The 72089-nt window shown below is 40.2% G+C and overlaps 1 protein-coding gene and 1 long non-coding RNA gene across 3 annotated transcripts; both read left to right on the forward strand.

The window, feature by feature from the left end:
- Positions 1–17109: 17109 nt before the first annotated feature.
- Gm40030 lies at positions 17110–33245 on the forward strand. Its single transcript, XR_867141.2, has 3 exons — positions 17110–17144; positions 28049–28238; positions 33206–33245. It is a non-coding gene; the product is annotated as a predicted gene, 40030 (long non-coding RNA).
- Positions 33246–37600: 4355 nt separating this feature from the next.
- Zfp971 (zinc finger protein 971) lies at positions 37601–50176 on the forward strand. Of its 2 annotated transcripts, NM_001177399.1 has the most exons (4): positions 37601–37698; positions 45572–45698; positions 45907–45967; positions 47118–50176. In NM_001177399.1, the coding sequence occupies exons 1-4, from the start codon at positions 37696–37698 to the stop codon at positions 48337–48339; spliced, it is 1413 nt and encodes a 470-aa protein (NP_001170870.1). In that variant the 5' UTR covers positions 37601–37695; the 3' UTR covers positions 48340–50176. The 2 variants fall into 2 exon arrangements, with proteins under 2 accessions (NP_001170870.1, NP_001170871.1); NM_001177400.1 differs by lacking the exon at positions 47118–50176 and having other exon boundaries at positions 45907–46828.
- The last annotated feature ends 21913 nt before the right edge of the window (positions 50177–72089 follow it).

Below are 72089 nucleotides of genomic sequence, written 5' to 3' on the forward strand. Positions count from 1 at the left end.
TCACAGGGAAAATTAAAGACTCTTTTCAGGGTCATTACAGGTTTGATTTGTGAAGTTTCTGGTTAGCTAGGGCTGAAGAATCAGCTGTGATTAACAAGATACCAGAACTCCTAGAGTGAAAACTTTGCATTGCTGGGGCTATTGATGCTGGTTAACTGGAGCTAAAAAATTAGCAGAGATTAAGAATAGAACAGCATCATTGAGGTGGCATCTTCTGGGAAGTGTTTTCTGAGAGGACAGAGGCAGTGTTCTAGAGATAGCCAAGGTTGTATCTTGTGCTGTGGCTGGACTTGGTAATCTGTAAGAGTTACCCAGGTGGTACTGGTTTTGAAGGTATAAAGGGATCATGCAGAGAAGCTAAGGCTGTGAGAGGCCAGGGAAGGCCATTGGTGAAGGTGCAGCCTCAGGTGCAATTGATGGCCCAGAAATTAAGGGGTCATGCAGTGTTTTGGAGATGCCAGAACCATGAATGACCACCAAGAACAGCAGCAACAGTAAAGGACAGGCATCTGGAGCCTAGAGGACAAGCTGTATGCTACAAAGGACAGGGCTGGAGAAGTGACCCAAGCCCTTGGAGGAGCCCAAAAGATCGTGAGTTGGATCCCAGACATTGGACAGTTGGAGTTTAATTTTTGCTTTTGTTTGTGACTATGCCCTGATATTTTTCCCTCTTGAAGGGAGAAAATATTTTAGTGGATTCCATAGATAAGATACTTTTAGTTGGAAAAGGCTTTGGTTTTTAAAGGATATTGGAAATTTTAAAAGGATTGAACTTTTAATATATAAAGATTGTGGGACTTTCAAAGTTGTGTATATCTTGGGGATGAAGAAGAAACTAAGGATTGAGGCTTAGTTCTGATGTGTTTGTGTGTCAAGTTGACAAAGTGTCAATTTTACTGGCTAGTTTTGTGTCAACTTGACACAAGCTGGAGTTATCACAGAGAAAAGAAGTTCAGTTGGGGAAATGCCTCTATGAGATCCAGCTATAAGGCATTTTCTCAATTAGTGATCAAGAAGGAAAGGCCCCTTGTGGGTGGGACCATCTCTATGTGATAGTAGACTAGGGTTCTATAAGAAAGCAGGCTGAGCAAGCCAGGGGAAGCAAGCCAGTTAAGACATTTCCCTCCATGGCCTCTGCATCAGCCCCTGTGCCCTGACCTGCTTGAGTCTGATTGATTCTGGGGAAGCAAAGATGGGCTATAGATTTTAGTAATTCAGGAGTATCACAGAGAAGCCCTTAGCAATGTGGGTGTTTGGGAGTGTCCCAACCAATAAGCTGATTTGGCATATTAAATAAAGCTGTTTGTCTTTCATTTCAGACTCCAAAGCACTTGCAAGCTGAGCTAGGAATTTACACAGGTGGCATCCTATAGGAGAGCAGAGTACCCAAGTTAGTCTACAGGAGGCATCACACCTATAGGCTGGAACTTAGTATTAAAACTAATTGGAAGCCGGGCATGGTGGCATATGCCTTTAATCCCAGCACTCGGGAGGCAGAGGCAGGTGGATTTCTGAGTTCGAGGCCAGCCTGGTCTACAAAGTGAGTTCCAGGACAGGCAGGGCTATACAGAGAAACCCTGTCTCGAAAAACCAAACCAAAACAAAAACAAAAAACAAAAATAAAACAAAAACTAATTGGAGATTCTCAAATGAATACCAAATGTTAAGATGTGAAATTAATGGATGTGGAAAAGTGAATTCTTAGCAGATTTGCTGGTTTGGCTTAGCCATCTGGTTTGTCACCAGGCTGTGCAGGTTCACAACCAAAAGAAAAGTTGAGCTGAATTGGTATGCGTAATTCCTGGGTTCATGGAATGAGTTGGGACTCAGCAAAATCCCCAAAGCTGATCCAAACATCCTTCTTGGACTGGATTTACCATGGGCCCTTCTCAAAGATTTCTGTCTGTCTCAGATAGTTTGAGATTAGAGGTGCAGTACAAAGATACAGACTGGTCAGAAACAGACAGAGGTAGATGGTAGAGACTGCCCAGAGCTATAATCAGAAAAAAGAATAGAGAGAAATCGATGAAAATTTTTAAATTGCTTTTAAGGATAAATGAGACAGTGGTAATTGTTTAAGAGTGTTTGAGGCAATGTCTGTGGAGGGCCCTAATGTCTCCAGAGGACTCTCCACACAGCTGGCACACCAGCACACCCAGGTTCTTGAGATCACTGGTGAGTGGAAAGCTACATCAGTTCAAAAAAATCCAGATGTGGGAAGCCACATGTGCCTTTGCAGGCCACATGTGCCATTGCAGGGTAACCGCTGGCTACCATGCATATGTAGGCAGTAAAGTTTTTTTGCCAAGATGAGGTTTTGAGAATTAACCAATCAGATGAGAGAGAAGCTAACCAATCAGATGTGAGACATGCAAATGAGGTGGTAAGCATAACCCATGCATAACCAATCTGGGTGTGAGACACGCCTCTCCTAGGCCTATATAAGCAGCACCAGTTCTGGGCTTGGAGTCTCTTCACCTCTGCAATCAAGCTCTTCCAATAAAGTGTACAGAAGGATCCTGTTGCAGCGTCATTCTTGCTGGCCAGTCGGGCACGCACAAGATCCAGAGGGTCTTGTGCTAGCAGGAATAGTGACAAAGGACAGCACCCGACCAGCGGCTGGGGTTACTTTTGGTTGGTGCCACCCCCCACACCCCCCATGCCATCTTCGGCATGATCTTGGCAGAGGGCCCTAAGGTCCCCAGAGGACTCTCCATGCTCCAGGCCCCCTAGCACACCTGGGTCCTTCAGATCACTGGTGAGTGGAACACAACATAAGTTACAAAAAAAAAAAAAAAAATCCAGAGGGTCTTCTGATAGTAACAACAGCGTCAAAGGAAAAAGGCAGGCCCTAGCACACCCAGAATCTTGGGATCACTGAGACCAGTTTATGCAGGAGAGCAGATGGAGAACAGAAGCAACCAAGCTTCTTGGACAGGGTCCCTTCAAGCCTTCATCCTCAGCAGGAAAACAAAGGTGACAACCAGACCCCTGGACACCTTCCCTGACAGAAGAGAGTCGGCCTCTAGGGAGGGCTCTGACCTCCGGAATCAGGAGGTGAATCTGAGTTCCAGACTTCTGTGCACCTCCTCTGCAAGAGGAGTGCTTGCCTGCAGAGTTTTCTGACGACTGGGACACAGGAGACAGTTGGTCTCCCAGGAGTGCTGACAAGCTAAAGAATCACAGGAGGAAAAAGCTCCATTCAGGGACAGCTAGAACATCTAGCACCAGAGATTACCTGATGTCAAAAGGTAAATGAAAGAAAGAGTCTTACTAACAGAAACCAGCACCAATGGGCATCATCAGAACCCAGTTCACCCACCACAGCGAGTTCTGAATATGCCAAGACACCTGAAAAGCAAGATTCAGATCTAAAATCATATCCCATGATGCTCGTATAGGATTTGGAGAACCACATTAATAACTCATTTAAAGACATTCAGGAGAACACTGCTGAACAGGTAGAAGACATTAAAGAGGAAACACAAAAATCCCTTAAAGAATTACAGGAAAACACAACCAAAGAGGTGATGGAATTGAACAAAACCACCCAAGATCTAAAAGTGGAAGTAGAAACAATAAAGAAAACTCAAAAGGAGACAACTCTGTAGATAGAAACCCTAGGAAATAGATCAGGAACCTTAGATGCAAGCCTCAGCAACAGAATACAAGAGATGGAAGGGAGAATCTTAGGTGCAGAAGATTCCATAGAGAACATGGACACAACAATCAAAGGAAATGCAAAATGCAAAAAGATCCTAACTCAAAACATGCAGGAAATACAGGACGCAACAAGAAGACCAAATCTACTAATAATAGGTAGATGAGAATGGAGAATTTCAAATCAAAGGACCAGTAAATATCTTCAACAAAATTATAGAAGAAAACTTCCCTAACCTAAAGAAAGAGATGCCCATGAACATACAAGGGACCTACAGAACTCCAAATAGACTGGACCAGAAAAGAAATTCCTCCCAACGCTTAATAAGCAGAACAAAAATGCACTAAATAAAGATAGAATATTGAAAGCAGTAAGGGAAAAAGGTCAAGTAACATATAGAGGCAGGCCTATTAGAATTATACCATACTTCTCACCAGAGACTATGAAAGTCAGAAGATCCTGGACAGATGTTATACAGACCCTAAGAGAACACAAATGCCAGCCCAGGCTACTAAACACAGCAAAACTCTCAATTACCATAGACGGAGAACCCTAAGTATTCCATGACAAAATAATAATAGGAAAATACCAACAGAAGGACAGAAAATACACCCTAGAAAAAAAAAAGAAAGCCTTCAACAAACCTAAAGGAAGACAGCCACAAGAACAGAATCCAACTCTAACAACAAATATAACAGGAAGCAACAAGTACTTTTCCTTAATATCTCTTAATATCAATAGACTCAACTCCCCAATAAAATGACATAGACTAACAGACTAGCTACAGAAACAGGCCCCAACTCTTTGCTGCTAACAGGAAACCCATCTCAGGGAAAAAGACAGACACTACCTCAGGGTAAAAGGCTGGAAAACGATTTTCCAAGAAAATGGTCCAAAGGAACAAGCTGGAGTAGCCATTGTAATATCGAAAAAAATCGACTTACAACACAAAGTTATCAAAAAAGACAAGGAGGGGTACTTTATTCACATCAAAGATAAAATATTTCAAGATGAACTCTCAATTCTAAATACCTATGCTCCAAATGCAAGAGCATCCACATCTATTAAATTAACTACAGTAACGGTCAAAGGAAATATTGCACCTCACACAATAATAGTGGGAGACTTCAACACAACTCTCATCAAGGAACAGATCCTGGAAACAGAAACTAAACAGAGACACATTGAAACTAACAGAAGTTAAGAAAGGAATGGATTTAACAGATGTCTACAAAATATTTTATCTCAGCACCTCATGGCACATTTTCCCAAATCAACCATATAATCGGTCACAAAACAGGCCTCAGCCAATACAAAATTCTGAAATTATCTCACACATCCTATCAGATCACCACGGACTAAGGCTGACCGTTAATAACAACATATATAATAGAAAGCCAATGTTCACGTGGAAGCTGAAGAACACACTACTCAAGGAAGAAATAAATTAAGAAATTAAAGACTTTTAGAGTTTAATGAAAATGAAGCCACAGCATACCCAAATTGATGGGACATAATGAAAGCAGTTCTAAGAGGAAAACTCATAGCTCTGAGTGCCTCCAAAAAGAAACTAGAGAGAGCACACACTAGTAGCTTGACAACACACCTAAAAGATCTAGAACAGAAGGAAACAAATTCACCCAAGAGGAGTAGATGGTAGGAAATAATCAAACTCAGGGCTGAAATCAACCAAGTGGAAACAAAGAGAACTATATAAAGAATCAACCAATTTAGGTGCTGGTTCTTTGAGAAAATCAACAAGATAGATGAACCCTTAGCCAAACTCACTAGAGGACACAGGGACAGTGTCCTACTTAACAAAATCAAAAATGAAAAGGGAGACATAACAACAGAACCCGAGGAAATAAAAAACACCATAACATCCTACTACAAAGACTAAACTCAACAAGACTGGAAAACCTGGATGAAATGGACAAATTTCTAGACAGATACCAGGTACCAAAGTTAAGTCAGGATCAGATTAATGACCTAAACATTCCCATATCCCCTAAGGAAATAGAAGCAGTCATTAATAGTCTCCCAACAACAACAACAACAACAACAACAAAAGCCCAGGACCAGATAGGATTAGTGCAGAGTTCTTTCAGCCTTTCAAAGAAGACCTAATTCCAATTCTCCTCACACTATTTCAAAAAATAGAAACAGAAGGTACTCTACCCAGTTCATTCTGTGAAGCCACAGTTACTCTGATACCTAAACCACATAAAGACCAAACAAAGATAGAGAGCTTCAGACCAATTTCCCTTATGAATATTCATGCAAAAATACTCAATAAAATTCTCACTAACTGAATCCAAGACCTCATCAAAACAACCATCCATCATGATCAAATAGGCTTCATTCCAGGGATGCAGGGATTATTTAATATACAGAAATCCATCAATGTAATCCACTATATAAACAAACTCATAGACAAAAACCACATTATCATCTTGTTAGATGCTCAGAAAGAAGTTGACAAAATCTAAGACTCATTCATGATAAAAGCCTTAGAAAGAGCAGGAATTCAAGGTCCATGCCTAAGCATAATAAAATCAATCTACATCAAACTAGTAGCCAACATCAAAGTAAATGGAGAGAAACTGGAAGCAATCCTGCTAAAATCAGGGACTAGACAAGGCTGCCCACTTTATCCCTACCTATTCAATGTAGTACTCAAAGTCCTACCCAGAACAATTAGACAAGAAAAGGAGGTCAATGGTGTACATATTGGAAAGGAAGAAGTCAAAATATCACTTTTTTGCAGATGGTATGATAGTATATATAAGTGATCCTAAAAATTCCACCAGGGAACTCCTAGACCTGATAAACAGCTTCAGTGCAGTAGCTGATTATAAAATTAACTCAAAAAATTCAATGGCCTTTCCCTAAACAAAGGATAAACAGGCTGAGAAAGAAATTAGGGAAACAACACCTTTCACAATAGTCACAAATAATATAAAATACCTTGGTGTGACTCTAACTAAGGAAGTGAAAGATCTGTATGATAAGAACTTCAAGTCTCTTAAGAAGTGAACGAAGATCTCAGAAGATGGAAAGATCTCCCATGCTCATGGATTGGCAGAATCACTATAGTAAAAATGGCTTGCCAAAAGCAATCTACAGATTCAGTGAAATCCCCATCAAAATTCCAAATTAATTCTTTAGTGAATTAGAAAGGGCAATGTTGGGAGCAAAATAAGAAGGGTATGGAGGGCCCTCCAGGGCCCTAGGGAGAGAGTGGGATAGGAAAAATATGCCCACTGTCCCGCCAAAGTTTCCCTATTCTCTAGTCAGTCAGGCATGGGAGGGCGCCTATCTACCTATCCATTCATCCTTGTGTAGGCATTCCTCTATCCCACTCTTCAGGGGGTGGTCAAGGGACAGCCCTGCCTGGGTACTCCCCTGGAGCTAGTTTGCTAAAGCCACCAGGGTTGTAGGATAGAGGGAAGGGGAAAGAAGTTCCCAACACTGACCAGAGTGCACAGAGAAACTTGAAAGAGCAGAGCAGAGACTCTATGTTTTAAGAGCTTTATTATAGAAATGCAGGGGAAAGAGAGAAGGTAGAAAGGAGGGAGGGAGGGAGGGAGAGAGGGAGGGAGGGAGAAAGAGAGAGAGAGAGAGAGAGAGAGAGAGAGAGAGAGAGAGAGAGAAGGAAAGAAGACAAAAGGAGGAGGAGAGAGAAGTGGTGAGAGAGGTGAGAGGACAAAGGGATAAGAGGTTAAATGAGCGAGGTGGGGGCTGAGCATCCCTTTTTATGGTCTACACTGTTGCTAGGTAACTGGGGAGGAGTCTAGCCTGAAGGTCAGAAGCTTGGGCCATTGCTTACATGACTACTGACCATACTTCTGTTGTGGGGGCTGTGGGATGTGGTACCTTAGGCAGGGGCCAGAGTACCAGGATCATGAGGGAAAGACTACCGACTACCATGACATGTAGGTGAATTATGACCATCAGGGTTCAGACCTCAGCTAGACTGGAGACCAGCCTGCAATTCCCCACAGGGCAATTTTCAAATTTATCCAGAATAACAAAAAACCTAGGATAGCAAAAACTCTTCTCAATGATAAAAGAACCTCTGGTGGAATGACCATGCCTGACCTAAAGCTGTACAACCATGGAATTTTGAGAAAAACTGCATGGTACTGGTACAGCAACAGACAGGTAGATGAATGGAATGAATTTGAAGACCCAGAAATGAACTCACACACCTATGGTCACTTGATCTTTGACAAGGGAGCTAAAATCATCCAGTAGAAAAAGGACAGCATCTTCAACAAATGGTGTTGGTAATACTGGTGGTTATTATGTAGAAGAGTGTGAATTGATGCATTTCTATCTCCTTCTACTAAGGTCAAGTCGATGTGGATCAAGGAACTCCACGTAAAACTAGAGAAACTGGAACTTATAGAGGAGAATGTGGGGAAAAGTCTCAAAGATACTGGCACAGGGGAAAAATTCCTGAACAGAACAATGGCTTGTGCTGTAAGATCAAAAATTGATAAATGGGACCTCATACAATTGCAAAGTTTCTGTAAGGCAAAAGATACTGTCAATCAGACAAAAATGCCACCAACACATTTGGAAAGTATCTTTACCTATCCTAAATCAGATAGAGGACTAATATCCAATATATAAAAAGAGCTCAAGAAGTTGGACTCCAGAATTTCAAATAACTCTATTATAAAAAAAAAAAAAAACGGGGTACAGGGCTAAACATAGATTTCTCAACTGAGGAAAACCAAAGGGCTGAGAAGCATCTGAAAAAATGTTCAACATCCTTAACCATCAGGGAAATGCAAATCAAAACAACCCACCTCATACCAGGCAGAATAGCTAAGAACAAAACTCAGGCGATAGCATCTGCTCTCAAGGATGTGGAGAAAGAGGAACATTCTTCCATTGTTGGGGGGGATTGCAAGCTGGTACAGCCACTCTGGAAATCAGTATGGTGGTTCCTCAGAAAATTGGACATAGTACTACCTGAGGACCCAGCTATACCACTCCTGGGCATATATACCCAAAAGATGCTCCAACATATAACAAGGATACATGCTCCACTATGTTCATAGCAGTCTTATTTATAATAGCCAGAAGCTGGAAAGAACCCAGATGTCCCTCAATAGAGGAATGGATACAGAAAATGTGGTACATTTATACAATGGAGTACTACTCAACAATTAAAAACAATGCATTCATGACATTCTTTTTGGAGTTTTTTCTCCTCCTCCTCCTCCTCCTCCTCCTCCTCCTCCTCCTCCTCCTCCTCCTCCTCCTCTTCTTCTTCTTCTTCTTCTTCTTCTTCTTTTTCTTCTTCTTCTTCTTCTTCTTCTTCTTCTTCTTCTTCTTCTTCTTCTTCTTCTTCTTCTTCTTCTTCTTTTTCTTCTTCTTCGTGTTCTTCTTCTCCTCCTCCTCCTCCTTCTTCTTCTTCTTTTTGGTTTTTCAAGACAAGGTTTCTTTGTATTGACCTGGCTATCCTGGAACTCACTCTGTAGACCAGGCTGGACTCAAACTCAGAAATCCACCTGCCTCTGCCTCCCAAGTGCTGGGATTAAAGGCGGGCGCCACCACTGCCCTGTGACTTCATGAAATTCTTAGGCAAATGGATGCATCTGGAGGATATCATCCTGAGTGAGGTAACCCAATCACAAAAGAACACACATGGTATGCACTCACTGACAAACAGATATTATCTCAGAAACGTAGAATATCCAAGATACAATTTGTAAAACACATGAAACTCAAGAAAAAGGAAGACCAAAGTGTGGATACTTTGAACCTTCTTAGAAAGGGGAACAAAATACCCATTGAAGGAGTTATAGAGACAAAGTTCAGAGCTAAGACAGAAGAAAAGACCATCCAGAGACTGCCCCACCCGGAGATCCATCCCATAAACAACCATCAAACACAGACACTATTGCTTATGTCAGAAAGCTTTTGCTGACAGGACCCTGAGTCTATGACAATGCCTGGCAAATACAAAAGGGGATGCTCACAGTCATCTATTGGATGGAACACAGGCCCCATAATGAAGGATTTAGAGAAAGTACCCAAGGAGCTAAAGGTGTTTGCAAAACTATAGGCAGAACAACAATATGAACTAACCAGTACCCCCTACCCAGAGCTATGCCTCTAGTTGCATATGTAGCAAAGGATGGCCTAGTTGGCTATCAATGGGAGAAGAGCCCCTTGGTATTGTGAAGATCATATGCCCCATTACAGGGGAATGCCAGGGCCAGGAAGCAGGTGTGGGTGGGTTGAGGAACAGGGCGGGGGGGGGGAGGGTATAGGGGGCTTTGGGGATGGCATTTGAAATGTAAATGAAAAAATATCTAATAAAAAAAGTGGTTGAGTATACATGGAATAAGGTAATCCAGGCTTTGATCTCAAATGTAGGAAACAAAGGCATGAAGATAGAGTGATAACTTACCACAATAAATAATTAGAGGTGTTAATTTCTACACAATGGAAAATGAATCGAAAAACTGCCTTAAAGAAAAATTTAAAAGTCTATGGTATTATGGGAGAGAATCTATATTTGTGCTAATAGCAAGGAAGAAATTGCCTTGGACCTCTTCCAGAGTGATATAGCTCAGATGTGACAGGGGAAGACCCCCTGAAGATCTTGGCTACCAAAAATTAATGTTTGAGAAAATCCAACAGGCAGGCATCATGATTTGCTGTTTCCTACACATGGGAACAGCCCTGTAACTAGCCTAGACATGTAAAGTCGCTAGCCAAAACTTCAGCTAAAATTAGAACATATATATTATTGGTTATGGAGCACTTAATATTCATCATGTCATCCATCCTATGACATGAATGAAGATTTATTATTGATTAAATTAACACATAAAAGAATAGTTGTCTTTCACCTGCTCTAACGAGGAGCAAAAATTAATTCTTAACTGATCTGTGCTCCTTTCACATTCCATATGAATATCTTAATAGAACTGAAATCATTACTGTAAGATTCACATTTGCAGAATGTGCCCCGCCAACTAGATTCATTAGTTGGGATGTTGAGTTGACCTCTTTTTCCAGGTACCTGCCTCCTTATACTGTTTTCAGAGACTTGCTTCCAGAACAGTTTCAGAAATTGCTGCTGATTCAAAATGGACTTGATTCATCCAACCTTTCAGACAGATAACTGAACTTCAGTCAAAACCTGAGTGTTCTAAGCATGCAGAGACTGGAAAACAAATGCTTTCTTAATTCTAACCAGGTTTTCTAATTTTCGCACCCCTACTCAACCCTTTAAACTCAGCAGGATGACATTGTGCAGTCTTGTCATGCTGATCCCTGACTTTTGGGTGTGGTTATTTTATAAATTATGGTTTGGTTGTCATTTTAAGGGATAAATTAATATCTTTTTTTCTGTTCTAATTATATGAGATGTGTGTAGCCACATCATGTTTGATACTTACTGGTTTTAATAGTAATATATTTACTCCATGTCTCCATTATGGAGTATTGGCTTATAACTCATTGGGTATGATTAAAAATTTGGAACACTGGTAACAGAAAGTTACCTTAAAACTGGTAACTCAGGGATGGAGTCATTCTAAACAACAACTAATGACATGAGCCAACCCAGGAAAGCAGGTCTCTAAACATACTTCTAAATGCAAGTAATATATTATGTAATTCTTATCCTAGAACTAAACTAATAAAAATGGATTAAAAAGAATATCTCTTTTATGAGGTATTAAAACTGTACTTTCATGCATTCATATATATGAACTTGAAAACAAACTTTGTAATCGCAAAGTAATGCTCTTGGTATTGATTTTAAAGAGAACAGATGGTTTGCACTGATAAAAACTGGGTTTTGCTTTCCAAAATTATGGTTATGCTATAATATTACAAAAGAAACTTAACAATAGAGATTCACTGCCAATGTCCCATTAGCTACAGTATTCAATTTGATCACAAGCTCAAGAGTGTTAACTCACCCATATTTGTAATTAAGAAAAAAATCAACTCCTATGCTTAGGCTCTTCCCAGGACAGAAGACCATCAGCTTCTGGCTACCTGCAGAAGAGTCTGGCTGCTTTAAGATTCACATTTGGTAAGATCCTTACCAAAATAGCGCCAGGAGAGAGCTAGTCTCCCAGGAGTACTGAAACACCTGTGAGCACAGGTAAAACCATTACTACTGGTCACAGGGACCCTCCTGAAAGCCTCAGGACACAGAAACCTAGAAGCAGCCTGGGACAGGAGCCTTGTGGTTTCTGTCAGGAAGCCCTTAAAGAGGAAAAAAAACCCTTAAAAAATTACAGGAAGCCGGGCATGGTGGCACACACGTTTAATCACAGCACTTGGGAGGCAGAGGCAGGTGGATTTCTGTGTTTGAGGCCAGCCTGGTGTACAGAGTGATCTCCAGGACAGCCAGGGCTATATAAAGAAACCCTGTCTTGAAAAACCAAAAAAAAGAAAAAAAAAAAAAAAAAGAAAAAGAAAAAAAGAAAAGAAAAAAAAATACAGGAAAACACAACCAAACAGGTAAACAGGTGAAGGAAAGGAACAAAACTGCCCATAATCTAACACTGGAACTAGAAACAATAAATCATAAAGGGAGACAACCCTGGAGATAGAAAACGGGAAAGAGATCAGGAGTCATGGATACAAGCATCACCAACAGAATACAAGAGACACAAAAGAGAATCACAGGTGCAGAAGATGCCACAGAAAACATTGACTCAACATTCAAGAAAATGCAAAAATGCGAAAAGCTCCTAAAACAAGACATCCGGAAGATCTAGGACACAATGAGAAAACCAAATCTAAGGATAAGAGGTATAGCTGGACAGTGGTGGCACACGCCTTTAATCCTAGCATTTGGGAGGCAGAGGCAGGTGGATTTCTGAGTTCGAGGCCAGCATGGTCTACAGAGTGAGTTCCAGGCCAGCCAGGGCTACACAGAGAAACCCTGTTCCAAACAAAACAAACAAACAAACAAACAAACAAACAAACAAAAAGATAGTAGGTATAGAAGGGAGTGAAGATTCCCAAATTGAAGGGCCAGTAAATATCTTCAACAAAATTATAGAAGAAAATGCCCCTAACCTAAAGAAATAGATGCCCATAAACATACAAGAAGCCTACAGAACTCCAAAGAGATTGGACCAAAATAGATATTCCTCCTGTCACATAGTAATCAAAACACCAAATGCACTAAACCAAGAAGTAGTAATAAAAGCAGTCAGGGGAAAAATGTCAAGTAACTTATGAAGGCAGACTTATCAGAAATACACTAGACTTCTCACCAGAGACTATGAAAGCTAGAAGATCCTAGAAATCTCATACAGATGCTCAGAGAACACAAATGCCAGCCCAGTCTACAGTCCACAGCAAAACTCTCAATTACCATAGATGGAGAAACCATGATATTCTGTGACAAAACCAAATTTACACATCACCTTTCCACAAACCCAGGTCTACAAAGGAAAATAGATGGAAAATGCCAACACATGGAGGAAAAGTACACTCTAGAAAAAGCAAGAAAGTGTTCTTTTGCCCGGCTTGGCGGTGCATGCCTGTAATCCCAGCACTTGAGGGGCAGAGGCAGGGGGATTTCTGAGTTCGAGGCCAGCCTGGTCTACAAAGTGAGTTCCAGGACACCCAAGGCTATACAGAGAAACCCTAGTTTGGAATGAAAAAAAAAATGCTTTAAAGAAAATTTGAACACATTTATGGCAGAGCAAACACTTATTCTTTTGAATGTGATCCATACAGAATTCTGGGATTGTTCATGCACATATGACAATTTTAGACCTGGGAAATAGACACAGGAATTTAATGAAAGTCCATGGGTGAGTAAAAAATTTGAAGGTTTTGAACTTAAATTATAGGTCAAATGTTAACAGGGGATAATTGAAAAACCTTATCTCAGACAGATGATAGAAATTTATGTTAATTCAAGTTATATAATCATAAAGGGGACATATTTAATGACAGATACATTAATCTCTATAGAAAGGAAAATTTAAGTATATAGTTGAATAAATAACTTAAGTCTTGATCACATGGAGGTATGTACCACCCTGCTTGAATCTGGAACTTTCTTTGAACATGCTGGCCTTAAACTCAGTGATCTGTTTGCCTCAATCTTCTGGGATTGAAGGTATGAACTACTTTTCCTGGGCCTAAGATTTTCATGGTCACTATGCCTCAAACTCTTCATGTCAAGATGCAATCGGAAGCCTATGCCTTCTTGCCTCAGGATCTGGGTCACATGTGTAGCCTCCATTTCTGGGTTCTAGTTCATTCCATTTATAGTCTAGAAGACAAACAGGAATAGCCATCATGGGCACATGTAATGAAATAGCAACAGGACAGTAGAAGTACTGTGTGGCTCTCCTTTATTTTTTATAACATTTGAATCCTGTTGCCTAATCCACATCTCACTGTTCTTGTTTTAGTATTAAAATAATCGTTTAGCCATGCATGGTGGCACATTCCTTAATCCCACCAATTTGTAGCTAGAGGCAGATGGATATCTGTGAATCTGAAGCCACTCTGGTCTACACAGTGATTTTCAAGATGTCCAATATGCCCTCACACTTCATGTGGGCAGCCTGTCATCTCTGTCACCATCTGAGTAGTACCCTGGCTTTCCTATTGACACCTAAAGGCCCTATTAATTTAGGGAGCCTCTATTTACTTACAAAGCAATGCAAAGTTTTGTTTTAGTTTTGCACCTTCCCATTTATTCACAGTGTGCTGCATGGCTCTTTTCAGTTATGAACTTTTGCTTCATTTTATTAAAGGCTTATTTTGCATTTGTTGCTAAGGCTCCTCCTCAATCACCGATGTAATAGTTCCACAGATTCAATATAAAGGCAGTCTTAGTTGGGTGTCCATTGTTGTGAAGGGGCTCCATGACCAAGGCAACTTCGATAAAGTCAGAATTTATTTGGGTGTCTAATCGGTTCAGAGGTTCAATCCAATATCATCATTGCAAGAGGCATGTCAGGATTCAAGCAGACATGATGCTAGAGAAGAAGCTGAGAGTTCTCCATCTTGTACTAAAGTTATCCAGAAGACTGTCTCCCAGGCAACTAGGAGGATGTTCTCTGTGGAGAGCCGCAATAACATTTACCATCTTAAGATGGCACTGGCTCCGCAGTGCCTTATGCCACCTAAACAAAGAACAAGCTATATGCACATGTGCTAAAAGCAAAAACCCGCCAAAAGTCACCAGCCCATTTCCGGGCACCGGTCCATCCCCCAGGGCACTAACCCAACCCCTGGGGTGTTTAGCCTATCCCTAGGGTGCATGAGAATCGTGGGTGTTGCTACCAGTCCTAGTTTAGACACGTCACCAAAAAGTATTTAAGCCACACACTTTCTGAGCCTTCTTTGTCTACCTCACTATGTTATTGAAGTAAAGTTAACCACGGAAGAACCTGGCGTGTCCTGTGTTTATTTCCTGCGGAACAGGGATAAGCTCAGGATAGTTCTCAAAGCCCATTCCCACAGTAACACATTTCCTCCAACAAAGCTATTCCTCCTAACAGTGCTGCTTTTTGAGCTAAGCTTATGCAAACACCATAGAGCCCATCATGCATATATGGGCAAACCATACTTAACTGTAGTCTATAATTCCTCTCTTCTTCTCAAACATGTTTACCCCTACAAATAACCCCATCTTTTTCTGTATCCATACACTGAAACATGCTGACCTCCCTTTGAACTTGGTCTTCTCACATGGTAAACATAAAGATCTTTTGTTTCCAGTGGTGAGGAGACATTTCCAATTCTTGTCTATTAATTCCATGTTGATGTTTTTACATAATTTTTAGAATTTTTCTTTTTCCTTCTTGAAATCTTCTCAAAGATTGGGCATTCTCTACACAGTACAGAGTATATTGGAGCTAGAGAGTTTACTCTTTATATAAAGCTCTTGCACTGAAAGAGCATAACATAAAAACTAGGCCTTAGGCCCAGGCTTGAGAATGTGACCTTTGTGATTCAATGCTCCCAGGTATGCTAATCATAAAACAGATAGCAACATTCCTTGTGACCCACCTGCTTCCTGGGTTCTGAGAGTGTTCATTCAAAGAAAATCACCCTGACCCACCCTGACCATGGCTGGAACCCGCTATCCAAAAGTGCTATTGCTAGAGGTTCATTGTAACTGTCTTGACTTTCCACTTCCTTGTAATTCTTAACTGGTATTTTTGGTGTTTTTCTCCCCACCCCTTTGAGTTGTGGTTTCTTCCTTTAAATACTCCCTTACCCAGATACTCGGGGAGCCACGGTTCTCTACCCCTGTGTGGTGTATGACCGTGAGCCCGAGAGCACTCTTGATAATAAAAGTCCTCTTGCAGTTTGCAGCAAGACCTTTTCTCATGAGTGGTTTGGGGTGTCACCTCTCCTGAGTCAGAACGTGGGGGAGTCCTCACGTTGTGGTTCTTTCACAAGCATCAACACAGGGACCCAAGTTCAGATCCCAAGTACTCACATAAAATCTGAGAGTGGTAGCACTTGCTGTAATCCCAGCACTGGTGAGGCAGAGACAGGAGCAACCTCAGGGCTTGCCTGCAAGCTAGTCTACTCAGGTTCAGAGAGAGAACTGGCTGAATACAGAAGGTGGGGTATGAATGAAGAAGGCACCCAGCCTTGATCCCTACATGCATGTGAACATGCAAGAACTAAACAGAGATATAATGAAACTAACAGACACTATGAATCAAATAGACTTAACAAACATCTATAGGATGTTCCACCCAAACACAATGCAATATAACTTCTTCTCAGCACCTCATGAATTCTTCTCCAAATAGAACCATGTAGTCACCCACAAAGCAAGTTTCAACAGATAAAGAAAATTGAAGTGGGGCTGGAGAGATGGCTCAGCAGTTAAGAACACTAACTGCTCTTCTGAAAGTCCTGAGTTCTAATCCCATCAACCACTTGGTGGCTCCCAACTGTTGTGAATAGCCCTGGAGCTAATTATATTAGATGTTAATTCCATTCTCCTGTGAGTGGTTGTGAATAAGGAATGAGTCAGCACTCAGGTGATTTCCTGTAAACCTGCTTCCCACCTTCATTTGTAAAATAAAGGAGAGCTGATGATTGGGCAGATCAAAGGGAAGGTGGAGCAGAAGGTGAGAGAGAGAAGGAGAAAATTTGAGAGGGAGAGGATGCAGAGGAGGAGGAAGAACAAAAGCAGAGCAGAAAAGCACATGGCCTAGAGAAACCCAAGTTCTAAGGGGTCTCATAGATGGAGAAGATGGTTGTGTAGCAGTAGATCTGCCTAGTCTAAGCATACAGCTTGTATTCATATTAACTGTGTTGTGTTATCATTGACAGGGCATATTTGGGTTGGAGATTTACCACAACATACAACTATCCAGAATGAGACCTGATGTCCTCTTCTGTTGCATCTGAATACAACTATAGTGTACTTACATATAATAATCAATAAAACTTCAGGCTGGAGCAAGCAGATCCTGAGCCATCGTGGCTGATCAAAGTAAGCAACCTTCACTCCCAGCAACCAGGTGATGGCTCATAACCATTAGTACAGCGACACTGTACCCATATACATAAAATAAATAAATAAATAAATCTTCAAAAAAGAAAGAAAATTGAAGTAATAGTATCATATCAGACAATATGAATAAAGCTGTATTTCAATAACAACAGAAAACCTAAAGCCTAAATACACTTGGAGATTGAACAACTCAATGATCTCTGGAAATGAAAGAAAAAAAAAGATATTAAAGACTGTATAAAATTAAATGCAAATGAAGGCAAAACATACCAAAATTTATGGGACACAATGAAAGCAGCCCTAAGAGTAAAGTATATAGTGCTAAGTGCCTGTATAAAGTACCTCCAGAGCTCATATGTCTAGCTGCATATGTAACAGAAGATGGCCTAGTTGGCCATCACTGGGAAAAGAGGCCCCTTGGTGTTGCAAACTTTATATGCCCCAGTACAAGGGAATGCCAGGGCCAAAAAGTGGGAGTGGGTGGGTAGGGAAGCAGAGCTGAGGAAGGGTATTGGGAACTTTCAGAATAACCCACCGAGACTAGTATGAGCAGGTGAGAGTGTGGACTACAGAAGCTAACAGCTTCTGGGGCAGTCAGAAGCCACAGAATTTCTGAGGCAGACCCTGATTCAGGCTCCAGACATCTGGGCATCTTCCCTGCCAGAGGAGAGGTGTCCACCCTGGCCAGGAGGGCTTTGCTGGAGCATCTCGGGGAGCCATCTTGGTTCCTGGAGCCCTCTGAGACTAGTCTGCGCAGGTGAGAGTGTGGACTACAGAAGCTAACAGCTTCTGGGATAGGCCCTGTTTTGCGCCTTAATCTTCTGCCAGGAGGCAGGTTCAAATGCCAGATATCTGTGCACCTTCCCTGCAAGAGGAGTGCTTGCCTGCAGAGAGTGTTCTACCCACTTAAACTCAGGAGAGAGCTAGTCTCCCAGGTCTGCTGATAGACGATAACAGAATCACGAGAGGAACAAGCTATAACCAGAGACAACTATAACAACTAACTCCAGAGATTACCAGGTGTCGAAAGGCAAACGTAAGAATCTTACTAACAGAAACCAAGACCACTCACCATCATCAGAACCCAGCACTCCCACCTCAGCCAGTCCTGGGCACCCCAGCACACCCGAAAAGCTAGACCCAGATTAAAAAGCATATCTCATAATGATGGTAGAGGACATCAAGAAGGACTTTAATAACTCACATAAAGAAATACAGGAGAACACTGCTAAAGAGTTACAAGTCATTAAAGAAAAACAGGAAAACACAACCAAACAGGTAGTAGTCCTTAAAGAAAAACAGGAAAGCACATCCAAACAGATGATGGAAATGAACAAAACCATACTAGACCTAAAAAGGGAAGTAGACACAATAAAGAAAACACAAAGTGAGGCAACACTGGAAATAGAAAACCTAGGAAAGAAATCTAGAACCATAGATGGGAGTATCAGCAAGAGAATACAAGAGATGGAAGACAGAATTTCAGGGACAGAAGATTCCATAGAGAACATGGGCACAACAATCAAAGAAAATGCAAAATGCAAAAAGATCCTAACTCAAAACATCCAGGAAATTCAGGACACAATGAGAAGACCAAACCTACGGATAATAGGAGTAGATGAGAATGAAGATTTTTAATTTAAAAGGTCAGTAAATATCTTCAACAAAATTATAGAAGAAAACGTCTCTAACCAAAAGAAAGAGATGCCCATGAACATACAAGAAGTCTATAGAACTCCAAATAGACTGAAGCAGAAAAGAAATTCCTCCCGATACATAATAATCAGAACAGCAAATGCACTAAATGAAGATAGACTATTAAAAGCAGTAAGGGGAAATGTCAAGTAACATATAAAGGCAGACCTAGTAGAATTACACCAGACTTCTCACCAGAGACTATGAAAACCAGAAGATCCTGGACAGATGTTATACAAACACTAAGAGAACACAAATGACACCCCAGGGTACTATACCCAGCCAAACTCTCAATTACCATATGTCTTAGTTAGGGTTTTACTGCTCTGAACAGACACCATGACCAAGGCAAGTCTTATTAAAAACATTTACTTGGGGCTAGCTTATAGGTTCAGAGGTTCAGTCCATTATCATCAAGGTGGGAACATGGCAGCATCCATGCTGTCATGGCGCAGGCAGAGCTGAGAGTTCTATGTCTTCATCCAAAAGCTGCTAGTGGAAGCATGACTTCCAGGCAACTGGGGTGAGAGTTTTAAGCCCACACCCACAGTGATACACCTACTCCAACCAGGTCACACCTATTCCAACAAGGCCACACCTCCAAATGGTGCCACTCCCTGGTCCAAGAATATACAAAGCATCACACCATAGAAGAAGAAACGAAAGTATTCCATTACAAAACCAAAATCACACATTATCTTTCCACGAATCCAGCCCGTCAAAGGATAATAAAGGGAAAACCCAAACACAAGGGGGAAATTATGCCCAATAAAAAGCAAGAAAGTAATCCTTCAACAAACCTAAAGGAAGACAGCAACAAGAACAGAATGCCAACTCTAGCAACAAAAATACAAGGAAGCATAACTACTGTTCCTTAATATCTCTTAATATCAATGGACTCAATACCCCAATAAAAAGACATAGACTAACAGACTGGCTACATAAACAGGACCCAACATTTTGCTGCTTACAGGAAACGCATCTCAGGGAAAAATACAGACACTACCTCAGAATGAAAGGCTGGAAAACAATTTTCCAAGCAAATGGTCTGAAGAAACAAGCTGGAGTAGCCATTCTAATATCGAATAAAATCAACTTCCAACCCAAAGTTATCAAAAAAGACAAAGAGGGGCACTTCATACACATCAAAGGTTAAATCTTCCAAGAGGAACTCTCAATTCTGAATATCTATGCTCCAAATGCAAAGGCATCCATATTTATTAAAGAAACTTAAGATCTAAGCACACATTGCACCTCACACAATAATAGTGGGAGAGTTCAACACCCCACTCTCATCAATGGACAGATCCTGGAAACAAACTAAACAGACACAGAGAAACTAACAAAAGTTATGAAAGAAATGGATTTAACAGATATCTACAGAACATTTTATCCCAAAACAAAAGGATATACCTTCTTCTTGACACCTCACGGTACCTTCTCCAAAATTGACCATATATAATGAATCACAAAAACAGCCTCAAAAGATACAAGATTATTGAAATTATCCCAAGCATCCTATCAGATCACCACGGACTAAGGTTGATCTTCAATAACAACATAAGTAATAGGAAGCCAACATTCAGGTGGAAGCTGAAAACAACACACTACTCAAGGATAACTTGGTCAAGGAGGAAATAAGGAAAGACATTAAAGACTTTTTAGAGTTTAATGAAAATGAAGCCGCAACATAACCAAACTTATGGCACACAATGAAAGCATTCCTAAGAGGATCATACATCATGATCAATTAGGCTTCATCCCACGGATGCAGGGATGGTTTAATATATGGAAATCTATCAACATAATCCACTATATAAACAAACTCAAAGACAAAAACCACATGATCATCTCATTATATGCTGAGAAATCAATTGACAAAATCCAACACCCATTCATGATAAAAGTCTTGGAAAGAGCAGGAATTCAAGTCCCATACTTAAAAATAATAAAAGTAATACATAGCAAACCAGTAGCCAACATCAAAGTAAATGGAGAGAAACTTGAACCAATCCCACTAAAATCAGGGACTAGACAAGGCTGCCCACTTTCTCCCTACCTATTCAATATGTACTTGAAGTCCTAGCCAGAGCAATTCGACAACAAAAGGAGATCAACGGGACATAAATTGGAAAGGACGAAGTCAAAATACCACTATTTGCAGATGATATGATAGTATATATAAATGACCCTAAAAATTCCACCAGGGAACTCCTAAACCTGATAAACAGCTTCAGTGCAGTAGCTGGATATAAAATTAACTCAAACAAATCAATGACCTTTCTCTACACTAAGATAAATAGGCTGAGAAAGAAATTAGGGACACAACACCCTTCACAATAGTCACAAATAATAACTTGGTGTAACTCTAACTAAGGAACTGAAGATATGTATGATAAGAACTTCAAGTCTCTGAAGAAAGAAACCAGAGAAGGTCTCAGGAGATAGAAAGATCTCCCATGCTCATGGATTGGCAGGATCAATATAGTAAAAATGGCTATCTTGTAAAAGCAATCTACAGATTCAATGCAATCCCCATCAAAATTCCAACTCAATTCTTCAATGAATTAGAAAGGGTAATTTGGAAGTTCATCTGAAATAACACAAAACCTAGGATAGCAAACTCTTCTCAATGATAAAAGAACCTCTGGTGGAATCACCATGCCTAACCTAAAGCTGTACTACAGAGCAATTGTGATAAAAACTGCACGGTATTGGTAGAGTGACAGACAGGTAGACCAATGGAATAAAATTGAAGACCCAGAAATGAACCCACATTTGTTAAGCAGAGATGTTATACTAGCTGAAACAGTTCTGAAGTTACCTTTTCTATAACATTTGGGTTTAACCTTGCTCTGCTTGCTCTGTCCCAGTCTGATCCTGAACTCAGGAATCTGTCTGCCTTTAAAAACATTAAAAAAAAAAAGCTGAATGTGAGAATGGGATCTCCTGTGATCACCACTCCCTAAATCTCTTTATCTCCTTCCTTAGTATCTTTCTGACAAGTTAGCTACAAGACAAATGCTTTTCTTCCTTTAGATTTGTTAAGCCCCTCATGATTCAAATTGCATCATTATTTTTTGAGGAATTAACATGTTTTGAACCCATGTTTTTATATGTCTTTTCCAAGCTTTAAAGGGAAGTCCCAAAGGCCCCAGCATTTACAATTTTGCTGAAACATTAGCCACACCTTTGCCTCCTGGACTTGTGATCACCATGCAGTCATTAGCTTTAACTGGGAGGACATTGGACATTCCTTAAAAGAATATGTACATATTATTGTTTTGATTTGATTTGATTTGACTTGTTTTCTCTCTCTCTCTCTCTCTCTCTCTCTCTCTCTCTCTCTCTCTCTCTCTCCCACTCTCTCTCTCTCTCTCTCTCTCTTTTGTTCTTTTTTTCTTCCTTCTTCCCTCCTTCCAGAGATAGGCAAATTTCTGAGTTCAAGGCCAGCCTGGTCTACAGACTGAGTTCCAGGACAGTCGGGGCTATATATAGAAACCCTGTCTCAAAAAAAAAAAATTTAAAAAAATTGAGCACCAACATCTAGGCACAATATTATTGGTAAAATAGTGCACCATTTAAACTGATTGGTCTTTAGGGAATGAGGTAACTAGAATGTCCCACATCTGAAGGTGTACAAAGGTCTATCCTGTGGAATGTGTCCCCACCCCTAGGTTGGTCCCTGCCCTGTGGTCTGAGGAATGTTAATGGACTCTCCCTTCTGTAAGGGCAAGTGTTTCATGACCTTCCCAAAGTTCCTGAGCTGACCTTTTCAGGGTCATCAGCCTTTTTCAGCTTTTCCCTACTTCAACCACAGGAGTCCCTGACTTCAAACCATTGGATGGGTGTAAGTATCTGCTTAGTCAGCTGCTTGTTGGTCCTCTCAGGAGGCAGCCTTGCTAGGCTCCGCCCTATAAGCACACTGTAGAATCAGTAGCAGTGTCAGGCCTTGGAGACCCCCCATGAGAAGGATCCCAATTTGTTCTGGTCACTGAACCGCCTTCCCCTCAGTCTCTTTTCCTTTTTTGTCTCTGAAGTTCTATTAGAAAGGAACAATTCTGGGTCAGAATTTTTGACTTTTGGATGGCAATCCCATCCGTCCATGTAATGTCCAGTCATTATACTGTAGGTGGATTCTACATGTTCCCTCTCTCCACTGTTGGTCATTTCATCTATGGTCCCTCCCTTTGTGTCTTGGGATTCTCTCACCTCTACCAGGACTTTAGTACAGTCTAGAGATCAAGCTTCCTTGATGATGATGACTAATCATTTTGATGTTTTCTAAAGCACTTAGTATAACAGCCTTTTTTAATACACAGAGAAACCTTTGCATGTGGAAGGTTATACATGTGGTTACAGCATCTTCCCAAATTTTGATGTGAGAAGGAAGCAACAAAAATACCTTTGACAATCAAACATATTCATCTGACTCTATGATTCATTTTGAGCAGAAAAACTTGATCATTGTAATTTCTTTAGAAATATTTTTGGGAATTCCTTTCCAGTACAAATATTTGAATGAAATTCTGCACACAATTGGTGGTATTTGATGAACATAAAGCATTTAAAATACAATGTCATGAGCTGGGTCATGATGTAGAACTATGTCAAGTTTTCTCAGAAACCACCAAATTGATTTTCAGAGTGGTTATATAAGTTTATAATCCTAACATCAATGAAGGAGTGTTCTCCTTGCTTCCCATCCATGCCAGTATGTGTAATCTTTTGAGTTTTTTGATCTTAACCATTATGGTGGGTATAAAATGGAACCCCAGAGTTGTTTTGACTTGCATTTCTCTGATGAGTAAGGGCTTTGAACATTTCTTTTTTTTTTCCAAAAACAATTTTTTATAGATATTTTCTTCATTTACATTTCAAATGCTATCCCCAAAGTACCCTATACATTCCCCACGTCCTGGTCCCCAACCCACCCACTCCCACTTCTTGGTCCTGGCATTCCCCTGTACTGGGGCATATGATCTTCACAATACCAAGGGTGTCTCCTCCCATTGATGGCCGACTAGGCCATCCTCTAATACATATGCAACTAGAGGCATAGAGTTCTTGGGATTACAGTTTAGTTCATATCGTTGTTCCTCCTATAGGGTTGCAAACGCCTTTAGCTCCTTTAGTACTTTCTCTAGCTCCTTCAGTAGGGGCCCCATATTCCATCCAATAGATGTCTGTGAGCATACACTTCTGTATTTCCAGGCATTGGCATAGACTCACAATAGAGAGCTAAGTCAGGGTCCTGTCAACAAAATCATCCTGAGTGAGGTAACCCAATCACAAAAGAACTCACATGATATGCACTCACCGATAAGTGGATATTATCCCAGAAACTTAAAATACCCAAGATAGAATTTGCAAAATACATGAAACACAAGAAGAAGGAAGACCAAAGTGTGGACACTTCGCCCATCCTTAGAATTGGGAACAAAACACCCATGGAAGGAGTTACAGAGACAAAGATTGGAGATGAGATGAAAGGATGGACCATCCAGAGACTGCCCCACCCGGGGGTCGATCCCATAATCATCCACCAAACGCAGACACTATTGCATATGTCAGCAAGAATTTGATGAAAGGACCCTGATATAGCTGTTTCTTGTGAGGCTATGCCAGTGCCAGGCAAACACAGAAGTAGATGCTCACAGTCAGCTATTAGATGGAAAACAGGGCCCCCAATGGAAGAGCTAGAGAAAATACCCAAGTAGCTGAAGGGGTCTGCAACCCTATAGGTGGAACAACAAAATGAACTAACTACTACCCCCAGAGTTCGTATCTTTACCTGCATATGTAGCAGAAGATGGCCTAGTCGGCCACCATTGGGAAGAGAGGCCCCTTGGTCTTCCAAGCTTTATATGCCCCAGTACAGGGGAAACACCAGAGCCAAGACATGGGAGTTGGTGGGTAGGGGAGCATGGGGGGAGGGGGGAAGCAACGTTTAGGGGACTTCCGGGATAGCATTTGAAATGTAAATAAAGTAAATACCTAATGAAAAATTGGAAGGAAAAAAAAAAGTCTTTCACCAGTAATTGACTGTTGAATGTATTGGAGAGCTTGGCTATTTTACCTTCAATTTTTGGTGTCAATGGCAAGTGCTGTTCTTTGTCTCTAATGGAGGCGCCATCCAAATTTTTTGTTCTCTTTGTTGCCATATGACAATGTTTCTAGTTTTTTCTCTTTGTTGAAACAATTGTGCCTAAATGAGTTCTAATATTACATGGATATGTTTAGCTTTTTTGTTTTTAGGGACTGTCTCTCAGTTTTATATATTATGTTACACAGAAGACTTCGTTTTCTTCACTATGAGTATTTTCTGTATATCCATTTGATAATATCTGACAACAAATAGGTTCTTAATGTAGGTGTGAGTATTATTTTATTTAACACTTTTGCTTAGTTATTACTCAGTTTTCCGGTGACGTCATACTGTCAGAAAGCTGGTGTTTCCAGTATAAGCATTCATCAGATTGAAATACTATTTATTGTGTACTATGACCAATGCTCAAGAAAAATACAGAAAATTAATAAACAGGAATTTGAGGTATATGAGCCTAGATAATGACTTAATTAATTTGTTTTTAATAGATTTTCAAATGCTAAAATGGCATTTGTGGGCTGGAGAGATGGCCCAGTGGTTAAGAGCACTAGCTGTTCTTACAGACATCCTGAATTCAGTTCCCAGCAACCACATGGTGCCTCCCAACCATCTGTAATGGAATCCAATGCTCTCTTTTGGTGTGTTTGAAGACCACTATGGTGTACTCATTTACATAAAATAAGTAATTAAATCTTTAAAAAATTGCCAAAAAAAAAAAAAAAAGAACTGAATGATCTGAGCAGTCCACTAACCCCCTTTCAATAGAATAAAAGAGAATACTATACACAAAAGATTCAAGATACAAGGACCAGCTTTGAGGACAACTGCAGGAAGGTAGTGGCGTTTGTAGGAAAGAAGCTATGTTGGGGCTGGAGAGATGGCTCAGCAGTTAAGAACACTGACTGTTCTTTTGAAGGCCTTGAGTTCAAATCCCAAAAACCACATGGTGGCTTACAGCCTTCTATAATGACATCTGACATCCTCTACTGGGGTGTCTGAAGACAGGTACAGTGTACTTACATAAAAATAATAAATAAATCTTATTTATTTTTTTAAAAAAAGAAATTATGTATGCAGGAGGTGACACAGCTAGAGGAGTGGGACTACCTAAGACCATAGAGTCAGGGCAATTTCATCATAATCTCAAATTGCTGAACAAGAAGCTATAAGTTTTGGTGTTTTCCCTGCTGAATTTTGGTCTTGTTTGGTCTGTTCATTCTTTCCTATCCTCTGATTTTTTTTCTGGTAAGGTGTGTTTTATTATAACACTGTATGTTGGAAACATAATGGCTCTCTTAAGAATATGGTACAGTGTGGTCAGATAAAAATAGTTTTTACTTCTGGAAAAACTTGTAGTAGTTAAATGAGAGTGGTTCCCATAGTCTCATATGTTTGAAAACTTACGTTTAGTTTGTGGAGTTCTTTGGGACAGAGAGAATACATGTGGCCATTTTGCAAGAGGTCTGGCACATGGGTGCATTTTCAGGTTTTAACATCTTCTGACCATGCCCATATTGCTAGCTACCTCTTGCCTGTGGTTCAAAATATGAATTCTCATCTCTGCCTGATGTCATGTGTTTATGCTGCCATGATTGACTGTAACACTTTGGCACTGTAAGCCTGATTTTATATCTTAAGTTATAATTTGTTTGTCCATGCTGTGTTTTTTGATAACAATAGAAAAGTCAATATACACACGTGTTGTATGGAAGGTCAGAACCCAGAAAGTCACCCCTTCCAACTATAGGAACCAGGATGGAATATTGTTCAAACTTTATCTCTAGAGCAGTTATAATCTGTCCTGTGTCTTTGAAGTTAGGAATAATCCCAAGATTGACAATTATAGACTTCCCTGAAGAAGCAACCCCTTTATGAACATTCTCCTTTACTTCTAAACCACCCAATACCAAATCATGAATCATGTCAATCTTGTATTGAAGACTCTCATTTAAGTAATGGTGGCCCAAAACACAGGATTAAATATATACTACTCTTTATTACAGATCCAATAGGTGTTTTAAATTGTAGTTTATTTACTGAGTCAAGGTCAACTGCATTCTAAATGAGTGCCTGTCTCAAAATAAAAAGGATGCTAAACAATCCAAACATATACATATATATATATATATATGGTTTTTCGAGACAGGGTTTCTCTGTATATCCTTGGCTGTCCTCGAACTCACTTTGTAGACCAGGCTGTCCTCAAACTCAGAAATCTGCCTGCCTGTGTCTCCCAAGTGCTGGGATTAAAGGCATGTGCCACCACCACCCAGCTCTAAACTTTATTTTTTAAGGGCCAGTTAAAGACTATTCTTTTTCCTGTTCCAAATTAATCCTAAAGAAAAACATTCAGTAATTCCTATGTTTACTATGGTATTTTCTCTAATCATGTTCTATGTTAAAGGACAACTTTTCTTTTTGACTTGTTTTTCCCCAATAATCTTGAGATTTACATGGTGTAAATTGTTTCCAGTGTTCATGGTATGGTTTTAGAGCTGCCAGGTTTTTAACTAAATTACTAACTGCAAAGCAATTCTAGCTTTGTAATCGCCTACTATGAACCTTGGCCTTGAGTTTAAATATAAAATTTCCTCTTTTTTCACTCAGGGCTGCTATTCTCTCCTAATTCTGAGGAGACTGCAGGATTGGCCTGGAAATAAATAAATTTTTACTTCACATCTGTTGGGAGCTATTTAGACAACACTATTGTCCTGATCTCTAAATTGGGCCTCTCCCCCTGAGAAGAAAAGGGGGTCAAAAGCTGGCCACCTACACACCATTGCCGATGTCCTGAACACACCCTGATACCACCAAGTTCCTGCTTCCCCGAGTAACTGACAAAGAATGTGCAATTCTATTGCCCCCTCCCCCCGCACTGATAAGTACTTCTCCTTTTGCTTGTATTGCCCCACTCCTCCCGCTGATAAGTATCTGTACTACCCCTTTAGCTTGTGCATTTAAGCCTTGGGCCTTTCTCAATACATTGGGGTCTTGATGCAATCCAGAAAGTTTCCGTGTCGTTATTTTCACAAGAACCTCGTCTCTCTCTCTACCACCACCCCCCCAATTTGATTTTTAGGAGAAGGTCCCCTCGAGACCCTCGAATAAGTGGACCTGCTGGATCGGTCAAGTGGCACCAGACATGGGGCACGAGGTACGACCACCCTCCGAACAATGGATTAAAGAGGTACCACGCAGATAGTGAGACAGTGGGAGAGTCCCCCACCACTTCACTAGAGTGTCACGGACGGACATCGGACATCGGAGGGGTAAGCCTAGGCATTCAGTTGTTGTCCCATTAACCATGGGGAAGATTCTGTCCAAAGAGGCAGTCTTTATTCGAGAGATGAAGGGTTCTCTTAAGGAGAGAGGGATAAGAGTTTAAAAAAAAAGGATTTAATAAAGTTTTTTTTTTGTTTTGTGGACAAGAGATGTCCATGGCTGGTATTGAATGGTTCAGAAATACACCCTTTAACTTAGAATAAAGTAGGCAAAGATATTAATGCTTTGATAAAACAAGAAGATGTCCCTGAGTCCTTTTTTTAGCAATTGGGAAATCATCAGAGATCTCCTTAAACAGGCAGAAGAGGGTGGAGAAGGTGCTCACCTCCTAGTCCTTACTGAAGATTTTTTAGAAAACTCCCGATAGCCATCTCGCAAAAGCGAAACTAAGCTGCTGGCGCACAGTATCTATATTAGAAGGTTTAGCAGGGGAAGGCTACTTGATACCCAATGAATGAAATAAAGTTGTTCAGTCTGTCCTCACTAGAGACAAATATTTAACTTGGAAGTCAGAGTTTAGGGCTGCCCTGAGAAGTAAAACTAAAAGTTTAGATATAAATGGTATGATCAAACTTTGTAATGAGGTAGATGTGTTTTCTCAACAAGTTTCTAAGTCTATTAACCTGGCCATTGGGGCTGCTCTACAACTAAATAAAGGAGAAAAAACTTGCTATAGATGCAACCAACCTGGACATTTTGCTAGAGAATGCCCTACACAAAGACAGAACACCCTAGTAACTAAGGTCCAGGGAAACGGCCAGAGGGCCCCCCTGCGAGGCCCGTCTCCCCAATAACAACTGCAGACAACCCCCTACCCCCCACGGGAGATTGTGCAGGGTTTCAGCAGAAAGCACATCAAGCTCGAGAGTGCGGCCTTCTTCGCCCTGAGCCCCTCATGGCCTCGGCCATGCCAGGTGAGCCCGAGGGGCCCGGGAGCAGCCTAGGTCCCTACCTTGGCAGACGCCAGGTGCCCTCGCCCTCGAGGCAGCCACCAGGTAGGCCTGAAGGCCAAGGCTGGGCCTTCGGGGCTTCTGCGGCCTAAGGCAGCAGGTCTGAGCAAGAACACTCTGCCATTGCAGGCCCGCCCATGGCCAAGCATGCAGACCTGGATAAACCGAGGCCTCGATGGGCCTGGACAAAGGTGGGGGGGGGGCGCTCTTCCACTGATTTACTGTGGTCTATATTGAATGCTTCTGCTTTAGCCTTGTTGGATAAGACACAAAGAGATAATGCGTCAGAATTTAAAGATTGCTGGATGTGCTTTTCTGCTTCCCCGCGCCCTTTTATGAGGGCATAGCCTTATTTGGAAATTTTACCCTGCTTTCAGATGCTAGGCAGCTTCCCTTTGAGTCAGTTCAGCTTACCTTGACAGAACTCTCTGGCGTAGGAAGTTGTGTGTTGGGCCCAGGCATGCTTCTGCGAGGCCCTTGCTAGAGATTTGCAATAACACGTTAAGAGTAAATAAAAATGGGTTTTAAAGAGACTTCATAATGGTCAAAATATAGCTCAATTATTATTGTTACCTTATTTACAACTCCCCAATCCTGCATTGTGTCAAAAAATTCATAGATTGGGTTTTATTGGAAGTTAAGAAATCATTTCCTAAAACATATATAATTCATTTTGCCGATGGTGTTTTTGTTGGTTGCAAAAAATAGAGAGCGTTTTTGCAGATGGCTATAAAATATTTGACTAAGTGTGCACTGATAATGGCTTCAAAAAAGATTCAGCATGGTAAACTTTTAGGCTATTTGAGACATTTAGTGTATAGAGATTGTGTGTTTTCTCAAAAATTTGCCCTCAGATTAAATAAATTAGAAGTTTTAGATGCTTGCCAGAGCTGTTAGAAAATTTTGGATTTTAATCTTGGTTTGACAAGCTGCCTCTTACAAGCAGGAAAGGAAAGGAAGGGATAGAGGAAAATGGATTTTAGAACTCTCCCAGGGACAGAGAGAAATCGGGGGGATGCCCTGTTTTATTCTCTCTGGCCCCTACAGGAGAAGTTCTCTACCCTCTTTCTATTGTCTATGTTTGGTGCACCAATCACGTGTCAATTCATGTATGTTTTCTGTTTCATTGTCTGAATGATTGTTTCGTTGTCTGAATGACTGGCTGTTTTATGTTTCATGTTAAAGAAAATAAAATGGTTAAAACTTTACCTGCTAAATCACTCTCAGTTTGCACAACTGAGGATCAGAGGCCCCTCCCTTTAGCCAAACATCAAGCACAGCAGGAGAGGTCCTGCTGAAAAATTTGTTTTTAAAGAAAAGGAATCTGCAAACTCTTAGTTCTAAGGCAAATAAGTTGATAGTTGGTTTTTTTCCCTAAAAAATTCTCTACAATTTTGTGAGTATTGTGTTTAGCAAATGACAAAGTGTGTTTTTATCTTATAAGTATAGCTATAAAAAGTAAAATTCTTTGGTTGATCTAAATTTATAAGATTCGTGTAGCCACTTCATTTGGGTTTTGACTGGTCTTAAAGGTATAAATATAATCTGCATATCTTGGTCATAGAGAATTGGCTAATAAGTTATTTGGGTATGATTAAAAAGGTATAACACTGGTTACAAAGTTAGCTTAAGTAGTAACTCAGGGCTAGAGTCATTTTCAAACAAAAGCACCTGGCATAAACCCGCCCAGAAAATTACTCCTCTAAAGATACTCCTAAATTGACATAATATTTTATGTAATTCTTATCCTAAAAAGTAGACTTATAGAGATAAGTTTTTAAAACAATGTCTCTTTAATAGAACATTAAAATTTACACTGTCATGCATTCATGAATTGGCAGCCAAACTTTGTAACGTGATAGTGATGTTTCTAGTATTGATTTTAAGGAGAATAAATTGTTTAAAATTGGGTCTTGCTTTCCAAAAGTTATAGATATATTCTAATATTGCAACGGAAACTTAAAAAATATGGTTAACATTGCCAGTGTTCCATTGACTGCAGCTTGCAGTTTGATTTCAAATTTAAGATCTTTAATTCACCTGTATATTGTAATTAAGATAATTATAAGAGTAATCATCTTTAAAAAGGAGTATCAAAAATTAGAGACATAGACAGTTAAATTGTTCCTCTAAAATCGGTCCTTATTACAGGAAGGCCAAAATGCTCAGATTAAAAAATATTTTATGTTTGAGTTAATGCAGGGCACAAGGCAACCCCAAAAAAAGCTTGTAACCTTCTTTTATCTTGCAAACAGTGCCTGAGAAAGTTTGCCCTGTGTTCAAGGGAATTTCTTTTTAGCTTTGTTGCAGATCTATTCAGATGTTTTTTTGCTTTTAATGAACTGGTGATCACTAGATAATTTTGCCTGTAGGTATGGCTAACATAGCTTTACAATATGTAAGAAATTTTTATTGTCTGCTTCAATACAAGAAACAAAGTTTAACTCTTTCAGTATATATTGTTTCCTAAATGAAAAGTATTCTATTAGCCAATGCCTCTAAAGGAAAGTTTAAAGTTCTGGGGAATAATTGTTGCTCCATAAGATTCAGAGGCAATATTTTTAATATTTAGGGTTTTAGTTATACTGGAAAATTGTGGTAAAATTTGCTTTAAAATTTTATTTTCAAAAGCTTCCAGGAGATGTTAATTGGCTAAAGACCTTACCTTAAACTGACCACAGGAGAACCTAAGCCTTTGTTAGGTGCTATCAAGTGAGATTCAAATTAACTGGTGAGAACCAAAAAGGCTTTAAGAGGAAGTAGAGGAAAAGCTCTACAATCTATTGGTATCGATTATAATTGGTGGTAATCAAATATTAGCTACATATTCTAGTTATTGTTATTAAATGTGTCCACAGCTATTCTTTGGCAGGAAAAATCATTAAAGTAAAATCATTCTTCTTTACCTTAAAGTTTTAACATCCTATTATAAAGCTGCTGTGGTGCTAATTAAGAATTCCTTGTTCCAAACACCAATTGGTTATTGCAAAATATTGATATTTGACCTATTGCATACCATCATTTTAAATAAAATTGATACTCATCCTAAAAATAGGTTAAAATTGCTTATATACATACTTTTGTATCTTCTATAAATTCATGCATGCATGCATCCCATTTACTGTATTTAAAAACAATTCTTCTATGGGAAAAAATATATGTGAATTGATCACATGTTTATTCTTTCGAGTTTCTGCCTGCTTCAGCACAGATAATTAAATTATGTGCTGTAGATGGTGTTTTAAAATGTTAAAGATTGCCTGGAAAAGAGCTCTTAAGACAATGCCACGCTAGATTTATATCCCAGGTAGATTATGGATCTTATACAAAAATAATTGGCCATATAATCTCATTCTTTCCATCATCAAAATAGTAATGGCTTAAAATAATAATTTGGTACTTAAAATAAATAAATAAATAAATAAATAAATAAATATGCATGTCATATTGTAAAGATTTGCTCTCAGTGTCCTCAGTTTCTACCTGTTCCACACATTGGTGTTAATTCTCAAGGACTTATACTTAATCAATTATTGCAAAAGGATACTCATTTTTAATAAAAAAATATACACATGACTATTGATACCTTTTTAGTCTTTCTAATTACAAGTACTTTAACAAGAAAAACAACTAAAAGTATAGTTAATCATTGCCTGTGTTGATTTTTTTTTCTTGGTGTTCTAAATCAAATTAAAACTGGCTATTACAACCAAAGATTTGAGATGTTTTGTCAACAGTTTAATGTTACACATGTTACTGAGATATTTTATGATTCTCAAAGACAAGGTATTATAAAACTTTAAAAACTATATCTTCTTTAAAAACAAAGAAGGGGAGAAATTATATCCCTGTGCACATTATTTGGATCACATTTTTGTTTTTGGAAAAACTGGATATAATAGTGTCTAGGGCAGATAATAAGGATCTTCTTATTGGCACATGTCATGATCCTGTTCAGATACTTAATATGGGGAAAACGGGGAATGTTTCTGTTTTTTCCACAGAATGCTTACAAGAGCATGCTAGCTTCCAATGTGACAGGCTGACCTGTGACCTGTGAGTGCCCTGACAGTGGTGACCAGAAAGCTGTGTTGAGTGCACAAAAGAGGAGACATCTGAGAGCAGCCACTTACAAACAGATAAAGAAACTTCGTATCTCCACCATGGGCTGCAGCAAGGAGTACCAACCTGGTGCCAACTTAAAATAAAGACAACTAAAAAAGCTGACTAATGAGGCAAAAAGACTGGTACAGAGAATGTACAAGATGCTTTCGTCAGAGACACTGTTTTTGGCTATTCAGGCCAGATCCTTATAGCTATGAAAGTTTGTGTACCTTACCTATATGCTTATTGTTAGATAACTTTAAGAGTTAAGATCGCCAATCTTGGCAAGTCTTTTTACATTCATTATAATTCTTGTCAATCAATTTATTGTGTAGATCCTAATTTAGATAAGAAATCTACTGTTATGTTTTTGTAAGAGACCTGCTTATGTTTTGCGACCTATTAGAGTTAGAAAATGATCCTTGGTTTAATAATCTGAAAATGCAAACTTTAAAAAGGTATCTACAACAGCTTTAGATTAGCAGCTACATACTGCACATTTTGTTAATGATAAGCATAGAAATATTTCCATAGTTTTGTCAGAGCAACATATTATATAGATAAAAATTTGGAGGCAAAAGATAGCATCCTAGAAAGTCCTTGAGCTGACCATGGGCTTGTAATTCAGAAAGAATGTTGCCTATTCAGTGACATTCAGAATTATCGCTGGCATTACACTATCACTTTGAGTAAACGCTAGGTCACTGCCTTACACAGGAATCTACTATCACCTAAGAAGAAGGAAGTTTAATACCTAAAGAGGAACCAGAGTAGATACTTAGAACTATAGATAGCTGAGTTACACCCATACACACGTATTTACAATGGCCTAGGAGAAAGGTGGACTACTAAAACTGGTTTTCAACCTCCCCCTGACCTTGTTGCCCTCCCTTTTAGGGCCCCTATTGGGACTCCTATTATTGATCTCCTTCGGTCCTTGGGCATTTCAAAAATTGACCCGATTTGTTAAATCTCAAATTGATTCATCTCTTTCAAGTACATTTGTTTCAGTTCATTACCATCGGCTGGACATTGGCGATAACAAGCAGGTTACTAGAAAAGAGTCAGACGTAGATTCTGCTTCATCACCCTCATTTCGGGGAGAGAGACTCAATTTCCATAAAATGCTTAAGTAAGATCATTCCCCTCCCCCTAAATTCGGCCATCAGTCTCATGCCACAAATCATTTATAGATTGCCGTAGTCTGTGCTTCCGACATGGTAATATACGTTCTCGCCACACTGGAAACTAAACAGTCCTCCCAGGCTAGACACATAGAAAAGTTGGAACTTGAAGCAGTCGCCCGTGAGAGTTGTAAGACTAAGTACTGCACAGAGATTAGTCTGGAAGCTGTTAGTCTCTGAGAGGCATGTCTGATTGCATGAAGGTTGAGTGCCCTAGGGTCCTCCCCCCAAGAAAAATGGCACAGGAGCAGGTCAGGGTTACTCTGGGTAAAAATCTCTGGGCATGAGAGTCAATCCTGTACATGGCCCCTAACATTGCACACTGGGGATCAGACCTCTACCTCTACCCATGGAGCTTGCTTCGTTCCTAAATCCCTTTGCTGGCCCAGGTTATACCCAACAGACTGGGACCATTAATTCAAGCCTCATAGATGACTTGTCCTTGGGTCCTTCGTGGTTTTAGAGAATCACCCAGTGAGCAAACAGACATTTAGGCGATCGTTAAAAATGTGGCTACAAATTTATTATACAATATGCCTTTATAAAAATATTAAAACGGGGGAGATGTTGGGAGCTATTAAGACAACTCTTGATCTCTGAATTGGGCCTCTTCCCCCGAGAAGAAAAAGGGGTCAAAAGCAGGCCACCGACACATGGATTCCGAGAACCAGGGGATGTCCTGACCACACCCTGATACCACCAAGTTCCTGCTTCCCTGTGTAGCTGCCAAAAGAATTTCTATTGCCCCACTCACATAAGTACTTCTCCTTTTGCTTGTATTGCCCTACCCCTCCCACTGATAATTATATGTACTTCCCCTTTTGCTTGTGCATTTAAACCTCGGGCCTGGCTAATACATTTGGGGGTTTTGATGCATTCCAGAACAGTTTCCGTGTAGTTATTCGCACAAGGCCCTAGTCCCTCTCTACCCCCCATTTGGTTCTTAGGAGCAGGTCCCCTCGAGACCCTCGAATACCTGGACCTGCTAGACAGGTCAGAAAGGCTGACAGATTACTGATTTCAGGATCAGCCTGGGAAAGAGCAAATTTAGTCTCATGTGTGGTAGAAATGGTAATTTCAGGCCTGGGTCCCACCCAGCCAGTTTGAGCTTAGCCTTTATGCTTCACAGAGGCAGGCAGATATCTGCTTTTGTAAGGTTAAAAGAAAATGTGTGCTTCCTGTCTTGTAAGAATTAAGTTCCTGTGGACACAGGATGCTATTTTAAGACCATCAAAAGGAAACCTGGAGTAATGGCTGGGTTGAGAGATATAATAATAGATTCTGGTTATGGTATGCAGGAGATGAACTATTGAGTGAATTTTTTAGAATAGCAGGAGATAGCAGCTTGGTGAAGAGTCTCCAGCAGAACATAGACAGAGCGCTGTCTGGAGACCTGCAGAGCAAGCAGATCAGAAAGAAAACAGAATACAGCGAAAGGAGGATGGGAAGCTGTCTCCTGCAGAGCATAGACTGACAGCTTGGACACAGGACTTGACTACCAGTCCTTTGTTTTCACGCTCCCAGATACCCCTTCTCTCTCTACCAGTCTCCAAGCCCAGGCTTGGTCCTTGGCAACAGAGGTACACTTTGATATCATTAATCTTAAATCTAGATGTCAGGATTTAGAGCAAATGTACCACTTATGTAACCATCCAAGTCATTGCCACGTACCAGCTTATACTCAAGTATTTTCATAGAAGTGTAGCTACAGATGAGTGAACTCCCATTTGAGTGCTAGGAAGTGAGATGGGTTTGAGCAGTGCTCTTAACAACAACTGAATGATCCCTGTAGCCCACTAACCTACTTTCAATAAAATAAGAGAGAGTGCTATACATTATAGATTTGAGATACAAACACCAGCTTTGAGGAAAGCTGAAAGAAGATAGTGACTTTGAGGAAACAAAGCTGTGTGTGCTTCAGGTGACAGAACTAAAAGAGTGGGAATACCTAAGACCTTGTGACTTATGCAATTTCATCATAATCTCAAGTTGCTGAACAAGAAACTATTAGTTTTGATGGATTCCCTGTTGAATTTTGGTCTTGTTTGTTCTGTTTATTGTTTATATGCTCTGATTCTTTCTGGTAAGGCTTCTTTTGTGACATTGTGTGTTGAAAGCATAATAGGCTCTCTTTAGGATATGGTAGAGTCATGTTAGATAAACAGGTGTTTTCACGTTTGAGGAGACAGATGGTTGTTAAATTAATATGGCTCCCGTAGACTCATAAGTTTGAATACATGTTTCCTAGTTTGTGGAACTGTTTGGGAAGGAACACAGGTCTGCCTTTTTGGAAGAGGTGTGACACTTGGGTGCATTTTCAGGCTTTAACATCTTCTGGCCACGCCCATATTGCAAGCTCCCACTTTCGTGGAGTTCAAAATATGAGTTCTCAGCTGTCCCTTGATTTACAGCTAAGACCTGTACTACAAGATGTACTTTCCAGAGGCATTTATATCCTACATTTTTATAATTTATGGATGGTTCTGGATGACTATGAGGTAAGAATGCCCTTCAATATCTCAGTTTTTACATTTGACCATCTTCAGAAAAGGATTTAACTTGACATTCATAGGAGTAGGCAAACCTATGTGTAAATGTGTCTAGATTCCCTGAGTAAAATCTCAATGCTCCCACACTTGAAGAAAGGCATTGCAAAATCTTTTGAAGCTAATCTGATTTATTGACTGTGAGAGCCATCCAACTTGAATCCAGGAGGAAGAAGTGGAAATACCTTCTGAGTGCTGTGATTGGAGCTCAAGCAAGCTCCAAATTTGCAAAGCAGTGAGCATAGTGTTACTACCCACATTGGGGTAGATGCAGGCAGTTGAATAGCAGGGATGTGAAGTCTTACGTTCTCCCAGGGGCTTGATGGGAGGACAGACCGGTAAGCAATTGGATGAGAGGCACTTGTGCTAATGAACTTCAAATCTGCAGATCTGGAAAACTTTTGGCCAAAGCTGGAACCTCTATGCTGTGTCTCTTTAACAGACTCTAACCCTAAGGGTGGTGCTCATGTCACTCAAGACTCAATAGCCAATCAGAACCTCCACATGGACCTGCCAGTCAGAAGAGGAGGCGGTTCTTCCAGGTCAAGCTTGCAAGCTCCTTTCTGTAACTCAGCGGTCATGAGAGTTTCTGTGTGATGTGTTCTGCGTGACTCTACTGGGTGTTGTGAGAGAAGGTTAGTCAAGCTCAGAACTCCAAACATGGTAAGTGCCAGGTCATCTCCTGCGGTGCTGTCGGTGTGGGGAAAAGAGGGGAGTGGGAGAGAACTCGCTTCTGGCCAGAGTTCCGTTGCCCAGGGCAGGCAGGAAAGGGAGGACTGCAGGACGCTTTCCACATGGCCCGGGGTGGCGTTCTGGCCGTGGGAAGGCACGGACCCAACTCGGTGGGTGGTGGAAAAGGGCAGCTCTAGGCACCAGGTTCCCAGTCTCCAGCATCCCACGCTGGATACCCCGGAAGAGCTTAGGACAGAATGGGGTCCCCGGGGTGGCACTGGCTTCAGGGCCAAAGGGAGGAGAAGTCGGGGAGAGGGGTCGCTGAATGCTTCCCACGCGAGCGAGAGTCCTTGGTCTTGTCCGGGGCTGGAGTACAGGATGGCCTTCTGGCGGGAGGTTTTCTTTTTAATTTTTGTTACTGTGTGAATTTGATTGCAGTTTGGCTGCAGGGCTTCCCAAGTATGAAGCAGAGATGGCTGCACTGGACATTGCCTTTATAATTTAATAATGTTCTTTATATGCAAACAAAGGCTCAGTGCCTTTAAAAAGGAAAATAAGTGCTCTGGGAGTCTGGAATAGTCTATCGAATTTAAATTTCCCAGACTAGGGCTCTGTCTGCAACTGTGGAGGATTTGCTGAGCCAGGAAAGTTTCAGCTGTCTGAATCATTTGCTCTGTGATCTTACAGTGGAGGAGCTGCTGTTGTCTGAGTCCCAGCTGTGTTTTCAAGGCTAATGAGGGACTCTGTCCATGCCTCTCTATCAGGAACCCTAGTGGAAGGTAGCTTGCGGCTCTTTATGGGAGTCTCTTCAGAGCCATCTCTTGCAAACTGTGAAGAAGGCCAAAAGCCATGTCATGGTGATTGTAAAGTGTCTCCTTTGCCAGGCCAGAAGGAGCAAGTTTGCAGAGCTATTAGAGTCAGATCTGCTGGTACCAAGGACCGTGGTTCTTTTGGTCCATGTGGTGATCATAGCAGAGGCCCTTGTCCTTTGACCCTTCCTGAGTGTGGATTAATGGGGGTGTGGGAAGCTCAGTAGCCCTAGTATCATATGGGCCTGGGTACCAAAGGTTTTCCGCGGAAATTTCTGGCCAGCCTTGGTGCGAGGGTTCCAGCAAATACAAAAAAATGCAGGCAAGGAGGGGAAGTTGCAAACCTGCTTCTGCTGTGCCAGTCAACTCCACCTCCCTCTCTGCTGTGCTATGCCATAATTCTGTCCCTCCCTGCACTGAGTAGGGTCCCAAAGTCCACTGGGGGCTTGGTCAGTAATGTTTTTCTTCAGATACTTGGCAGTTCCCTTGTGCAGGGTTGTTTTATTAGACTTCTCCTGAGTTTTTCCCAGTGTATGCTAGTTTCTGCAGACTTCATAGAGGTCTCCATTTCTTTCCACTTATCCCTGTAAGTAGGATACAAGATGCTACTCTTAAAAAGTTTACTTGGCATAAGACATAGCTTGGGTATGCTCTTCCCACTGCAGCTGTTGTAAATTCTACCTTCTAATTTTGCTATTTTTCTCATCTCCTGGGAACTCCAACTCAGAAACCCATCACTGGAAAATGGCTTGCTATTTCAGGGCTCTGAGGCACTTAATAAATGATTCTGCGTATCTTTGTTGTGAAAATCTCCTAGCTGTCTCAAGTAGGATTTGTAATCTCTAGTCCATATTTAAATTGTTCAAAATAACCTGGGGACTGAACAGGAAAGAAACTTATGGATGAGAGCATGTGTGGAATCCAAAACCTGTTTTTGGCTCACTGGTGTTTGAGTATTAGCCAGAGCTGAATCCATTGCTGTCATTAAGAAATTTTTCCCAATTAATATTTTAGTTGTATATGGAGCGATTTCTTTCTGGGATGACATGTTAATTCTGGGAGAGCTGTCTCGTCTTCCCCTCATAGAGATGTTTCTAAGACAAGCTATGTTGACTTAGGTAGCCTTGATCCTGGTCTGCTACTCCCCAGAGCAATGACCTTGCTTTCCTCTTGATAGAAATTCCTAAATTCTTGAGTTAAAGAATGTAGCAAAATAGTGTTTTATAATAGCTCATTTGAGTCATATAATGAACTGTTAATTTCTTCTACCTTCAGTAGAGAACAGGAGCAATGGTTTACTGTTATCTCTGTCAGGTGAAGTAGGGCAGGAGATGGCTAGATTATAGACGAAAGCTTAAGGGAATCTGCTCCAGGTGTCACCATTCTAGTGAAGGATGAGAGTCAGGCAGGATGAATACTTTTGTAATTTCACTAAATGTATTAAATAATGCATGTGATTAAATAAAACTAGATTGGTGGGTGCTTAATTTGTGCAGGTTAGCTTGAGCCAGTGATAATGAATTTCTCTTTTAGGATCTGTACTATATAGATATAATGTATCAGAAATGTAAAACACATGCTATTAGCTGTAGCTGTGTGTGTCACATTATAGATCTCAGTAGTTAACAAAGCACATGGGGCAAGGTCAAACACTATCTTATTAATATCATTCCTTCTACTAAGAAAGGCCTGATCTTTTTCATATCAGTACAGTGATATATTTTCCCAATATAGGTGTGGGTTTGTTGTTATTATGTTTGTTTTGACAACCCACTGAGGACAATGTGCTGATTAAGAAGAGTGCTCCACAGTGTCTGACATGTGTCCTAATTGCTCTGAGCCTTCGCTCATAGCCATTGGGTGAAAGTACTTGCAGTTTACCTGGACCCAGCCTGAAGCCACAACACAAAATCTTATGTCCTAAAATCTCTCTTCAGTTACTAATATTCGGGCACTGACCACCTGTGGACAGTTTGGTAACTCCAATTTCAGCTGATTGATGGGGAATGTAAGCTATCCACCTTGATTCCAGGAGGAAGAAGGGGAATTGCCTCCTGAGCGCTGGAATTGGAGCTCAGGCAAGCTCCAAACTTTCAAAGCAGTGAACCCAGGGGCACTGCCCAGAAAGGGGAGAGGCAGGCACTTAGGCAGCAAGGATCAGGAATCTTAGCCTCTCCCAAGGGCTTGCAAGAGAACAGACTATTGGAGGAGACACACTGGTGCTACTGAACTGCAAATCTGCAGATCTGGAAAAGGATTGGCCCAGACTGGAACCACTCGGCTGCATCTCTACAGTACACTCTAACCCTAAGCCTGGTGTTCACTTCACTCAAGACTCAATAGCGAATTAGAGCCTCCACATGGAGCTGCCAGTCAGAAGAGGAGGTGACTCTTCCAGTTACTAAGCCTGCATGTTCCTCTGTGTAACTCAGCTGATCTCAGTGTTTCTGTGGAATCGGTTCTTATTATTTTTGCTGGTTGCTGTGAGGTTAGCTCAGGCAAACTTAGAACTTCAGACATGGTAAGTGCAATGTCATCTCCCACAAAGAGGAGGAGCAAGCATCTTAGCAAAGGATGCTTGTGTAATATCTCTTCCCAGAGGCTGGATTGTCAGCATCAGCCAGACAGATGGGGACATCTGTGAGGTCCTTTGTGGACCTACTCTCTCCTTTTGGTCCCAGCTGTGGCCTCTGAGTAACTTTATTATAAGACTGCACTGGACAAAATCTTTGTGGCAGGGGCTTGTGTGTGGAAACATACTTGGCAGGATGAGAACGAGAGGAACAGCTTACTGTGTACACTGTCAGGTAAAAGAGTGCTGACAAGAGCTAGGTCACAGACCAAAGGAAAAGGGAGTGTGCTGCAGGGGTCATGGTTATGGAGAAGGTCCTGGTTAGGGCAGTGAGAATGATTTTGTAACTTCACAGACTGTATCCATGTATGGATCTAATTTAGTAAACCTAGATTGAAGGGTGTTTTATTTAATCAGGTTAGCTTGAGCCAGTGGGTAATGAATTCCCATTTTAGGATCTGTATTATGTAGATTTGTGTAATCCTTGTTGACATATTTAATTGAGCTCAGAAATGTAAAACACATGCCATTCTCTGTAGCTGTGTGTGTCAGATTATAGATCTTAGTAGTTAACAAAGCACTTAGGGACAAGGTCAAACACTATCTCATAAATGCCTTTCCTTCTACCAAGATAGGCCTGATCTTTTTCAAATCAGTATAGTGACATATTTTTCAATTATATTTATCTTTTTAAAAAGCCAATATTTGATATTATTTTTTAAAATTTTATTTTCTTTATGTATAGGTGCTCTGACCTCTTACTTCTTCCTATTCTCCAATATTTCCCAGAAATCAATAATTTAATTCCTATTTTTAAAGAGATTACATATCTTTCTGTTTACAGCAACATCGGTAGCTCAGGCTTTCCTTATGCCATGTAGTTAAGCCTTGCTTTGAGCACCTGAGCCTAAAACCTTCCTTGCTCTTTCTGAGGGTAGAAGACTGATGGCTTCGGTGATTAACACCTGTAGCCTAACAGCAGAGGATTAAGCAGTGTGGCCTTTGCTCTAACTCAGAAGGAATTGCTGGACTCTAACTTTTAGCCTGCAGGTCAGAAGTCACAGGAAGAAAATGAGACACTCAAAGAAGTGGTTATGGAGTTTTTACTAAGTTGTCAAAAGTTACCTATGAATGCTATCTAAGAGGAAAAGTGAAAAGATCCTACGTGGGGAAGGGCAAAAAAACTTCTCCTTTCTCTTTTCCATATCTCCTTGTCCTCTGTACTTATAAATCTTTCAGAATAACTGATCACATGTTACTGAGTACACTACAAGTTCACACAAAAAATCAAATCATAAATTGAGAGAGAAGTTCACAACAGAGAATGGTTATTAGTAAAACTAGATTGGTGGGTGTTTAATTTGGGCAGGTTAGCTTGAGCCAGTGGGTAATGAATTCCCATTTTAGGATCTGTGTTATGAGATATGTGCAATCCTTGGTGACATATTTAAGTAATCTCAGAAATATAAACTCATGCCATTAGCTGTAGCTGTGTGTGTCACATTATAGATCTCAGTAGTTAACAAAGATCATAGGGGCAAGGTCAAACACTATCTTATTATTGCCATTCCTTCTACCAGGAAGGGCATGATCTTTTTCAAATCAGTACAGTAATATATTTTTTCATTTATTTTTTTCTTTTTAAAAAGTTCATTTTTGGTATTAGATTTTAAATTTCATTTTCACTATCCATGGGTGGTCTCTTAAGTGTTTCTGTTCTCCAATATTGCCCCAAAATTAAGAATTTCATTCCTGTTTTTAAAGAGATTTCATATCTGTCTGTTTAGAGAAACATCTCCTGTAGCTCCTACTTTCTTTATGCCATGTAATTAAGACTTGCTTTGAACTCCTAAATCCAGCCTCTGCTGCCCAGGGCTTGGAAAACAGTCCTACAACTCCTGTCAAGCTGGGTTCTGACTGATCAGGGAGACAAAAGACACCAGGGAATGAATGTTGTCTAACCTCCCTGGGTTACAGGGTTACAGGGTTACAAATAAAGAGGGACAGGTATAAGGTTGAGTTCACTGACCAACTTTGAAGCTGGTCTACTTGCAGCACAGAAAAGGAGGAGGAATAAGGTAGGTGAGGCCTTTCTGCTTTGGCAGTAGTTGACATTCACCGTGAGGAGTCAAGTAATCAATTTTGCACAATCAGTTAAATTCCATACTGGTCATCTCCGGGCATTTTTCAGATTAGGGCAATGTCAAATGAGATCACAAGCCCTCGTTGTGACACCATATTGCTGGCATACCTTGCCATCTACCCCAGCAGTAGGACTGCCAATCTCCCAGCTGCCATTCCTTATGCAATCCAATCATTTAGGAACTGGGCTTTTCATCTATCATTAATCATCTTGATCTGGCTCTTGCTTCTGCCCTCCTTCCTCTCTCCACAAGGTCCCAGGTCATGTCTACTCTATACTATCCCAGGTATAATTGGGTCTGGCTATGTTCACTCTTTTGTGTATAATATACTTTCTCCTCCACCATACCTAGGAGCAGTGATGTCCTTACATTTTATTTCTTCTTTTTCTTCCTCTTTCTCGCCCAATAACTGCTTCTAGTTTTAAAAGTCATAGTCACATTCACTTTTAAATTATTTTCAATGTATGAATTTGATTGCAGGTTGGCTGCAGGACTTCCCCAGCAAGAAGTAGAGGTGGCTGTAGTGGGTATTGCATGCATAATTGAATATATAAAGAAAGGACCTTGGGCCTTTAAATGGAAATTACTTGGTCTCCAGGACTAGAACATTCTTATAAATGTAAATTTTCCAGACTAGGGCTATGTCTGCATGTAGGGTGTAACAGCCTAGCTTGGAAGGTTTTAGCTGTCTAAATCTTTTGCTCTGTGATCCCACATTGGAAGGAGCTGCTGTTGCCCTGAGGCCCAGCTGAGTTATCCTTGCTAATTAGGGACTATGGGCAGGACTAACAATCAGAAACACTAGGGGAAGGTAGCTTGCAGATTCTCTACAGGATTCTCCTCAGATGCATGTGTTATAAGCTGCCTGGAAGACCACAAGCCATCCCCTGGTTATTATAGTAATCTCCATTGAGAGTACAGGAGGAGCAAGTCTGCAGAGCTATTTGAGTCCGATCTGCTGGTTCTAAATGGACTGTGGGTCAGAGTGTGGTTCTGTTGGTCCATGTGGTGATCATAACAGAGGCCCTTGTCCTTTGACTCTTCCTGAGTGTGGATTTACAGGGGTGGGGGTGGCTCGGTAGCCCTGGGAGTGGCAAGGTATGGAACTTAAATGTCACTCTGCAGTGTACATATACAGGCATTGCCTTTGGTGTGCCATAGGACAACATTGGAAAAGCAATGGTTTGATTTCTAGAATTCATGACCCTTCTGTATTCAGTTTTGTGTGACTAGTTTTATAAATAGTTGAGAAGGTAGTAGTAAAGAGCTGTCAGCGATCATCCTTCAGAAATATTTGATTAGATTCCTTTTATCTTTCTTTTCCCTGTTGTCAAAATGGCATGATTCACAGAATTTCAATTCTTGTTACAAAAGGAGCTTCTGACATGCAAAAGTTTCTCAGGTGTTGATGGTGCTGGGTGGGTGGATAGGACAGATTGGAGCATAATGCATATGGCAGGAAGCAGACATTAAGTTATCATTCAGCATTGTTTTGTAAATGGGCTCCCGTGGGCCTGGTTTAGCCTGAAAGTACAAAGGGTCATGAACAGCTATAGAGCAATAGCTCAACTTTCTGATCATTTACAATGACAGAGAGAACTCTGGAGCATGGGGCCTCTCTGTTTGGAAGACAAATCAGTAGTAACTGTAGGGTCAGATTTATAGCAGTTTAGGGGTGACTTTGAGTTATTTTTATTGGAGTCAGGAAATATGATTTTATTTTATTTCTATACACATACTAGCACAGGTAATATTAGTCAAGTTCACATTGTTCCTGGTGTAGTTGCCTTAGTTATTGAAGAAAAATTGAAAATTGGTCACATGGAATGGGCAGAGGAAGCTTTCCCTGATATTGTGTGGCAGTTCTGTGGGCTACTATGAGACTGTCCTGTCTAGGAAAACAGATAGTGGGCTTGTTCTTTAGACAGACTGCTTGGTCTTTGGGAGAATTGGCTATGGTTGAGAAGGAGGTGTCTGTCCATACTTGGGGGCTAAGAAGGGAAGGGGACATGTAACAAGAAGGGAAGGGGAGATGGAAATGGTCTTTTGTGACATGGATAGGTGAGAGGAAACTGCAGTTTTAAGGGAACTCTTGCATATTTGATCTCAATAACAAAAATGTTTACCAGCATTCTACATGGTTCCATACAGAACATCTTAAAACTAAGGCATCAGGTTCCCAGAGATCATTTATTTACTTAAGTTTTGTCCAACTGTGAAAGACTGGATAAAAAGTACTATGTGGGTAGGCAGGGCAGTCAGCGAATATTCATTTTGAAATAAACATTTACACTGTTGTCTGTATATTTTGCTTTGTGCACACTTATCAAATCCTACAGGATTTAGTCACCTATGATGACGTACATGTGAACTTCACTCAGGAAGAGTGGGCTTTGCTGGATGCTTCTCAGAAGAGTCTCTACAAAGGTGTGATGGTAGAGACCTATAGGAATCTCACAGCTATAGGTAATATTGGATTTTTTTTTTTTTTACGTTATAACATGTATGCACAACTGTTTCTTTGTTATTGTTTTTTGTTTTTGTAATTTTAGTTGAGAATGAGGAAGAATATGGTGAATAAATCAGTCATGGTTTTAAAGTTCAATGGAGTTAGTAACTTAAATGTTGCCTAATTGCCAATAATGTAACATACTTTCTCTGGTACTGGGTTTAGGTTACAGTTGGGAAGAACATACAATTGAAGACCATTTCCAAACTTCTAGAAGTCATGGAAGGTAATTTTCCTCTGCAAGCTGATGAGAAAATGCCTATGAAGAAAGTTTAACGTGTGCTACAAGTAGTAAAGAAAACCAATAGGGTACAATAAGCACTGCTTTCAGTTATGGATGTTTATTGAATTTCATAAAATCATATGTCTATGGCAGATATGAAATTATTGTTTGCAAGACTTTCCATTAGTTCAAAGACAGAGAAATAATGGCTTAACAGGTATGTTACTGTTTAAATCAAGCCTAGTAGAGCCATGCTGTACAAGTGCGAGTGTCTTCAGTCTCATATCGCTTAGCTATTGCAAAAGGAACACACAGTGATTAGGTGACAAGTCTATGTCTAAAACCTAGTAATAAGCAAATAACCCATAGTATATCTGAGCTCAATGATATACTTGTAATATCATTGCTAAATTTAGTGAGATGGACAGTTCATAAGATTCAAAAATGGTTTGGTGGAAAAACCTTAATCGCTATACTACATCTCTATGAGGAAAAAAGTCACGTGTGTGAATGTATTATGGAACCTTTACACTTGTTATTCTCTTTTAATATGGTTGTCATACGTTACTATGGATACAGTTCTTGTGAGCATAGGGGTATTGAAAGATGCCACATACCTTTCACTTTTTCAGAACAACAAGGGGATATGCAGTATAACATACTTTGAGTGACATTCTAAATGTGCTGTAAGTTTATAAGTACTTAGTTTCCCAACATTATTGGGGACATTTACCAACTCAAACTGCTGAAAATCATAATGAGAATTAGGGTAGTAGAAATTATATTCTGTTTGCATTTGTTCATGTTCCAAATGTAGTATTACTCTCATGATAACAAAATTTGTGAATGCAATCAGTGTGCAAAGACTTTGAGTTCTTCCTTTTTTTTCAAATATGTGAATAACCTTTTATACAAAAAGTATGCTATAAATGTGAGCCAGATAATCAATACTGTTCCCATTTCATGTATCCTCAAAGATGTCAAACAATCCATAATGAGGAGAACACCTTTGAATGCAAACAAAGGCATATTACATTAACATTAGATTGCTCTTTTGAATGAAGCCAATTTTTAAAAGAATTCATACAGATAGAAAGACTCATCAGTATAATCAATGCGAGAACAATTTCACATGTGCCAATTGTATTTGCAGGCATGAAAGAAGTTCTTCTGCAGAGCAACACTCTGAGTTTATTCAATGTGGTAAAGCCTTTGCATATCAGAGTCATAGTCAAAGGCATGAAAGAATACACAATGGAGAGAAACACTGTGAGTGTAACCAATGTGGTAAAGACTTTGGAACAAGGAGTATCCTCCAAAGACTCAAACGAACACATACAGGAGAGAAACCCTATGAATGTAACCACTGTGGTAAAGCCTTTGTAGAAAGCTGTACTCTCCAAATCCATAAGCGAAAACATACAGGAGAGAAACCATATGAATGTAACCAATGTGGTAAAGCCTTTGCACAAAGCTGTCATCTCAGAATCCATAAGCGAACACATACAGGAGAGAAACCCTATGAATGTAAACAATGTGGTAAAGCCTTTGCAGTAAGCAGTCATCTCGGAATCCATAAGCGAACACATACAGGAGAGAAACCCTATGAATGTAAACAATGTGGTAAAGCCTTTGCAGTAAGCAGTCATCTCGGAATCCATAAGCGAACACATACAGGAGAGAAACCCTATGAATGTAAACAATGTGATAAAGCTTTTGTAAGAAGGGGAAAACTCCAAATCCATAAGCGAACACATACAGGAGAGAAACCCTATGAATGTAAGCAATGTGGTAAAGCCTTTGCACATAGCGGTACTCTCCAAATCCATAAGCGAACACATACAGGAGAGAAACCTTATGAATGTTACCAATGTGGTAAAGCCTTTGCAACAAGCTGTCATCTCCGAAGACATAATCGAACACATTCAGGAGAGAAACAGTATGAATGTAACCAATGTGGTAAAGCCTTTGCAAGCAGTAGTGACCTCCAAAAACATAAACGAACACATACAGGAGACAAACCCTATGAATGTAAACAATGTGGTAAAGCCTTTGCAAGCAGTAGTGACCTCCAAAAACATAAACGAACACATACAGGAGAGAAACCCTATGAATGTAAACAATGTGGTAAAGCCTTTGCAGAAAGCAGTACTCTCCAAAGACATAAGCGAACACATACAGGAGAGAAACCATATGAATGTAAACAATGTGGTAAAGCCTTTGCAAGAAGCTGTCATCTCCAAATACATAAGCGAACACATACAGGAGAGAAACCCTATGAATGTAAACAATGTGGTAAAGCCTTTGCAAGAAGCAGTCATCTCCGAATACATAAGCGAACACATACAGGAGAGAGACCCTATGAATGTAACTAGTATGGTAAACCCTTTGCAGGAAGCAGTGGTCTCCAATGCCATAAAAGATCACATACAGGAAAGACACCATATAAATGTAACTAGTATGATAAACCCTTTGAAGGAAGCAGTGTTCTTGAATATCATAATCGAACATACACAGCTGAAAAACCCTTTGAATGTAACCAATGAGGTAAAGCCTTTGCAGTAAGGAGTGACCTTTAAAGAGAAAAGACCATACAGGAGAAAAAGTCTATGAATGTATCTGATGTTATAAAGCCTTTGCAGCAAGCATTGATCTGCAAGTACATAAATGAACACATACCAGAGAAGAACCTTTTAAACGTAACCAATGTGGTAAAGCTTTTTCGAAAAACAATAGTCTTTACACACATAAAAGCACATATATTTGAGAGAAATGCTTTGACTTTAACCAATGTGGTTAAACTTTTTCAAAAAGCAGTCATCAACAAAATCATGAAAGAACACATATAGGAGAGAGATTTTTGAATGTTAGCAATGTGCTTTTATACCTTTTTTCACAAAACAGTGGCCTCAAAATATATAATGAAACACGTACTGGAGAGAAATCCTATGAATATCAGGAATGTCCTGAAACCCTTCTACATCACAATCATCTTCAAATCCATAAAGAACATGTAGTGGAGAAAACTCTTCTGAATATCAGTAATATTAGAGTCATCTCCTAACACAAAAGTATACACACTGGATAGAAACCCTATGAATATAAGCAATGTGGCAAATGTTTTATAAGTCACAGTAGTCTCTAATTAACTAAAAGAAGACACACTTGAGAGAAACCCTATGAAAATTATTAAAGGTACAAAGCCTTGTACATTAAAATCTTCAAATACATAAAAGAAGACATAGAAGTGAGAAACCCTATGTCTTTAAGCCGTGTGGTATTGCCTTCACTTGTCAATCATATTCAAAGACACAAAAGAAATCATAATGTAGACAAAATGTTGAGTGTATTTAATATGGTGAAGCTTTTTGGATATTTCTAGAGTCTTCACAATGAAACAATCCATACTGCCAAAAAATTTAGGAATATAATATGGTGAAACCTTTTCAGATTCTCAAATATTCATCATTATGAAAGAGAGACCCTATGAATGCATTAAATATGGGGAAGCCTTTAAACATTACTAATTCTTCATCACCATGAAAATAATCATACAAAGGATTCAAGAGGATACAGGGGTGTTTCTTACTGTATTGCTTGAGTTACAGTCCTGACATCCTTTGGTGAGCAACAGCAATTTGGAAAGTGTAAGCTGAAGAAACCCTTTCCTCCCCTCTGCTTCTTGCTCATCATGTTTGTGAAGGAATAGAAACCCTGACTAAGACAAATTGGTATGAGGAGTGGGTATTTCTGTGACAACCTGACCATGTTTTGGGAGGACTGTGGAAGGACTTTGGGACTTTGGGCCAAAGGACACATTCAGTTTTAAGAACTCTGTGGGATGTTGTGTAGGAGCTTGGAAGATAATGTTGAGAACAGTGCAGAAGATGGAGGCCTGGCTTATGAAATTTCAGAGGGAAAATTAAAGACTCTTTTCAGGGCCATTGCTATTTTGGATTGTGTTGATTCTGTGGTTCTGACTAGCTAGGGCTGAAGAATCAGCTGTGATTAACAAGATACCAGAACTACTAGAGTGAAAACTTTGCATTACTGGGACTATTGATGCTGGTTAGCTGGAGCTAAGAAATTAGCAGTAATTAAGAAGAGACCAGCATCATTGGGGTGACATCTTCTCGGAAGTGTTTGCCGAGAGCACAGAGGCTGTGTTCCAGAGATGGCCAAGGTTTACCTTGTGCTATGGCTGGACTTGTAACGTGTAAGAGTTACCCAGGTGGTACTGGTTTTGCTGGCATGAAGGTATCAGACAGAGCAGCTGAGGCTCAGCACTATGAGAGGCCATGGAAGGCCATTGGTGAAGGTGCAGCCTCAGATGCAATTGATGACCCAGGACTGTGGTGTCATGCAGTGTTTGGAGAAGCCAGGACCATGAATGACCAAGAACAGCAGCAGCAGTAAAGTATAGGCATCTGGAGCCTAGAGGACAAGCTGTGTGCTACAAAGGACAGGGCTGGAGAAGTGACCCAAGCCCTTGGTGGAGCCCAGAAGATCATGAGTTGGATCCCAGACGTTGGACAGTTGGAATTTAATTTTTCTTTTGATTGTGACTGTGCCCTCATATTTTTCCCTTTGAAGGAAGAAAATATTTTAGTGAATTCCACAGTTAAGAGACTTTTAATTGTAAAAGAGTTTGGATTTTAAAGGATATTGAATATTTTAAAAGGATTGAACTTTTAATATGTAAAGACTATGGGACTGTGATGGTTTGTATATCCTTGGACCAGGGAGTGGCACCATCTGAAGGTGTGGCCTTGTTGCAATAGGTGTGACCTGGTTGGAATGGGTGTGTCACTGTGGGTGTGGGTATAAGATCCTCACCCTAGTTGCCTGGATGTCAGTCTTCCACTAGCAGTCTTTGGATGAAGACATAGAACTCTCAGCTCCTCCTGTGACATGCCTGCCTATCCATGCTCCCACCTTGAAAATGGACTGAACCTCTGAACCTGTAAGCCAGCCCCAATTAAATGTTTTTTATAAGACTTGCCTTGGTCATGGTATCTGTTCACAGCAGTAAAACCCTAACTAAGACAGAAGTTGGTACCAGGAGTGGGGTAATGCTGTGATAGGCCTGACCATGCTTTTATTTGAAAGAATGTGGATTTTGGACTTTGGATTTGGGAAGCAGTGGAATGCTTTAAATGGGGCTTAATGGGTCATCCTAGTAGGAATATGGAAGACTTTGTTGCTGGGAGTGATTTGAACTGTGTTGACCTGGCCCAAGAGATTTCAAATGAGAAGAATTTCAGGATGTGACATAAAGACTGTTTTTGTGGTATTTTGATGAAGAATGTGGCTACTTTTTACCCTTGTCTGAAATGTCTGCCTGAGGCTAAGGTGAAGCGACTTGGATTAATTGCATTAATTGCATTGACATAGGAAGTTTCAAAAAAGCCCAGCAGAGACTCTGTTCTCTGGTTAAGTCTCACAAAGAGAAGTTTGAACAAGTATAGCAAGCTTAGAAAGGCAAAATATGAAATATATGGTTTGAGTATTAAAGGGGTGCCAGGAAGTGAAATGGAGCAAAATACTGTGTTCTAGGAGATAAAAGATTAAGGGAGTGGGACCTTGGGGCAAGATTCTACCCAGCTTAATTAGATCCAGGCATGGTGGTACACACCTTTAATCCCATGAGACAAGCATGCTGATCTCTGCATTCAAGGTCAATCTACAGAGCAAGAACCAGGATAGCCAAGCTTAGGCAGTGAAGGATTTAGAAAACATAAAGCTAGTGATAATGTAATAGTACAAGGGGATCATGTTCTAGTTCCTGTAAGCAGCAGATCTCGGCAGCTTCAGCCATGTGGCTCTGGCTCTAGAGTTAAGAATGGAAGGAACTACTGGGAAAATTGATGCTGGTTAGCTGGAGCTAAGGAATTAGTGGTGATTAAGAAGAGACCAGCATCGTTGAGGTGAAATCTTCTGGAAATTGTTTTCTGGGAGCACAAAGAAGCTGTGTTCCTAAGATACCCAAGAGTGTACCTCATGCTGTGGCTGGACTTGGTAATGTGTAAGAGTCACTCAGGTGGTACTGCTTGTGAAGGAATGAAGGGATCATGGAGAGAAGCTGAGGCTTAGCACTGTGAGAGGCCAAGGAAGGACACTGGAGAAGGTGAAGCCTCAGCTGTAGTTGATGGCCCAGGACTGAAGGGGTCATGCAAAGGATTTGAGGCTTGGCACCCTGAAGATAGCCTATGAGAGGCTATTGGTGAAGCCTAGTTGGAGTGGAACACCCCAGTGTATTGAAGATGTCAGTACCATGGGATGATCACCAAGAACAGCAGCCGTAGTGGAGTGGATCAACCTGAGCATAGAGTGCTACAGAGACAGAGATGGAGAAGTGATGCCAGCCCTTAGGAGGAGTCCAAAAGATCAAGTGGAATCCCAGACACTGAAAGAAGAAGCTGTAACATTGAAATTGCCTTGGAGACTCAAAGATGTTAAAGATGCCAGAGCCATGGGATACATGCTGAGGAAAACTGCTAACAGGGAGTGGAACCAGCCCAGGAGAAAGCAGTTTGTTGCAGTCAACAAAGATGAAAAAGGAGTGGAGATCTGAAGACCACTTTGACATCAGCCATGGAGATGCAGAGTTTGGAGTTTGCCCAGATGGTTTCCTGCCTTAATTTGGGGATTACAGTTAATTAAGTTGAATGAATCTCAGAAGAGACCTTGAACTTTGGACTTTTAACATTGTTGCAACTGCTATAGACTATGAGGACTTTGAAAGTTGGATTAAATGCATTTTACATTATGCTATGTTTAAGTATGGCCCCCATAGACTCATGTTTTTGAACAAGTCTATGGGGACCAGGGAGTGGAATGTGATGGTTTATATATCCTTGGACCAGGGAGTGGCACCATCTGAAGGTGTGGCCTTGTTGCAATAGGTGTGACCTGGTTGGAATGGGTTTGTCATTGTGGGTGTGGGTATAAGATCCTCACCCTAGTTGCCTGGAAGTCAGTCTTCAACTAGCAGCCTTTGGATGAAGACATAGAACTCTCAGCTCCTCCTGCTCCATGCCTGCCTGGATACTGCCATGCTCCCACCTTGATAATGGACTGAACCTCTGAACCTGTAAGCCAGCCCCAATTAAATGTTGTTTTTTATAAGACTTGCCTTGGTCATGGTATCTGTTCACAGCAGTAAAACCCTAACTAAGACAGGGACATTTAAAGTTGTTTAGATCTTGGGGATGAATAAGAAACTAAGGGTTGAGGCTTACTAGTGATGTATTTGTGTGTCAAGTTGACAAGGGGTCAATTGTACTGACAAGTTTGGTGTCAACTTGACGCAAGCTGGAGTTATCACAAAGAAAGGAGCTTCAGTTGGGGAAATGCCTCCATGTGATCCAGCTGTAAGGCATTTTCTCTCTCTCTCTCCCCACCCCTTTGGTTTTTTGAGACAGGGTTTCTCTGTGTAGCCCTGGCTATCCTGGAACTCACTTTGTAGTCCAGGCTTACCTCAAACTCAGAAATCCACCTGCCTCTGCTTCCTGAGTGCTGGGATTAAAGGTGTGTGCCCCCACACCAGGCTCTTTCCTTTTTGGGGGGGGGCATTTTCTCAATTAGTGATCAAGGGGGAAAGGCTGCTTGTGGGTGGGACCATCTCTGGGCTGGTAGACTTGGGTTCTATAAGAGAGCAGGCTGAGCAAGCCAGGGGAAGCAAGCCAGTAAAGAAACATCCCTCCATGGCCTCTACTTAAGCTCCTGCTTCCTGACCTGCTTGAGTTCCTGTCCTGACTTCCATTGTGATGAACAGCAGTATGAAAGTGTAAGCTGAATAAATTCTTTCCTCCCCAACTAGTTTCTTGGTGATGATGTTTGTGCAGGAATAGAAACTCTGAATAAGATAAGGGGTAGAAGGTGTGGATTGTATAAAAAAAAAGAGTAAACAATAAAAGAAAGAAATATATATATATATATGGGAGGGACAGGCAGAAACATTCCTTCAAAATTATAGCTTTGTAAGACCCCCTTTCAGGGACTGCTGCTCTAGTCTGGGGAGAGAGAGTGCACCCAAAGAAACACAAGAATCCTCCTTACTGTAAACACATGAGGTAGGTTAATGACAGAGCTCCATGTCAAAAACGAATCTCACACAGGAGACACTAGATTCGACCCTGAGGCTCGAAAACTAGGGGTTTTTAATGGGGTAAAGGGCTTAGGGGTGGGGAACTCAGCATCGTGACACACTATTGGCTTATTCAAACATCAGCAAAAGAATACATGCAGGTCAGGGTTCTGTGAGTTGTTGACTCAGTTCAGATAGCCCTGTTATGTCCTCATATTGCTCTTTATCTTTTTGGTCAAGCTGTTCCCAGGAATGCCCGGGTTTGTTTTTCTTTGTTCTCAGCCCCAGGAGCCTCTAAGCTTACAAACAACCAGCAATTTCTGAGTACTTTATATGACTTACAGGTCTTGAAATTTCATCTTTCTTTCAGCTTCATTTTCACACCAATCAGGATTTAAGGACAGGGGCTTATGTAGTTTACTGTATCAACTGTTATAGAATATAGGTATTATAGTTTAAACAATCACTTGGATTTGTTCTTTGGTGGTAAAGAACAGGTGTTATGTTTTGAGAAGCACACTATGAAAAGCAGAAAGCTTTGTTAGAGACAGTCATTATGTTTTCAAGAACAAAATATGAGTAAAGTTAGGTTGGATCTCCACAATACCTGATGCCTAGAGACTTGAACTTAGTTTCACTATATGAGTAAATGGAGGGTAATAACAAAAAGGCAATACTTAGGGCCTGGTGCTTGGATTTGCCTTGCTTTTTTGTTTATTCCCAATTGTTTATTGGTTCTCATGCTACTAATGTTAAATTGTTCCCAAATTTCATGATAATCTTGCATTTGAGACACTGAGATTCCCTGCCCCAAGCTGATTATAACTGGGAAACTAAAGTGCCAGCAGCCAATGGCTAGGGAGGAGACACAGGCAGGATTTTTGGATTCATGACAAGGGGAACAAAGAGGATCTCCATGCCAGTAAAGGAATTGGATGCTGGCTTGAGAGATGGGAAAGACAGAATACCAGCCACATAAGAGCTGTGGAAGTGTAGTCCCAGTGTTCCCTCTTCTGATTGGTTCTGGGGAAGCAGAGATGGGCTATAGATTTTAGTAATTCAGGAGTGCCATAGAGGAGCCATTAGCAATGTGGATGATTGGGAGTGTCCCATCTAATGAGCTGATTTGGCATATTAAATAAAGCTGTTTGTCTTTCATTTCAGACTCCAAAGCATTTTCAAGCTGAGCTAGGAACTTACACAGGTGGCATCCTATAGTAGAGCAGAGTAACAACTGAGTCTACAGAAGGCATCACACCTATAGGCTGAAACGCAGTATTCAAAACTTACTGGAGATTTTTGAATGAAAAACCAATGCTAGGATGTGAAATTAAGGGATGGGGAAAATTGGATTCTTAGCAGGGTTCCTGGTTTTGCTGAGCCATCTGGTTCCATACCAAGTTGAGCTGAATTGCTTTGCATAATTCTTGGGTTCGTGGAATGTGCTGGGACTCACTAAAATCCTCCAAGCTGATCCGGACATCTTTGTTGGTCTGGATTTACCATGGGCCCTTCTCAAAGATTTCTGTCTGTCTGAGATAGTTTGAGCTTGGAGGTGCAGTACAGACAGACAGGCTGCTCAGAAAGAAGAGACAGAGGTCGATAGTAAAGGCTGCCCAGAGCTATAATGAGAAAAAAGAACAGAGAGAAATCTATGAGATTTGTTTAATTGCTTTTAGAGATAAATGAGACAGCAGTAATTGTTTAAGAGTGTTTGAGGCGGTCTCTGTGGAAGGCCCTAAGGTCCCCAGAGGACTCCCCACACAGCTGGCACACTAGCAAACCCAGTTCCTTGAGATCACTGATGAGTGGAACAGAACATCAGTTCCAAAAAATCCAGAGGGTCTTGTGCTAGCAAAAACAGGGTCAAAGGACATAGGCAGGCCCTAGCACACCCAGAATTTTGGGATCACTGAAATCAGTTTATGCAGAAGAGTACATGGGTAGCAGAAGCAACCAAGTTTCTTAGACAGGGTCCCTTCAGGCCTTCATCCTCAGCCTAGAAGACAGAGCTGACACCCAGACTCCTGGACACCTTCACTGCCAGAGGAGAATCGGCCTCTGGGGAGGGCTCTGACCTCAGGAATCAGGAGGTGGATCTGAGCTCCAGACTTCTGTGCACCTTCTCTGCAAGAGGAGAGCTTACCTGCAGAGAGTGTTCTGACCACTGAGACACAGGAGAGAGTTAGTCTCCCAGGAATGCTGACAGGGGTTGAAGAATCACAGGAGGAACAAGCTCCAACCAGAGACAAGTAGAACATCTAACACCAGAGACTACCAGATGGCTAAAGGCAAATGAAAGAATCTTACTAACAGAAAGCAGGACCACTGGGCATCATCAGAACCCAGTCCGCCCACCACAGCGAGTCTTGAATATGCCAACACACCTGAAAATCAAGATTCGAATCTAAAATCTTATGATGCTGGTATAGGATGTTCAGAAGTGCATTAATAACTCACTTAAAGAAATTCAGGAGAACACCGGTTAACAAGTAGAAGTGCTTAAATAGGAAGCACAAAAAATCCCTCAAGGAATTATAGGAAATCACTGCTACACAGGGAGAAGACCTTAAAGAGGAAAGACAAAAATCCCATAAAGAATTACAAGAAAACACAACCAAAGAGGTGATAGAATTGAACAAATCCATCTAAGACCTAAAAATGGAAGTAGAAATAATAAAGAAAACCCAAAGGGAGACAACTTTGTAGATAGAAACCCTAGGAAAGAAATAAGGAACCTTAGATGCAAGCATCACAACAATACAAGAGATGGAAGGGAGAGACCCAGGTGCAGAAGATTCCATAGAGAACATGGATACAACAATCAAAGAAAATGCAAAATGCAAAATAATCCTAACCCAAAACATGCAGGAAATCCGAGATGCAAAGAGAAGACCAAACCTACAGATAATAGATATAGATGAGAATGGAGAATTTCAAATCAAATCACCAGTAAATATCTTCAACAAAATTATAGAAGAAAATTTCCCCAACCAAAAAGAGATGCCCATGAACATACAAGGGACCTATAGAACTCCAAATAGACAGGACCAGAAAAGTATCTCCTGACACATAATAATCAGAACAACAAACACACTAAATAATGATACAATATTGAAAGCAGTAAGGGAAAAAGGTCAAGTAACATATAGAGGCAGGGCTATTAGAATTACACCAGATGGTCCCTTTCAGTCGGTGCCAGCATAGGCTCACCTTGGGCTCAGAGTTGGCGGACACCCCTAAGGTCCCTAGAGGACTCTCCACATGATCTTAGGACCATTGGTGTGTGGAACACAACTTCTGTTCCAATCCATCGCGCACGGGACCTGAGACAGCATTAGGGACCCAGAAAACCCACCTGACCAGAGTTACAAGTCCCTTCCAGTTGGCGCCAATGCCTGGTCACTTTGTGTGCAGAGTTGGCAGACACCCCCACGATTCCTAGAGGACTGTACACACTAACTTAGGACCACTGACCAGACAGCTCCATGCTCCTCAAAGGAAACACTACCTCCAGGCACTGTAACATGCCCAGGATCTTTGACAACAGGATCCTAGGATAAAAGGAGCTTGGTCACACCAGTATTTCAGGGTCTCAGAGGAAGCTTGACTGCCAAAAACTCTGACACACCCAGAATCTCAGATTCATAGGAGCCCACAAGCAAAGGATCACAGAGAAAGCTGGACTCTTAGGAGTCCTGAATCAACCGGGATTATATGAACGACAGGCTCCAATCAGATATATTGAGGGCAGCAAATACTTGAGATAATCAGATGGCAGGACGCAAGCTTAAGAACAGAAGCAACAGAAACCAAGGTTACTTGGCATCATTGGAACCAAACTCTCCAACCATAGCAAGTCATGGATACACCATCACACCAGAAAAGCAAGACATGGATCTAAAGTCACTTCTTATGATGATGATGGAGGACTTTAATTAGGAAATACAGGAAAACACAGGTAAACAGCTAGAAGCCCTTAAGGAGGAAACACAAAAATGCCTTAGAGAGTTACAGGAAAACAATACTAAACAGGATATGGAATTGAACAAAACCATCCAGGATCTAAAAAGGTAATAGAAACAAAAAGAAAACCCAAAGGGAGACAACTCTGGAGATAGAAACCCTAGGAAAGAAATCAGGAACCGTAGATGCGAGCATCAGCAATAGAATACAGGATATGGAAGAGAGAATCTCAGGTGCAGAATATTCCATAGGGAACATGGACACAACAATAAAAGAAAATGTAAAATCCATAAGGTCCTAACTCAAAACATCCAGGAAATCCAGGATACAATGAGAAGACCAAACCTATGGATAACAGGAGTAGATGAGAATGATGATTTTCAACTTAAAGGCCAACAAATATCTTCAACAAAATTATAGAAGAAAACTTTCCACACCTAAAAAAGAGATGTCCATGAACATACAGAAGTCTACAGAACTCCAAATAGACTGGACCAGAAAAGAAATTCCTCCCGACACATAATAGTCAAAATAACAAATGCACTAAATAAAGATAAAATATTAAAAGCAGCAAGGGAAAAAGATCAAGTAACATATAAAGGCAGGCCCATTAGAATTATTGCAGACTTTTCACCAGAGACTATGAAAGCTAGAAGATCCTGGACAGATGTTATACAGACACTAAGAGAAGACAACTGCCAGCCCAGGTTGCTATAAGCAGCCAAACTCTCAATTACCATAGATGGAGAAACCAAAGTATTCCATAACAAAACCAGATTCACAAAATATCTTTGCACGAATCCAGCCCTTCAAAGGATAATAACAGAAGAAAACCAATACAAAGACGGAATCTATGCCCTAGAAAAAGCAAGAGAGTAACCCTTCAACAAACCTAAAAGAAGACAGCCACAAGAACAGAATGCCAACTCTAACAACAAAAATAATAGGAAGCAACAATAACTTTTCCTTAATATCTCTTAATATCAATGGACTCAATTCCCTAATAAAAAGACATAGAATAACAAACTGGCTACACAAACAGGACCCAACATTTTGCTGCTTACAGGAAACCCACCTCAGGAAAAAGACACTACCCCAGAGTGAAAGGCTGGAAAACAATTTTCCAAGAAAACTGTCCAAAGAAACAAGCTGGAGTAGCCATTCTAATATTGAATAAAATCGACTTAAAAACCCAAAGTTATCAAAAAAGACAAGGAGGGGTACTTTATACTCATCAAAGGTAAAATCTTTAAAGAGGAACTCTCAATTCTGAATATCTATGCTCCAAATGCAAGGGAAGCCACATTCATTAAAGAAACTTTAGTAAAACTCAAAGCACATAATGCACCTCACACAATAATAGTGGGAGACTTCAACACCCCACTTTCATTAATGGGTAGATCATGGAAACAGAAACTAAACAGGGACACAGTGAAACTAACCGAAATTATGAAACAAATGGATTTAACAGATATCTACAGAACATTTTATCCTAAAACAAAAGGATAATACTTCTTCTCGGCACCTCCTGGTACCTTCTCCAAAATCGACCATGATATTGGCCACAAAACAGGCCTCAACGGATACAAAAATATTGAAATTGTCCCATGCATCCTATCAGATCACCATGGACTATAAGGCTGATCTTCAATAACAACATAAATAATAGAAAGCCAACATTAACCTGGAAACTGAACAACACTCTCCCCAATGATACCTTGGTCAAGGAAGAAATAAATTAAGAAATTAAAGTCTTTTTAGAGTTTAATGAAAATGAAACCACAACATACCCAAACTTATGAGACACAATGAAAGCAGTCCTAAGAGGAAAACTCAAAGGTCTGAGTACCTCCAAAAAGAAACCAGAGAGAGCACACACTAGCAGCTTGAAGCACAATTAAAAGCTCCAGAACAAAAGGAAGCAAAATCACACATGAGGAGAAGATGGCAGGAAATAATCAAACTCACAGCTGAAATAAACCAAGTGGAAATGAAGAGAACTATACAAAGAATCAACCAGTCAAGAAGGTGGTTCTTTGAGGAAATCAACAAGATAGATGAACCCTTAGTCAAACTCACTAGAGGGAACAAGGACAGTATCTTAATTAACAAAATCAGAAATGAAAAGGGAGACATAACAACAGATCCGGAGGAAATAAAAAACACCATCAGATCGTATTACAAAAGACTATACTCAACAAAACTGGAAAACCTGGATGGAATGGACAAATTCTAGACAGATACAAGGAACCAAAGTTTAATCAGGATCAAAATAATAACCTAAACACTCCTATATTACCTAAAGAAAAGGAAGCAGTCATTAATAGTCTCCCAACCAAAAACAGCCCAGTACCAGATGGGTTTAGTGCAGAGTTCTATCAGACCTTCAAAGAAGACCTAATTCCAGTTCTTCTCAAACTATTCCACAAAATAGAAACAGAAGGTACCCTACCCAATTCATTCTATGACGTCACAATTACTCTGATACCTAAACCACAAAAAGACGCAACAAAGATAGAGAACTTCAGACGAATTTCACTTATGAATATCAATGCAAAAATACTCAATAAAATTCTTGCTAACTGAATCATAAAACACATCAAAAGGATCATCCATCATGACCAAGAGGGCTTCATCCCAGGGAAGCAGGGATGGTTTAATATTCTGAAATCCATCAACATAATCCAGTATATAAACAAACTCAAAGACAAAAACCACATGATCATCTCATTAGATGCTGAAAAACCATTTGACAAAATCCAACACCCATTCATGATAAAAGACTTGGTAAGATCAGGAATTCAAGGCCCATATCTAAACTTAATAAAAGTAATCTACAGCAAACCAGTAGCCAACATCCAAGTAAATGGAGAGAAGCTGGAAGCAATCCTACTAAAATCAGGGACTACACAAGGCTGCCCACTTTCTCCCTATCTATTCAATATAGTACTCAAAGTCCTAGCCAGAACAATTAGACAACAAAAGGAGGTCAAGCAGATACAATTTGAAAGGAAGAAGTCAAAATATCACTATTTGCAGATGATATGATAGTATATATAAGTGACCCTAAAAATTCCACCAGAGAACTCCTAAGCCTGATAAACAGCTTCAGTGAACTAGCTGCATATAAAATTAACTCAAAAAAAATCAATGGCCTTTCTCTACAGAAAGGATAAACAGGCTGAGAAAGAAATTAGGGAAACAGTACCCTTCACAATAGTCACAAATAATATAAAATACATTGGTGTGACACTAACTAAGGAAGTGAAAGATCTGTATGATAAGAACCTCAAGATGGAAAGATCTCTGATGCACATGGATTGGCAGGATCAATATAGTGAAAATGGCTATCTTGCCAAATCAATCTTTAGATTCAATGCAATCCCTATCAAAATTCCAATTCAATTCTTCATCGAATTAGAAAGGGCAATTTGCAAATTCATCTGTATTAACAAAAAAAAAAAAAACCTAGGATAGGAAAAATTCTTCTCAATGATAAAAGAATCTCTAGTGGAATCACCATGCCTGACCTAAAGCTGTGTACTACAGAGCAATTGTGATGAAAACTGCATGGTATTGGTATAGCGACAGTCAAGTAGACCAATGGAATAGAACTGAAGACCCAGAAATGAACCCACACACCTATAGTAACTTGATCTTTGACAAGGGAGCTAAAACCATCCAGTGGAAAAAAGACAGCATTTTCATCAAATGGTGTTGGCACAACTGGCAGTTATCATGTAGAAGAATGAGAATTGATTCATTCTCATCTCCTTGTACTAAGGTCAAATCTAAGTGGATAAAGGAACTCCACATAAAACCAGAGACACTGAAACTTATCTAGGAGAAAGTGGGGAAAAGCCTTGAAGATATGGAGAAAAATTCCTGAATAGAACAGCCATAGCTTGTGCTGTAAGATCGAGAACTGACAAATGGAACCTCATAAAATTGCAAAGCTACTGTAAGGCAAAAGACACCGTCAATAAGACAAAAAGGCCACCAACAGATTGGGAAAGGATCTTTACCAATCCTAAATCAGATAGGGGACTAATATCCAATATATATAAAGAACTCAAGAATGTGGACTTCAGAAAATCAAATAACCCCATTAAAAATGGGGTTCAGAGCTAAATAAAGAATTCTCAACTGAGGAATACGAAATGGTTGAGAAGCACCTGAAAAAATATTCAGTATCCTTAATCATCAGGGAAATTCAAATTAAAACAACCCTGAGATTCCACCTTACACCATTCAGAATGGCTAAGATCAAAAATTCAGGTGACAGCAGATGCTGGTGAGGATGTGGATAAAGAGGGACACTCCTCCATTGTTGGTGGGATTGCAAGCTTGTACAACCACTTTGGAAATCAGTCTGGTAGCTCCTCAGAAAATTGGACATAGTACTACCGGAGGATTCATCAGTATGTCTCCTGGGCATATAACCAGATGTTCCAACTGGTAATAAGAACACATGCTCCACTATGTACATAGCAGCCTTATTTATAATAGCCAGAAGCTGGAAAGATCCCAGATGCCCCTCAACAGAGGAATGGATACAGAAAATGTGGTACATTTACACAATGGAGTACTATTCAGCTATTAAAAACAATGAATTTATTAAATTCCTAGGCAAATGGATAGATATGGAGAATATCATCCATAGTGAGGTGAACCAATCACAAAAGAACTCATATGATATGCATTCAGTGATAAGTTAATAGTAGCCCAGAAACTTAAAATACCTAAGATACAATTTGAAAAGCACATGAAACTCAAGAAGGAAGACCAAAGTGTGGACACTTTGCCCTTTCTTAGAATTGGGAACAAAACACCCATGGAAGGAGTTACAGAGACAAAGTTCAGAGCTGAGACAAAAGGATAGACCATCTAGAGACTGCCCCACACTGAGGTCCATCTCATAATCAGCCTCCAAACGCAGATACTATTGCATATGCCAGTAAGAATTTGCTGAAAGGACTCTGATATAGCTGTCTCTTGTGAGTCTATGCCAGTGCCAGGCAAACACAGAAGTGGATGCTCACAGTCAACTATTGGATGGAACACAGGGCCCCCAGTGGGGAGCTAGAGAAAGTACCCAAGGAGCTGAAGGGGTCTGCAACTCTATAGGTGGAACAACAATATGAACTAACCAGTACCCCTGAGCTCGTGTCTCTAGCTGCATATGTAGCAGAAGATTGCCTATTTGGCCATTATTGGTAAGAGTGGCCCCTTGGTCTTGCAAACTTTATACGCCCCAATACAGGGGAAACAACCAGGGCCTTGATGTGGAAGTGGGTGAGTAGCGGAGTGGGCTGTGGGTCGGGTATAGGGGACTTCCAGGATAGCATTTGAAATGTAAATGAAGTAAATACCTAATAAAAAATTGGAAAAAAAAAGATCTTTCACTAGGGATTGACTCTTGTATGTATTGGAGAGCTTGGCTATTTTACCTTCAATTTTTTGTGTCAATAGAAAGTGCTGTTCTCTGTCTCTTATGGAGGCACCATCCTAATTTTTTGTTCTCTTTGTTGCCATATGACAATGATTCTATGTCTAGTTTTTTCTCTGTGTTGAAACAATTGTGCCTAAATGAGTTCTAATATTACATGGATATGTTTAGCTTTTCTGTTTTTAGGGACTGTCTCTCAATTTTATATATTATATTACACAGAAGACTTCGTTTTCTTCACTATGAGTATTTTCTGTATATCCATTTGATAATGTCTGACAACAAATAGTTCTTAATGTAGGTGTGAGCATTACTTTATTTAACATTTTTGCTTAGTCATTACCCAGTTTCCCAGTGACTTCATACTGTCAGAAAGCTGGTGTTTCTATGATAAGCATGCATCAGATTGAAATGCTAATTATTGTGTACTATGGCCAATGCTCAAGAAAAATACAGAAAATTAATAGACAGGAATTTGAGGTACACGAGCCAAGATAATGACCTAATGAATCTGTTTTTTTTTTTTAAATATAGATTTTAAATGTTAAAATGGCATTTGTGGGCTGGAGAGATGGCCCAGTGCTTAAGAGCACTAGCTGATCTTACAGACATACTGAATTCAATTCCCAGCAACCACATTGTGCCTCCCAACCATCAGAAATGGGATCCAATGCTCTCTTTTCCTGTGTCGGAAGACCACTATGGTGTACTCATTTACATAAAATAATTAAATAAAAATTTTTAAAAATGGCAAAAAAAGAACTGAAGGATCCTTGCAGTCCACTAACCCACTTTCAATAGAATGAAAGAGAATACTATACACAAAAGATTCAATCCAACGACCAGCTTTGAGGACAGCAGCATGAAGAATATAGTGGTGTTTGTAGGAAAGAAGCTATGTAGGGGCTGGAAGATGGCTCAGCAGTTAAGAACACTGACTGTTCTCTTGAAGGTCTTGAGTTCAAATCCCAACAACCACATAGTGGCTTACAACCTTCTATAATGACATGTGATATCCTCTACTGGTGTGTCTGAAGACAGCTACAGTGTACTTACATATAAGTAAAAAATAAATCTTTTAAAAATTTTTTAAAAGGAAACTATGTATGCAGGAGGTGACACAGCTAGAGGAGTAGGACTACCTAAGACATTAGAGTCAGGGCAATTTCATCATAATCTCAAATTGCTGAACAAAAAGCTATAAGTTTTGGTGTTTTCCCTGCTGAATTTTGGTCTTGTTTGGTCTGTTTATTCTTTCCTATCCTCTGATTTTTTTCTGGTAAGGTGTGCTTCTATTATAACACTGTATGTTGAAAACATAATGGCTGTCTTAAGGATATAGTACAGTGTGGTCAGATAAAAATAGTTTTTACTTCTGAAAAAACTTGTAGTAGTTAAATGAGAGTGGTTCCCATAGACTCATATGTTTGAAAACTTACGTTTAGTTTGTGGAGTTCTTTGGGACAGAGAGCATACGTGTGGCCCTTTTGCAAGAGGTCTGTCACATGGGTACATTTTCAGGTTTTAACATCTTCTGACCATGCCCATATTGCTAGCTACCTCTTGCCTGTGGATCAAAATATGAATTCTCATCTCTGCCTGATGCTATGTGTTTATGCTGCTATGATTGACTCTAACACTTTGGAACTGTAAACCCGATTTCATGCCTTCAATTATAATTTGTCCATGGTGTGTTTTATAATAACAATAGAAAAGTAAATATATACACATGTTGTGTGGAAGGTCAGAACCCTTCCAACTATAGGAACCAGGATGGAATACTGTTCAAACTTTATCTCTAGAGCAGTTATAATCTGTCCTGTGTCTTTGAAGTTAGGCATGATCCCAAGATTGACAATTATAGACTTCCCTGAAGAAGCAACCCCTTTATGAACATTCTCCTTTACTTCTAACCCAACCAATACCAAATCATGAATCAGGTCCATCTTGTATTGAAGACTCTCATTTGAGTAATGGTGGCCCAAAACACAGGATGAAATAAATACTACTCTTTATTACAGATCCAATAAGTGTTGTAAATTGTAGTTTACTTAGTGAGTAAAGGTCAGCTGCATTATAAATGAGAACCTGTCTCAAAAAAAAAGGATGATAAACAATCTAAACTATATTTTAAGGGCCAGTTAGAGACTATTCTTTTTCCTGTTCCAAATTAATCCTAAAGAAAAAAATACAGTAATTTCTATATTGTTTAGTACGGTATTTTCTCTACTCATGTTCTATGTTAAAGGACAACTTTTCATTTTGACTTGTTTTTCCCCAATAATCTTGAGATTTACATGGTGTAAATTGTTTCCAGTGTTCATGGTATGGTTTTTGAGCTGCCAGGTTTTTTACTAAATTACTGACTGCAAAGCAATTCTAGTTTTGTAATCACCTACTATGAACCTTGGCCTTGAGTTGAAATAGAAAATTTCCTGTGTTTTTACTCAGGGCTGCTATTCTCTCCTAATTCAGAGGAGACTGCAGGGTTGGCCTGGAAATAAAATAACTTTTTACTTCACATCATTTAGGTCATTGCTCCTTGGTTCTTGACAGTGCAACGATAACTTTTTTTTTTTTTTAAATAGGTATGTTCGAGATGACTTATATTATGGAAGTGACTATGTAGAACAGTGTGTCCTCAATTTCATGGATGTGAATTTGCCTCCAAACTGCTGGAATTGATAGCACATGCTATTATGTTTGGCTATATTCATTTTTGAAAATGACTGTATGGCATTGGTTCTAAACATCTGAAATGACTTTAAGAGCTATCGTACTGTCCCAATTCCCCAATGCTCATTTTATCATGTTATTAATTTTGTTTTTCTTTTCCTGTGAGAGTGTGTGTGTGTGTGTGTGTGTGTGTGTGTGTGTGTGTGTGTGTTGATATGTAACAATGGCTATCCAAAATCTCAGGGATCTCCTCTGAGCTCTGAGTGCCTGGACTGAAGCAATGCATTGCATGCTACTGAAAAGGTGAGCTCAGCAACTTTGGGAAATTCCACCAGACCCCTCCCCTCCTGAAAGACAATGGTCATAGAACATGTAGGCACCCCTGTGCTCCAGAAGGGAGAAGCTAATTTAGTTAAATTCTGCAGACCATAGGGGGCACCTACTGCTGACCACATGCAGATAAGGGAAACCCAGAGCACATAGACACACTCCTCAAGGTGAAGAGACAGGTCGCATACCCCCACCACCTCTCTTTCCTCCTCTGAACTCCCCCTGCCTCCGCAGCCATGAAAAGCCCTTGCTACCTCAGCCCATAAAGACCAAACTCTTTAAAGGGAACACTCTTCCACTAGTCATATTGTGTCTACTTGCTGCTGCTCTGAAAACTATAAAAAATTAATGAATGGGCTGCACGAGGTCACCACCTCTCCTTCAGGTGTAGTATAATCCCAAAACATTCAAACAATAAATTTCTCTTGCTTTTTGCATTGATTTTCTGCTCTGCATTGTTCACTCAGGGGGTTCCCTGTAAGGTGATGCTTGCCAGAGTCTTACATTATCCACAGCTTCCCAATAAGGTCTCTTGAAAAGGTCAACTCAGGAACTTTGGGAAGGTCATGAAACACTTGCCCCTCCATAAGGGAGAGGCTAATTAACATTTCTCAGGCCACAGGGCAGGAACCAACCTGCTGGTGGGAACACATTCCACAGGATGGACCATTGCCACCTATCTGACAAGGGAAGTTCCTTGTCACCACATTCCCTAAAGGCCAGTTTAAAGGGTGCACTGTTCCACCAATCATATTGTGCCTAGTTGCTGATGCTCTATTCTGCCCCTTGAAACCATATAAAAACTTGGTTAGTACAGAATGGCATGGTTCCTGCCCCTTGCACAGGACCAGTGAATTTGGGCCTCTGAAAGTACTATCTAATGACTACCATGAGCATAAGGCTTGTTTACAGAATAATGTACATATTTTACAATCCTCCTTTAAGGAATGTTCTCCCTGTTAACATTAATGAATACATTATGATCAGAGACAGCACAAGTCCAAAAGCAAAGGTGTGGCTAATGTCTCATCCACACCTTTAAATGCTGGGGCTTTCAAGACAGCCCTTAAGACTGTGGAACAGAACCCTAAAACATGGATTAAAAATATATTATTTCTCAATAAATAATAAAGTATATAAATTATGAGGAACTTAAGAATCTAAAGAAATTAATGCCAACTTCTCATAAAGATACTAAGGAAGGAGATAAAGAGATTTGGAAAGTGGTGATCACAGAAGATCTCACCCAGCTAATGTTGTTGTTGTTGTTGTTGATGATGATGATGCTTAGAAAGGCTGACAGATTACTGATTTCAGGATCAGCCTGGGAAAGAGCAAATTTAGTCTCATGTGTGGTAGAAATGGTAATTTCAGGCCTGGGTCCCACCCAGCCAGTTTGAGCTTAGCCTTTATGCTTCACAGAGGCAGGCAGATATCTGCTTTTGTAAGGTTAAAAGAAAATGTGTGCTTCCTGTCTTGTAAGAATTAAGTTCCTGTGGACACAGGATGCTATTTCTTAAGACAACCAAAAGGAAAACTGGAGTAAATGGCTGGGTTGAGAGATATAATAGTAGATTGTGTTTATGGTATGCAGGAGATGACCTATTGAGTGAATTTTTTAGAATAGCAGGAGATAGCTGGTTGGTGAAGAGTCTCCAGCAGATCATAGACAGAGAGCTGTCTGGAGACCTGCAGAACAAGCAGATCAGAGAGAAAGCAGAACACAGCGAAAGGAGGATGGGAAGCTGTCTCCTGCAGAGCCTAGACTGACAGCTTGGTCACAGGACTTGACTACCAGTCCTTTGTTTTCATGCTCCCAGATACCCCTTCTCTCTCTACCACCCTCCAAGCCCAGTCTTGGTCCTTGGCAACAAAGGTACACTTTAATATCACTAATCTTAAATGTAGATGTCAGGACTTAGAGCAAATGTATCACTTATGTAACCATCCAAGTCAATGCCAGGTACCAGTTTATACTCAAGTATTTTGATAGAAGTGTAGCTACAGACTAGTGAAGTGCTAGGAATTGAAATGGGTTTGAGCAGTGCTCTTAACAACTGAATGACCCCTTAGCCCACTAACCTACTTTCAATAAAATAAGAGAGTACTATACATTATAGATTTGAGATACAAACACCAGCTTTGAGGAAAGCTGAAAGAAGATAGTGACTTTGAGGAAACAAAGCTGTGTGTGCTTCAGGTGACAGAGCTAGAAGAGTGGGAATACCTAAGACCTTGTGCCTAAGGCAATTTCATCCTAATCTCAAGTTGCTGAACAAGAAACTATAAGTTTTGATGGATTCCCTGTTGAATTTTGGTCTTGTTTGTTCTGTTCATTGTTTATAATGCTCTGATTCTTTCTGGTAAGGCTTCCTTTGTGACATCGTATGTTGAAAGCATAATAGGCTCTCTTTAGGATATGGTACAGTGATGTTAGATAAACAGGTGTTTTCACGTTTGAGGAAAGAGATGGTAGTTAAATTAATATGGCTCCTATAGACTAATAGGTTTAAATACATGTTTCTTAGTTTGTGGAACTGTTTGGGAAGGAACACAGGTCTGCCTTTTTGGAAGAGGTGTGACACTTGGGTGCATTTTCAGGCTTTATCCTCTTCTGAACACGTCCATATTGCAGGCTCCCACTTTTGTGGAGTTCAAAATATGAGTTCTCAGCTGTCCCTTGATTTACAGCTAAGACCTTGTACTACAAGAAGAACTTTCCAGGTGCATTTATGTCCAACATTTTTATAATTTATGGATGATTCTGGATGACTATGAGGTAAGAATGCCCTTCAATATCTCAGCTTTTACATTTGACCATCTTCAGAAAAGAATTTAACTTAACATTCATAGGAGCAGGCAAATCTATGTGTAAATGTGTCTAGATTCCCTGAGAAAAATCTCAATGCTCCAAGACTTGAAGAAAGGCATTGCTTTGGAAATGGCTCCTGTGCTCTCCTTACTCATCACAGGAAAAATCTTTCGCAGGTGTTCTGTCTTTTCTGCTGTGCTAGGTATTCTTGTCAGTCAAATTGGACACATCTGGAATTACCTAAAACAGAAAGAGTTGGGTACTGTGAGGGATTTTTCTTAATTATAGTTTTCAATCTGGGAAAAGTATTTTTAATCTGGGTCTTTTGTGGTGATAAGATCCACCTTGAATCTATCATTGGTCTTTCAAACTCATCCTTTGTGTTTATGGAAACATTAAATTTACTTTACTCAACCAATTATTGTCTCCTCTTCTTGATTCCAAATCTGTGTATTTGCTAGCTCTAAGGATCAAGAAGTGTTTGTTGTTCATTTAGTGGCTGGCTCATTTCACTTAGCATAAGGACCTCCTGGGGTTTTGAATGAGAATCATTGCAATACACTTATATGTTTGAATACTTGGTTCCTAGATGGTGGGAAGTTTAGGAAGGATTAGGGATGTGGCCCTGCTAGCGGAGGTGTGTCGGTGGTGGCAGGCAGACTTTGACTTTTTCATAAACCCAGCCAATCTGAGTGGTTTTTTTTTTCCTACCTTGTCCTTATTTTCTACTTTGATACTAGGTCAAGATTTAATATCTACCTACTAAGGCAACTCCATGCAACCTACTGATTGCCATATTTCCTGCCATTATGATCCTTTGTTTTTGTTTTGTTTAAAAAAAAAAAAGAAAAAAAACAACTTCCCAGACATTCAGTTTTACCAATGAAGACTGAGGAGGCTAATGAAGTTGTAAATGCCTTCAAGACCAGAGAGGCAGAGAAAGAACCCAGCTTAACTTCCTCAACTGATTCCCAGAGGGAAAGGGCCCTTTCCCCTCCTCCAAGCTGTGATAAGTATTCTTCAACTAATGACCTTCCTTTCCACATCCTGTGTTCATTTCCTCTCAACTGGCAACTTGCTCTCCTATTAACCTATGGTAAACTTTATTTAATCCTATTTACAGAAAGTTCTTACTTAGTATTAAAGTTGTATGCTAGAGCTGAGCCACAGCACAACAGGAAACAAGTATTTTTCACAATCTTGAGGTTCACCATGTGATTGAATATCCTTCAACAATGTCCACAAATTCTTATTGCATTTACCTTGAAAGTATAAGTCCCCAATAAACGTTTCTTTATGTTGCTTTTGTTTGGTGTTTTTTCACAGCAATAAAAAAAAAGGAGAGACTTCAGAGTTCATCCACTTTGCGGCCAGTGTCATGAATGATATTATGTTGTCTGCATAGATCATGCTTTGCTTACTTCTTCACCTCTCTAAAGGAACTCTGGCTGCTTCTACTTCAAGGTCTTGAGAATACAGTTGTGATGATCCTGGGTGTGGAAACCTATATAACACTTGGTTTTCACTTCTTTTAAGCAGAACTGTGGGCTACCATGTTAATTCTGTTGTTAGCGGTCCTTTGGAAGTCAACATACCATTTTCTATAGATATCGGATCCTCTCATGATCCCCCAACAATGCACAGGGGCTCCAGTTTGTCCATAGACAAGAACACTTGTTGTCTTTTGTTTGTCTTCACTACCATAAATAAAGATGAGGGTGTGATGGATCCTTTTAATTGTCAACTTGGCACAATCTAGATCCAGCTGGGAGGAAAGTCTCAAGGAGTCCTCATCTGAATCAGTTTAGCCTCTGACTATAGTTGTGTGATACTGTCACAGTTATGTTAACTAAGAAGAGAATCACCACCATGAGTGACTCCATTGTCTAGGTTCTTTAAAAATGAAGAAAGTGAATTGTGCACTAGCACACATGCCCTGAGCACTCTCTGCCCCTGACTTTGGATATGTGTGAACTCTCATCTCAGGCTCTTGATACCATCACATCATCCAATAATGGCCCATACCCGGAAACTGTGAGCTAACAGCACTTTTACTTTCCCAAGTCGCTTTTATTAGGATATTTTATTTTAACAATAGCGAAGAGGCTTACCCTTAAATTTAAGCATTTTGTTTCTGTTTTGAGGATTTTTTAAAATGAAACTTAAATATATATGGCATAAAAGGTGTTGTCCAAAGAATGCCATGTGTGCACATCTCCTCCCTGGTGTAGTTCTTTTGAGGACAACCTCCCTCATTCTCAGCCTCTTTCAGGCCCCCTTCATTTCTCCAGCCAGGAAACTGCAGATTCCTACTCTACTGACCCAGGCGTGGCTCAAAGCAGTGTTGATCAACAGGCATTACCTCCAATCTGAAACTAACTCAGAAGGAGGTTATGGGACTCAGGGTTCTCAATGGAGTTGTATAAGGAAGAACTGATTGCTGAGGGAGAGAAAACTCTCTGGTAGAGCAGCCTGCAATCAGTGTAGCAAACTCCATGGATTCAACTCCCCAAGGCATCACTCATGTTGGGTGGCTTTGTTAGTGATGCAGGATGTATGTCAACCATGTTTATACAAGAACAATAAAAATATTCCTCCCCTTCTTGGGCAAGAGACACAGTTCTGGGTGTGTTTGGGTGTTTTGACAGAAGCTTCCAAAAACAGTGAAGAGCCACCCAAAATGGAATGCCTCCAACTGGTGGCCCAGCTTAAGGAGAAAGAGAGAGGAAAAGCTTTCATCTTCATCTATTTGGACCACAGATGGAATACGACAGGCTACTTTCAACTTCCAACCCTGCCTCCC

Source organism: Mus musculus, chromosome 2 (genome assembly GCF_000001635.26).
Source record: "Mus musculus strain C57BL/6J chromosome 2, GRCm38.p6 C57BL/6J".
Classification (NCBI taxonomy): Eukaryota; Metazoa; Chordata; class Mammalia; order Rodentia; family Muridae; genus Mus; species Mus musculus.

What these genes read in the sequence shown, in the direction of transcription:
- Zfp971 (NM_001177399.1), top strand. An exon ending in TAGGAATCTCACAGCTATAG is followed by an intron (nt 45,699 to 45,906) that starts GTAATATTGGAT and finishes TACTGGGTTTAG; the next exon opens with GTTACAGTTGGGAAGAACAT. An exon ending in ACTTCTAGAAGTCATGGAAG is followed by an intron (nt 45,968 to 47,117) that starts GTAATTTTCCTC and finishes TTGTATTTGCAG; the next exon opens with GCATGAAAGAAGTTCTTCTG.